The sequence below is a fragment of the Choloepus didactylus genome, chromosome 5 (genome assembly GCF_015220235.1).
Source record: "Choloepus didactylus isolate mChoDid1 chromosome 5, mChoDid1.pri, whole genome shotgun sequence".
Classification (NCBI taxonomy): domain Eukaryota; kingdom Metazoa; phylum Chordata; class Mammalia; order Pilosa; family Megalonychidae; genus Choloepus; species Choloepus didactylus.
The window spans coordinates 111,130,277-111,202,365 of NC_051311.1; the positions used below are offsets into that span (position 1 = coordinate 111,130,277).

Below are 72,089 nucleotides of genomic sequence, written 5' to 3' on the forward strand. Positions count from 1 at the left end.
AACTATATGATCTCAATTAATGAATAAAATTCATCTGATAACATTAAAAACCCACTCATAATTACACATACTCACACCACTCAATAGAAAGGAACCTCCTTATGCACATTAAGGGTAATAGCAGTAAACAAAAGTTAGAGGACATGAAAGAAGACCTCTCCCAGCAGGGGTCAAGAATAAACCTTGACATGTGCATGAAGACCACACCTCTTGGAATCCTCCACCTACATCCATAGGAACAAACACCTAACACTAACACCTAACACTCCCGGATTCATCTCCATTACTTTCCTTGAACTGATTTTCCTTGAATTCACTTTGGTGAATCTCTTCAGGTTCTTTATCCCAATTTATGTCAGCCCCACAAGAAGCTCAGTCCCCCAAGTCACCACTAATTCCTCATACTCTTATTTCCAAGAAAACCAAAATCATTTGTGCCAACATGACCTAGATAAGCCTACACAACACCTACATCAACATGATTTACTTGTTTGTTCCAGAAAAGTTTTGCCTGGGTAAGATAAGAGTGAAAACCAATTTTTAAAAATCACACCTGCTTAAGGAAATCTCTGCAAATGAAAAAAGGTTGTTTGTAAAACAACAGTTTGCTTATGAACACTCTCTAGATGCTCAGCTAGCTGTCTTCACCAATCATAAACTATATAGTTCCCCAACTTGAAAGACCTGCCTTAAGCCTCTTGAGCCCAGACCCCAAAGTACTAAAAATATCCCACTTCTGACTTCCTCCTTCTGAGACACTAAGACTGTCAAGGTGGTATTCTCACTGAAATTTTAATAAATTTAGTTTTGTTTTATTAACAGATTTCCTAGCGATGTTTTGAGAAGTGCTTCCCCAAACTGTGCTTCCCTAATCTGTTCCCCATCCTTCCTTAACTGCTGAAATCCTTCCTCTGTGCTCTCTGGAATTTATGGTCAGCAAAACCCCTTCACCTTCTTGCTCCTCCATTAAGAATATGCCTTCCTCTACAGCCCTCCATTCTCTTGGGCCAGTGGGTAGCGTAGGTGTTCTCATTTTTCCCCTGAAACCATTCTCAATCTTTTGTCACCCATAGAAAGACCCTATGATGAAGTCATCAGATTCTGTCATCCATTAATGCTCATTGTTGCTGTCATCTACTGACTGCTGGCTCATTTCCTGTCATATTTCAACAATTTTAACTACAGCCTACTATCATTTCCTTCAATATGCATGTGTCAATTGATAGAAATTTCAACATCCCTAAAAATAATCTTTCCAACATCCCAGCCTTTCAGTCCCTCAGACCCTCTACTCCAATATCCTTTCCTCCACCCTACTTGAGAAACTCCCTCCTAAGGTAAAATGCCGGACTTAATCTTTGTAAATAATTGCTACACTACCATAAAACCAATGTTATGCATTCCATTCATTCACCACCACTTCCTATCTTTCCATTTTGCTCCCTGTTGCCTGGCCCTCCAAATCCTTTGACATTACTAGAACTTCTAGTTTCTGGATCCTACCATCTTTTCACTCCCTCCCTTCCCTTTGATGCTCTCCAACCATCTTCACCCAGCTTAAATTTCATAAACAATAATTAAAAGCATGTACTTACATATATCTTGAATCCTTCCTTCTCTCATTTTCTTTTACTAACTTGGCAAAATCATAATCCCAGTTAAATCCATCTTATTATTTGCTTTATGCCTGCCCCCATGCAGCTGATAATGACTGGAGAAAAATACAAAAACAATCTCATGAGCACAAACTTCAAGTGAGCCATCAATTCCATCAAACCAACATACAACATGTATTACAAGTCTTTTCACTTGCTCTCTCTCTCCTGAAAGACCATTTCATATCTTCCCTGCCTCCTCAAACTCCCAAACTCCTCTCCCTTCCTCACTGTCAGCTGGTGGCCTTGCTTACTTATGAGAACTTCCACAGGTTCCTACCACTTCTACTCACCATATACTCACATCCTTCGCTTTCCTTCTTATTAGAGAAACTACGCATCATTCAATTGAAGGCAAATCTCACTTGTGCTCTAGATTGCATCTCCTGTACCTACCAAAAATATGACTCCACAGTTTCCACTTTCTCTCCTACGGCATTACCTTCTCTATACAAATGTGCTGTTATATTGCTGAATATGTCACTGATCTCACTTCTAATTAGCATAACATTCATCTTGCTCCCCTATGCAGCAAAACTCCTTAAATGAGATGCCTATAGGAATGTCTCCAATTCCTTCCCGCCCATTCTCTTTTAAATTTACTCCATTCAGGTTTTCACCCCTTCATGCCACCCTAAGTGCTTTCTCTAAGGTCATCAATGGTGTACTCATTGCTAAACCAAGATTCAATTCTCAGTCCTCACCTTATTTGTGGCATCTGATACAACTGATCATGTCGTGTTCTCCTTGATAGACTTCCATTATTTGGTTTACAAGATACAACACTCTCCCTATTAGCTTCTCCTTTCTAGTCTTTGGTACAGGCTCCTCTTCTCCCTTCTCTTAGATGTGAGAGTGCACCAGGGCTCCATCTTTTCTTGTATTCTCTAAATTCACAGTCCCTTAGTGATGCTATCTAAGTCTCAAGTCTTTAAATACCATCTATGTGTCAGCAGCCAGCTTGCTCCCAAATTCCAGACTACCATTACCAATTGGACATTGAATTAGAGACCTAACAGTTATCTCAACCTAACATACCCAATACTTAGCTTTTAATCTAACCTATAGTATACCTTCAACACATACTTTTTCCCATCTCGGTTAATGGCAATGCCATTCTTCCAGGTTCCAGGCCCCAAAATCTTGGAATCAGCTTCAACTTTTCAAACCTCAAATCCCATATGGAATCCGTTGTTTTATTTTCAATTTTTAAAATAATTTTGAAAACTGAGTTATAGCTTATATGCAATAGAGTACAAAATGTATACTGCTCAATAAATATTTACAAAGTTATGTATCCATGTAATTAGCATTGTAATATCGACCATTATTGCCACCCCAAAGCCTACTTCCTTAACCCTCATAGTCAATACCCCCTCCCAAATGTAAGTACTCTTCATACTTTCATCATAATAGAGTAGTTTTGTCTATTCTTGACTGCCATATAAATGGAATTATACGATATGTACTCTTTTTGATCTCAACATTTATCCATGTTGTTGCACATTCTCAATAGTTCTCTTTTTTTTTGTCATTGTATACAGCATTTCATTTATTCACTCTCCAATTGAGAGATACTTGGGATGTTTTCAGTTTTTTTGCTATATGAATAAAGCTACTATGAACATTATTGTGCATGTTTTTTGAAAGATATATGTAATTATATCTTTTGGATATGTACTTGGAAGTATAATTGCTAGGTAATATGGTACATGTATAGTCAGTATTATTAGATTCTGCCAAAGAGTTGTCCAAAGTGCTTGTATTGATTTACACTCCTATCAGCAATGTATGATTGTTCCAGTTCCTGCACATTCTTGTCAGCACTTGATATTACCAGTTCTTTCAATTTGAGCCATTCTTGTAGGTGTGTAGTGGTATTTCTTTATGGTTTTTGATTGCATACCTGATGGCTAATTATTCTGATCATCTTTCCATAAACTTGTTGGCCATTTATTTTTTATAAGGCCCTTTCAAATCTCTTGCCCACTCTCCTTTTTATTGAGCTTTATTTTCTTGATCAATTTATAGTTTTTTTTAATATAGTCTAGATATGAGTCCTTTGTCTGATATATGCATTAAAACTTACTTTTCCCAGTCTGTGGCTTGCTTTTAACTTTTAATAGTGTCTTTTGGTGAACAGAACCTCTAAATGTTAATGAAACACATTCCACCAATATTTTCTTTTATGATTAGTTTGTGTCTTGTGTCTTTTGCCTACCCTAAGAACATAAAAATATTCTCCTAAATTTTCTCCTAGTGACATCATAGTTTACTTTTCAAATTTCAGTTTATGACCTATCTTGAGTTAATTTTTTATATTGTATGAGGCAGGGATTAAGATTCTTATTTTTTCACATGGACATATTTATTCATTACCATGTATCTATGTCTTTAATTTCTCAAAGCAATGTTTTATGGTAATCAATGTAGCATTTTGCACATTTTTATTAGATTTATCCTTAGGCATTTGATTTTTTGGAAAATATTATATATGTGCCTTTATTGTTCATTTTTGTTTGTTCCTGATATTTAGAAATATAATTAATTTTTTATTTAGACCTTGTATTAGTGACCTTGCTAAATTCATTTACGAATTGTAGCTTGTTTTAGATTTTTTTAAATTTTCTAAATATTCAAATGTTACCTGCAAATAATGATAGTTTTACTTTTTCCTACCTAGCATTTATATATTTTATTTGTCATCTTGAATTTTTGTATTGTTAAGGAGTTCCAGCAAAATTTGGACAGAAAAGTTGATAATGGGCAAACATGTTTTGTTTCAAAACTCACAGGGAAACTGATGAATGTTTCACCATTAATTATGATGTTAGTCATAGATTTTTGTGTGTATTCTTTGTCAGATAAAGGAGGTTTTTTCCTTCTATTTCTAGTGTGTTGAGATTATTTTATCATGCATTGATGTTGAATTTTATCAAATGCACTGTCTGTGTTTACTGAGATGATCATATGATTTTATCATTTATTCTGTTAATGCGGTCAGTTACAAAGATTGATTTCTAATGTTAAGCCACCTTATACCACTAGAATAAACTCTACTTAGTCATGATGTATTATATGTTGCTGGATTTGAATTGGTAACATTTGTTCAGGCTTTTTGCATCATTTCACAAGGAAGAAATTGTCCTGTAATTTTTCTTCAGTGTAATGTCTTTGTCGATTATTTTTTTTAATGAGCTTCTCAAAAAAAAAAAAAAAAAATGGGAAGTATCTACTAAATTCTGTAAAACATTTTGCAAATTGGAATTATTTCATCATAAATGTCCAGAATTATTTATGAACAAAGCCATCTGGGCCTGGAGTTTTCTTTATGAGAAAGTTTTAAATTACAGATTTAATTTCTTTAACAGATAAGGGAATATTCAGAATTACCATTTCTTTTTCTGTCAGTTTTGGAAGCAAGGACAACTTCATGGGCATGTGAGCTGTGCAGTCACATGCACTTTTAAGGGTTCTGCACTGGTCATAAAAACAAAGAATATTTTTAAACTACAGATCTGTACTTTTCTACTCTTAGCTTATTTTTATCACAAGATATTTTACTGAAAGCTCAAAAGCACGAGTTCCTGCCATCATAAATGAGTGCACAAGGTCATAAGATATCCAAAGGAGAATCAGTAGATATCCTCGGCTGTTGATTTTTGAGCTCTGCTCCCTGGGAACACTCCAGAGATTTATCTCTTGATGCAGTGCAGCTGGAATTTCTACAACCACTCTAACAATACAGGAACAGACACTCCAAAAGACATTCCCTTACCAGATAAGATTGTTAGCTAAAGGTCTACAAGACTGTTGGTGAGATAGCTTATATACTTGGGGGCACTATGATTTGGGCAATTTTGAGTGCTCCCTCTCAGTTTCTATCGTTGAATATTGTGACAATATGTATTCATAGAAGAGATTTGATTGGTAGTCTAGAGTAAAAATTTTCAATAAAAGGTTGTATTATTAAAAGCCAACCCATTCCTTTTCTGTCTTTTTTGCATCACAGAATGAGACATTCTTTTTAATCAGAATGTCTGCTGAAATCACAGTAGTGGTTTGTCTTCAAGTTGACTGTGGTAAATGACTCCTCCGTGACAATGTTCCCCATCAACCTTTCGCAAAATGGTTAACCATCCCCTGATGATTATCTGGATGACTACTTTCATTAGGGACATTTTCTAACATTTTAATGCATGTGTTAGCTAGAATTCTTCTATGAAGAACGTTCCCTCATACATTATATAGATTCCCTGTGGTACCATTTATAAAGGAAAAGCAAAAAAAGAGAAGAAAAAGCAAAATGCTTTATTCTTTTTATTCATCTGTTTCCAAAGTAATGAGATAATGCCCCATACACCTCTGAAAATGACCAAGGAGGTTTATGTATATATCTATGTATTATTATGAACTAATAGACTTTTAATTTTTAATTCAGTTTTATTGAGATATATTCATATATCTTACAATCATCCATGGTATACAATCAACTGTTCACAGTGCCATCAGATAGGTGTGCATTCATCACCCCAATCTATTTTTTGAACATTTTCCTCTTACCAGAAAAAGTAAAAATAAGAATAAAAAATAAAAGTAAAAAAGAACACCCAAATCATCCTCCCCCACCCTATTTTTCATTTAGTTTTTGTCCCCATTTTTCTACTCATCCATCCATACAATGGATAATGGGAGTGTGATCCACAAGGCTTTCACAATCACACTGTCACCCATTGCAAGCTACATTGTTATACAATTGTCTTCAAGAGTCAAGGCTACTGGGTTGCAGTTTGATAGTTTTACGTATTTACTTCTAGGTATTCCAGTACATTAAAACCTAGAAAGGGTTATCTATATAGTGTGTAAGAGTACCCACCCAAGTGACCTCTCAACTCCATTTGAAATCTCGCAGTCACTGAAACTTTATTTCATTTCATTTTGCATCCCCCTTTTGGTCAAGAACATGTTTTCAATCCCACGATGTCAAGTCCAGATTCATCCTCGGGAGTCATATCTTGCATTGCCAGGGAGATTTACAGCCCTGGGAGTCAGGACCCATGTAGTGGGGAGGGCAATGAGTTCATCTGCCAAGTTGGGTTAGCTGGAGAGAGAGGGCCACATCTGAGCAACAAAGAGGTATTCAGGGGGAGACTCTTAGGCACAATTATAAGCAGGTTTAGCCTCTCCTTTACAGTAACAAGCTAATAGAGTTTTATATATTTGATGATTCACTCTATTGTGGCCATTATTTGTTTTTGATGCCCATATTGTCAGTGGGAGCCCCTCAATGTTGCTCTATGTTTTTTGTTTGTTTGTTTGTTTTGACATGATTCACCACTTTTTGATAGTTTCCTTGCTTTCTGGAATAAGATGCTCCAGGCTTATCTTATATATTTCCTGCCCAGATCTGTATTCAATGATTTCCTCTAGGATCCCTGTCCCTGGATTTTTTTAATGAAAAATACAATTTAGAGAACACATTCTAATGCTAGATGTACTTATTGCTACTGAGCTGTCATTGCTTCAAGGATATTTCAATGGAAAGGCAGGAAATAGATACTTTCTAAATAAGAAAATAAATTATGAGTTCACATTGATATTTCTAATTCTAATTTAAAATGTCAATTGCTTTCATTTTATACCTTATCTCTTTTTCTCTTAACACTTAAAATCTTGATTTCTAAAGAAGTGCAAATATTTATATTTTCTTATAGAATATATAGCATAATATAGTATCCCATATAAGGTCAAAATAACAATATCAAGAATACTTATAATGATAAGACTACAAATGGCTTCCAAATTTCTTCAGAATTTTTTTATTATATCTTCCAGAAGATATAATAAACATAGTCAAAATACTAGTTTGAAAATCATTGAATATTACTGTATTCTTTGTGCAGTTACACCACTATTTGATATTCAGTTTGGTTCAATTGTTTGGTTTTTTTTTTTCAATTTTTGAGGGATTGTTTTTTTAAAATGTAATTGAGGTTTTTAATTGTGTTAAATATTTACAAGATCAAAACTATATATCAAGGTACATTCACAGAAATTTCATTTTTATTCCTGTCCACTCTACTCCATTCCCTCCCTCTTCCTTTAAGTAGCTGTGCCAGTTTGAATGTATCATGTCCCCCAAAATGCCATTATCTTTGATGCAATCTTGTGTGGGCAGACGTATTAGTGTTGATTAGATTGCTATTCTTTGATTGAGTGTTTCCACGGAGAAGTGACCAACCCAACTGTAGGTGATAACTCTGATTAGATAATTTCCATGGAGGCATGGCCCTGCCCATTCAGCATGGGCCTTGATTAGTTCACTGGAGCCAATAAAAGCTCAGACAGAAGGAACAAGCTTGCTATAGCCAAGAAGGACACTTTGAAGAATGCACAGAGGCTGAGAGAGGAGCTGCAGTTTACAGAGCAACATTTTGGAGTAGGCCACTGAAAGTGGACTTTTGCTCCAGGGAAGCTAAGAGAGGATAAATGCCCCAAGAGCAACTAAGAGCAACATTTTTCAGAAGCTGCAGCCTAGAGAGGAATGTCCTGGGAGAAAGCCATTTTGAAACCAGAATTCTGGAGCAGACGCCAGCCACATGCCTTTCCAGCTAACAGAGGTTTTCCCGATGCCATTGGCCATCCTCCAGTGAAGGTACCTTATCTTGGACAATTTATGGCCTTAAGACTATAACTTTGTAACCAAATAAATTCCCTTTATAAAAGCCAATCCATTCCTGGTGTTTTGTGAAAAGGCAAACCAGGACAGTAGCCTTTTAATGTCCTTCTATTTTCTGCAATATTTGTATGTGTGTTTCTGTTTTTTTTTGTATTGTTCTAGGCAATGCTTTTTTAAAGATATATATATCCTGGGGATCAGATGATATCCATACATTTAGACATTTTCCTCATTCTTCATCCATAATTTCTTCAACTAGTTCCCTATTGATAAGCATTTGGTTTATGTCCTGTCTTTAGTTATTACAAATAAGGCATCAATAAATATCCCTAGCATAAATCAGTTTGTATTTTTGTCACAATACCCTTGGGATAGATTCTTAAAGAGGGATTGCTGGAGCAAAGAGAAAATGCATCTGTAATTTTGATAGATAGAGGAGCATACTTTTAAAGACGTTAATTCTGTCAACAAGATATTTTTATTATGAAACAAAGAAAAACTATTTCACTGGGGTTAGCATATTAAGAATAATTTATTGGTGAAATCTAAATTATTAAATTCATTCATGGTTTCTAGTGTAATGTAAACAAACACCTTGCAAAATACAAAATTTTTAACAACTGTAGTGGTCTCCAATCCATTATGTCTTAGGAAATAATGTAACATAAGTAAAATTTAAAAACATCTGTCTATATGTATATGCACATATATACATGAGTGGGTCTAGATAGATATAGATAATAGAGAAAGAGAAATTGACATAGATTTAATCATTTTGCCTGAGGAGAACATTTCTGATTTCACTAAATTTACTAGCCTATTAATTCAGTAAAAAAAAAAAGTTATTTTATTATCTGTTAACCAAATTCCCTTATCTTCACACTGCAATTTGGCCCAATAGACACTACAGTGACTAGTGTCTATATAATTGGACTGTATATATTTTTTAAGTGTTGGTAAATCTGCATTTTTTTATCCTTGGGCCTAAATTATAATCCAAATTTTGAATCCAAAATGATATTTATTTTTCAGTCTTTTTTATGCCTAAATGTGTTGAAAGCACACAATTATATTGTCTTGGGCTATTTTGGTAACCATCATCTTCTGATATCAGGAACAGCATCCCCAAGAACTGGGTGAGTCAACATATTTGCTTTTATATCTTATGCACTGCAAGAATCCAATCTCATAGAAAACAGCTGGACAATAAGCTACAAATGATAAATTCACATTTGAATAGTAGCTAGTTATGTATAAAAATACACAAATATGAAAACTAACTTATAATCAATAAAAGGTGGTGATTAAATCACATTGATTCATTTCCTTGTGCTACCAGATTATTCCTTCAGATAAAACCATAAAGGCAATAAGCATTCACAAGATGATATACAGGAAATTGGTTAAATTTGCTTCTTACGAATTTTCAGGCTTCTATTGGCAAAGAGAAACTGAGGCATCTTCTTTTTCTTTTCCTTCTTCATGCCTAAAGTCAACAAAATAATAATCAATACTATATGTCTCCAGTATGGTCACTATAAATCACCATTTCCTATATGCCTCCAAGTTCACCTCATCTTATTTTTAATCACTATAAAGTCAGTTAATAAACACCTTTAAAACATAAAGATACAGCCACTGGCTACCATAACTAACTAGTATAAGCAGTTTGACAAACGGATCAGTACTAAAGAGCTATTTATGTTGAAGTAGGCTAGAAATGGCAATATGATATTAGAGAATTGGATACAAAAATCAACTTTGCTTATGAATTACTTATGAAGTTTGTTTAAAAATAGAATAAGAAAAATTCACTACCTTTTGCACAAACTCGTTTGCAATCCTCCATGCTAACAAAGTTGTTGTCATTCCCTCCGCAGCCAGTATAGGTGAAAGTCTCACAGGTTTTGTGTCTTGGGTTAAAGTAATAGCGAGTCACATTAGCAGAGCATAGTCCCCCATCTTTTGGACTGAAACAAAACGATGGTCCTTTATAAAAAAGTAAAATAAAATTAGAAATGCTATAATGCTAGAATTAATAAATAGTGCTAATTACTGAAACAACTCAATGAGGCATCTCATAGATGCCTCATTCTGAATCCAAAATATCACCTTTGAAAAAGGTGTGCCTTAAATTGCAGGAAAGTTTACATGCTGTAGTTTGGTAATTCTAAATTTTCACAAATTGGAGAGAATTTCTTCTTTGCATCATTTTGAAGATCAACAGAAATTAAACCAACAAACCAGATACAGTCAGGGATATAATATCAAGGGATATTATATATTATATATTTCCTGCTGGTAGTTTTATTTAAATGTTTTTATCAGCTCTCCTTCCCTTATTAATCAAGAATAAATGTATCTAATTCCCAAGTATCCACTGAAACATTTACATCCACACAACTTAAAAGAACATCAGCACCAACTACCTCCCCAGTAATTCAAGATTTTGCATATTTAACACAGAATAGTTATAGAGCTTTATCAGAGTCTCCGCGGAAGTAAGTTCTCTTTATTTTGTTGAATTTATTTATCTATTGTCTATGTTATGCATGGAAAAATGCCTGTATTGGTTCTCTCTTCAAATATTAAATACTGCCCAAGTACCCCCATCATTTCAAAGATTGCAGTGGGGAGGAAGTGTAGGTAAAAAATGCAGAAATGTGAAGAAGAGAAAAGAGAGGTAAGATCCATGATTTGCAATAACTAAAGGATACAGAACCCCAATTAAAATCTTTAGAAAGAAATTTTCAAGTATCACTATCTTAAGTCTGTATACATTCCATTATGTCATATACATAGAACTGATTCCATACAAACCTAAGATCACAGCATTCACTAATGAACATTGTAATTTTTGCCTATAAATTGAGTAGATGAGAAATAGTTCTAAAGAAATACTGCAGAAGAGGAAAAAAAAAATGTGAGCTACGGTTTTGTCATTTTCCATTCCTGAGAACTTGGCAGGTCATTAAATTCTCCTAGCTTGTATCTTCACATGTAAAAATGTGATAATAATAATTCCTCACAGGGACAATAGTGTGAGGATTAATACGTGAAATCACCAGAACTCCAATCATGTTAATTTCACATCAAATTACTGATTTTTCACCCAAAAGTCTTAATAAAGAAATTAAATTTAAAAATTAGCATTTACTTTTCTTTGGTGCACAGAAGCCCATACAGGTAGCTTCATCAGGGAAACGGTTCTGATTGCGGAGACAATGGCCAGATATGAATTTTTCACATGTCATGGAACTTAGATTGAAGAAATACTCTTCTTTGAGCGCCTCACACTGTCCTTCACTAACTTTCAATCGGCAAATTTTGGGGACTTCTAGCAAAAGAAGGGCAATAAAATAATGTTAGTCAGAAATTAGTCTTCTTTTCACTATGTTCAAAATGTTACTGTATTTCCAGAAACAAATGGGGAAAACAGGCCACGTATTTAGTGTCAGGACAGTAAAACCCCAAATGACTGCTCATTAATCTGGATATCTAGCTTTTTTTTTTTTTTTTTTTTTTTAAATCAGTGTATCTGTACTTGATTAGGCCACAATATATCTTTGAAGTTCAAGTGGAAAGACCCTCTGTTCTCTCAGAGTATTCTCTGATTGTTTCTGCACATGAAGTTAATCAAAGCTTATTGTCATGAATACGCATTTTTCCCTGCCTCAGTTCCTTGAATAGCTGAGCCCCATGTTCTGTTAAAGGCCTTAAAAGATATCATAAAAATTAAATTAAATTAAATTAAATAAAAAAAAAACAGCATCATGGGACTCTCCACTATAGTCCTAGAGTAACCCATGCTGGTTTTCAGGGCAAAAAGTAAGGTTATAATTAACTAAAGCACAGTTTAAAATAAAGTCACTAAGAAGTAGTTCGGGTTGATGGATAATTGAAGAGGGAAATGGTGTTCTCCAGGATGGATAAAAATCATAGGTTTAGAACTAATGATAAACACAGAAAAACACTTACGTTGCAATTCATCCATTATATCCTTGCATTAGTTATGCCCCCCGGGAGAAGTAACAAATCTTTCCCTATGTCCACAAAGGCAATGCATTATGATAAATATGTCAGGAGAGAGTAAATGTGTTTCAAACTTGCCATTTCCTTTGGGAAACTGGAGACCTCTGAGGCTTACTTAGAAGTTGAGAAAAATTCGGGCTAAAACGTGCTGCAGAAAGTGGAATCTGGAAAACTAGCCAAGTTACCAGAAGCTCCTGTACAAGGCGCAGCGCAAAGTGTTCTGTGCAAGGCGCAGGCAAGAGCGTGCCTGCGTGTGGTCACTTACTCTCTATCTTCCAGCAAGCTTCGTCACAGTCCTCCCAAGTTTCGAAATTGTTGGCGTTACCCTCGCAGCCCCCATACATGAACATGCGGCAGCTCTGCGTGTACCTGTCATAGTAGTAACTGGGGATTCGGGCGCGGCAGGGCCCTTCGTCTAGGGGCAGGAGGCAGATCTCCGCGTTATTGCCTATAGGAAGGGCAGAAAGAGAATAAAATTCAGGGAAGAAGGTCAGACACACTTCCTAGGAAGGGGAGGCATCCCTTGTGTCTATCCAGCCAACTCCGGGCAGAGGGACTTTGCAAAGAGAAAAGTGCAAACTTGGGCGTGAGTACGCTTTCCCACCGCTCCGCGGGGCTCTCGGCAGGGGCGCGGCGAAACAAGGGCAAAGAGAGCGTGTGCGAGGGGCTCCGCGGCCTGCCGCGCCTTTCCCGCCCCGCCCGGAGCAAGTCAAGCGGGAGGAGGGTTCCTCGACGGGCCGGATACCTGTCGGTGCCTGAGCAGCATGCCCCGTCGCAGTCTGGGTCAGGAGCAGCGGCAGAATCAGCAGACCCAGAGGGAAAGCGGGGTCCATGGCTCTGGGAACCGACCGGCCCGCGGGCTAGGCGTCCGAGAATGCGCGGGACGTCAAGAGGGTGCGTTGCGTCCAGCCTGGAGGCTGCCTGGGTGCGGGAGCGCTGGGTGCCGGCTTTATGTGGCAGAAGGGCCTCCCGACCCCCGACGGGGCGGAGCGCGCATGTGCGGAGCCCGGGAGGGGAGGCTGATTCATGCCAGGAGCTATGACCCCGCCGCCTGGGCGCTGGGAAGCGGGTGCTGGGGAAAGGAATTCCCCACCAAGCTAAACCTGCCTGTCTAACTTTCTCTTGTGGTGAGGCAGGGAGACCCAGATGGCGCGTTGTGTCAGTGATGGGAAAACGGGAAGCTAGAAGGAACAGTCCTGAGGGTGACTGTGTAATGTTCCAACTTGCCGCTTCACCTTCAAAGCCTGAGCCCCTGTCTTGAAAGTACAAAATACTATTGGAGGGGCTGAAAGAAAGAATGGAATTCAGGGAGCGGAGGGAAGCCAGGCTTACTGCAATAAACCCTTTAGATCAGATTACAAATTTAAACACGTGTTTTATTTACTCATATTTACATTTATTTCAATTGAGATCTAATTTACTTTTAATAAAAGGCACCTGTATCTTAAGTGTACAGTTCGATGAGTTTTGACAACTATTCACACCCTTGTGACCATCACTCAGTCAAGAATTAGATCATTTGCAACACTCCAGAAAGTTCTCTCATGCCCTTTTCCAATCAATTCTCCTATCCCCACTCCAGAAGCAACCATTCTTCTGTTTTTGTCCTGATAGATAAGTTTTGCCTGTTCTTGAATTTCACATAAATGGAAATACAAATTATGAGCTATTTGGGGTTTAACTTTTTTCACTCAATTTCTGTTTGTTAGCTACACTCATGTTGTAGTATCACTAGCATGTTCCTTTTAATCACTGAGTAGTGTTCCAATGTATGAACATGTTATAATTTGGATATCAGTTGTGTTGGATAATTCTCCTGGACATTCATGTTGTTTCCAGTTTGGGGCTATTATGCATAAAACTGCTGCAAACATGCTTGTCATAAATCTGTATGGGCATGCATTTTTATTACCCTTGTGTAAAATACTTAGAAATATCAGAAACTGCTAAGCAGTTTTCCAAAATTGTACCTTTTTACACTCTCTCCAGCCATGTATGAGACTTTTAGCTATGTTTTTGGAGACTGAATATGAAAGTTCAAAGAGAGTTTGCCTTGGGGGGTGGGAGTGGGGGGGGGGGGTCCTAAGGCTTTGACCAGGATCAGCCCTTTCCCACGCACTTTCTGAGGTCAGTACATCTACTAAGATTTATTGCTCCTTTGACTTATTAGCCTGGGACTTTTTATTTACACAAAAAATTATCTACACTGGTGTTTTCAAACATGAAAGATATTTTTGGAGAACACTGTAATGGGTTCTCTGTGAATGCGTCTTCCCTTCATCTCCTCTCCTCTTGCTCCATTCAGCATTCTCAAATGAATAATTATTCCTAGCTTCTCCTAAGGACAATGGAGGGAGTTTACAGGAGTTCTCTTCCAACTTTCTGGGAAGCCCTGACAAGCACAGAATGCTCGCTCACAGTGGATTAGTATTCTGGGATATTTTGCATGATAGTCCCTGTGCTAGTTTTCATTATCCTGATGTCATGGCATAGAATCATAGGAAAACTAGCCTGGACTGGAAACACTCAGTGTCACTTGTGCAGTCAGCTTAGATGACAAGATACCTATGCTTAAGAATGACAGCCAGTGGTGTGAGGGTAATGTTTAACAACCAGCTCCCCGGAGGATAAAAGGGCCCAGCCCTATTTGTACGCTTTAATGATTTACGTAGTGTATATACTTCCATTATGGCTGATTTCGAGCTACCGCTGTGGAGTCACTGAATGCAGACTGGGAAGAGAGGAGTACAGTGGGCACTCCGGGGCCAGAGCCAGTGAAACCTACTCCTTGCATGCCGACCACTGGGACAGCCAGCTGTGTTTGAAGACAATTCACAGGAGAGTCCAACTGGGCCCCTCCCCGGATCTCCCCAAAATATCAGGGGAGGGAAATTTTACCAAACATTTAGCCAAGATCATGTTCAGGAGAAAATTCATATTCTTCAGAATAGGATGAAATATATCCCTAAACTGGACTGGAATAAAATTCAGTCATGATGCTGACTCAGTTTTCATTTGATATTGACTCACCCCTTCTAGTCTTCCCTGGGCATTTTTGATCGTTCAGGGCAGATATAGTAGGAAAGAGCATGGGAAACAGTAATGGAAAAGAAGACTTGAGAGTCAGAGGACACCTGGGTTCTATTTCTTGCTTTTTTTGGACAATTTACTTAAACTCTCTGAGCCTCAGTTTCCTCACCCATAAAATGGGCATGATAACTCTACCTCACAGGTGTGTTTGAGGATTAGATGGATTAGAGGTGCCTAGGCCCTCAAAGAGATATGTTTCCGCTCCATCACGCAAAAGCCCAAGATCCATACAAATCTTCCCAAATCCTAATTCCCATTGTGGGCCTTGTTACAAAATTCTGAGATGGGCATCACCTACAATTAGTAAGTAGAGCAACACGAACCAGTCTTGTCTGACTGAAACCTGTGATCCTGCTCCTATCAGCTGTTCTTTAGCGGAGCTCAGGGGCCATCTCTGCCTAGGAAGGTGTCACACCAAACATCACTTTGTGACGGCTTCTTGGGGAACTGAGCTTCAGGGATCTCTCAGCCAAAGCAGAATGCATAGTCCACTCAGATCCTCTGTGTCATGTGCAGAGTGGGAGGGAGGCGAAAAACAGGCTTCTCCCTTCTCTGGGGTGTAGATTCTGTAGAAACAGGCAGAATTTATTGGCCAGAGTGGCACTCTGGAAGTGTCAGCTTCCTTTGTCTATGCCAAACAAGGTGCATTCTTTAACAACTCTATGACCACAGAGCAGAGAAAAGGAAAAAGGGAGTAAAGAGAATTGAACAAGTGGGAAAGTTGGAAGTTTGAGATTGTCAAGCCAAGCTATCAGGAAGGGAATTTGTTTCTCTTAATTGCAAAACACTTGACTGCTTTTTTATCTTTGAAAAATATATCTTTCAATATAAGGGAATCTAAATTTCCTGGAGGCTACCTAAATATTTCTGAATTTACCCTTGGGGTCATCTGGAAGGAACCCCCATCAGCCTCCAGCGGGGTGTCAGAGTGCTTCTATCTCCTTAAATCAGTTTCTAGGTCAAAAGGTTACCATGAGGCTGAGTAAAAGAATTCCTTTGTCCAAAGTCAACAGGAAGTGCAAGGCTGGAGGCAACTGGGAAGAACAGTCATCCAGACTGACTTGTCCTGGCTAACCCAAGTGACAGTACAGTGGCTGTAGCTGAAAGTCAGAGGTTCAAAATAGTTTGGAGTTCTGTAAAATAAGGCATGGAGTTCTTATAATTTGAATGTGAAAGGAACTATAAATAACATCTATTCTGGTATTTTTATTTTACAGAGGGGTAAACTGACACCTAGAAAGATAATGTCTGGTCATATTTCCTTACCATAATTATTGGCAGAACTGGAACTAGAGCACACAGTTCTTGATTCTCAGTCTGAATTCTTTATAACTGGCCCAGGCCTGGCCCCTTTCTACTGTATGAAGTACTCTTAGAGAAGAACACTAATACCAGAATTAAAAAACACAAAAGCTACAGTGAGTTTGGGAGTAGCTCTGCAGGTGCTACGTTCTTGCCTCTTATTTTTCTCACATTTCCCCACTCTGCCCCACAAGAAATGGACATGACACTGATTTAGGCCTCGAGTTCACAAGCTTTGTATAGTATCCCACAGGCTTGGTGGATGATAAACTATTTAAGGGACTGAAGCAGATGGTGTGCCTCTCTCTCAGACACCTTGGAGAGAGGGTCCTGTCCGGCTCATATGCGAATGAAGAGAATGAATTTAGCCTGGTGATTTGGGAATACATGGTACATAACACGGCCACTTCAGGAGTTAGATATGTATCTCCTTAATAAACAAAAATAGTTATTGCTGCCAGTTAATATAAGCTCTGTCAAAATAAAACCTGAAAGGAAGCCAGATGGCACTAACGGAGAGTTTACACATTTGCTAAGAAAGGCAGTTAATCTCTTCTGAGAGACAAGTGATCATGAGGGTTTTGTTAAAGTTTAGGCAATTCTTTCCTCAACTTAGGCATTTTTCTAGCAAGTTGGGCCATCTAGGAAACAATGTGAACACTGATGCACCCTCTGTCGGATACAGAGTGCACTTGAGATTGTTATATAATAAGGCAGAGATGAAAAAAAAGGATAAGACATTCTCTATGCCTAATTTTAGCATTCCCATTCTCCCTGGGGAGAAAGAGATAATGGAGTATATAATGTGTCTCTTCATCTGGTCATTCATTTACTCATTAATCTAAAAATCTGATTAAATGTTTAAAATGTGTCAAACATTGTGCTAGGTGTTTAGTGATACAAAGATGAGTAAACATCAGGGATTCCGTACAGTAAGAAGGCTGACAGATGACTACTAGATGACCGAGTCACAACATAGTGTCCTTAGTGCAATATTAGTGATATGTACCAGGTGCTACGGAATCATAGAAGAGGAAGTAAATAAAATGTAAGCAAGGGCTCAATTCAAAAACAAAAGCCAATCCATGAAAACATATCTGACATTGTATCTTCTACCCCTCTAGGACACAGAGACTTGTTTTCAACTAGTTGCTTTGGTTGGGTCTTTTAGGTGGTAGAGCTCAGAAAGCCCTCCTTCTCTGCTCCTGGATGTACATTCCTTCAAATATCATCATGCCTACTACACAGGATCAGACCATCTTTGCTCTCTCTCTCTCTCTCTCAAGTTGCTGCATCTTTAACTGTGTATGGCACCCAGAAGGTTGAGACAATTTCTGGACTATCTTATCCAAGACTTGCCTGGCATAGCACAGCCTCACCGCCTACCTAGAATCCTTACCTGTATTATCAAATTAACCCAGATATTAGCACATCAAGACTGGGGCACGGAAGAGAAAATTTCCCCTAACTCCAGTATACCATGTGGGAAACTCAATATTAATAACAATAATAGATAGAAAATATATTGAGTCTACAATGTGCCTCATGGTCATTAATTTATTAAATCTCCTGCAATAACCACTTGGAGTGATACTTTCTTCTCCCCACCATGCAAATGAGATAACCAAAGCTTTAGACAGATATGTGACTTGCCCAAAGCTATACAACTGGCACAGCTCTGCCAAGTTTTGAATGCAGGTGTTCTGAATCCTGATCCCCTGGCGTTGCTCTCTGTGTACATGGCCTTTTCCTCCACATTAGGAGGTGTGGAAATCAGGCTCACTATATACAACATGCACTCGTGACCCTGGGTCAGTAACTGAAGAGCTCTATCTCAGATTCCTTTTATACTCAAACATAAATCTCATAATTGAGAGCAAATGGGTAGCTACAATTTAAATACATTGTTATGCAGACCCAAGAGGGACATCTGCCAAGGCTGGTAATAAGATTAGAGGATTGAGAGAGTTAATCACTACAGTCCTCATTTTCAGAGTTATATTTAGTGGAAAGTAATGGACCTTGACCTTTCAACTGTAAAGACACCTTTTCTCGCAAACAGCTTGTCATTTTTACAATATAGGCAAAATCTCAGGTTAGTTATATATTAATTTCTGAAGTGCTCCATAAGCCCTTCAAATGTTCATTTATCCTCACTTTATATGGAAATGCTTTTAGATCTTAAATCACAAAATTACACAGAAGAGAGAACTATCCTTTAGGGGTAGGGAAAGCAAGTAGCTGCAGTTTGCAAAGGCCGCAAATCTTCTTGGACTGTGTCTCTCACTGCCTCTCTTTCGTTCTTGAACTGACTATTAGCTGAGGGTTAAACCGAATTGAACTAAAAGGTCTGTATTAGAAGAGACTGAGTACACTAGCCTGGACTAGATAAACAGAGCCAGCCAGAGAAAAGTAGGGTATTCCTTCTGGCCAGCTGAACCTCTCATATTCCTTGTCTTCCCTTCTGTTTCTGGTCCACTCAGAGACCAAGCTCTTGTCTACTGCTCTGGGCCCTTTCCCCTCCTGCCTTCTCAATTTCAATCCTCTCACTCCTCTACCCTGTCTGTGTTGCACATCTTTTACCTTCAACACACATGCCTACATTTTTTTTAATTCAGTTTTATTGAGATATATTCACATACCATACAGTCATCCATGGTGTACAATCAACTGTTCACAGTATGATCACATAGTTATGCATTCATCACCACAATCTACTTCTGAACATTTTCCTTACACCAGAAAGAATCAGAATCAGAATAAAACATAAAAATAAAAAAGAACACTCAAATCATCTCCCCCATCCCACCCTATTTTTCATTTAGTTTTTTGTCCCCAATTTTCTACTCATTCATCCATAAACTGGGTAAAGGGAGTGGAATCCACAAGGTTTTCACAATCACACTGTCACCCCTTGTAATCTACATTGTTATACAATCATCTTCAAGAGTCAAGGCTACTGGGTTGGAGTTTGGTAGTTTCAGGTACTTCTAGCTATTCTGGTACATTAAAACCTAAAAAGTGTTATCTATATAGTGTGTAAGAATGTAGACCAGAGTGACCTCTCGACTCCATTTGAAATCTCTCAGCCACTGAAGCTTTATTTCATTTCATTTTGCATCCCCCTTTTGGTCAAGAAGATGTTTTCAATCCCATGATGCTGGGTCCAGATTCATCCCCAGGAGTCATATCCTGCATTGCCAGGGAGATTTATACCCCTGGGAATCACGTCCCACATAGTGGGGAGGGCAGTGAGATCACCTACCAAGGTGGCTCAGTTAGAGAGAGAGAGAGGGCCACATCTGAGCAACAAAGAGGCACTCAGGGGGAGACCCTTAGGCACAATTATAAGCACACATGCCTACATTTTAATAGTTTCCATCCGGAGTGTCCTAGTTAGGATTTTTTTAAACCCAAATTTAAAGTTCATATTTGACTCTGTCCCTTTCTTTCAAGGACCCCATTTCACCACTCCCTTTTGCAATACAATTTATCAAAAGGTTATCTTCACTATCTGCCTCCACTTCCTCGTCTCCTGTTTTTACCACGTTCCACTCCAATAAACTTCCCTACTGGGAAGAAGAACAGGAAGTGAAAGGCAGCCTTCACGCTGCCACGTCTTACTGGACCTCTCAATACATGTGATGCCCACACAGTGTCATCAAGGTCACCAAAGACCGCATTTTCCCATCCATCTTTTGCCTAGCCTTTCAGAAGTATTTGACAATTTCAAAAACTTCCTCATTCTTAGAAAATGCTTTCCTTTTAGTTTTCATGATACCAAATTCTTCTGGTTTTCCCCTACTTAATTGGCTACTCCCTCTCAATTCTTTCATGGATCCTTCTCCTCTGCCTGACCGTTAAAGTTTGGGGTAACTCAAAACTCAATCCTGAGAACTCTGATGGTACTTTCTTCTTACATCATTTCAAATAAATATAGACCTTTTGCCAAATAATTATGTACCTTATACCAATTAAATATATACCTTACACACAGACACACATGATACATACACATATACATGTACTTATTGCCTAGATCTCCCATCTGAATTCCAAACACATATCTGCTTAACATCTCTATTTGGATGTCTAATAGATAACCTAAACAATATATGTCCTTAATTGAAGTCTTAATCCCATGCCCCCGGTTTCCTCCTTTCTGTAAATGGCACTTTATTCTACTTAGATTCTCAAGCCAAAAACTTGAGGGACCGTAGGAGTCATTCTTGAATCTCTCATTCTTTCATTGCCCAATCCATCAACAGTCCCATCAATTCTACCTCAAGATCACATTTTGAATCTGCCCATTTCTCTTGATCTCCGGTGCCGTCATTACAGTTCAAATCCATCAGTTCTTAAGAGACCCCTATGTTAGGTTCTTATCTAAAATCCCTGTTCCATTCTCTTCTCCCCACTCCAGTCACACACACAGCACAGTATTTTTAACATATAAATAAGACTATGTCACTACTTTACTTCTTCCAACAATAACCAACAAAATCAAACTCTCCTTTAGTTTTTCATTTTATTCCTCACCACAGTTTACAATCCCTATGTGATCTGACCATCAACTCCCTTACTGGCTTCATCTGTTGCACCACACTCCCCTGATCTTGCTCTACTCAAGCTACACCGTATTCTCTATTCCCTTAATACGCTAAACCTGTTCCCACCTCAGGTCCTTTGCATGGCCAAGCCCTCTGCTGGGCCCTTCTCCCTGCCTGAAATGCTCATCTCCTTCTTCAGCTTCCCATCTCCTTCTTGGGGGTCGGGTCTTCGTCCCATGGGTACTATGCCCGATTGGCCTTTGCAATGTGATTCCGCATCCCAGTCACTCCTGATCACTTTATGGTATCACAAATTATCTTTCTAGAAATTATCATTTGAAGTTAATATGTTTATTAGTTTTATTTCACTTATCTGCTCCTGTCAGTATTATATAGCATCTGTGAGAGCCAGGAATGAACTTGTCTTATTCATGACCATTTCCAACCAACAATAACAAGACCTGGGAAGTAGAATCTCATAAACATCTGTGGAAGAAGCAAATTACTTACTATTACCACTACCCTCTTCTTTTCAAGTACCTATGTCTTTGAAACCAAAATTCTCAGTAGAAACTGAAGCAGAGTTTCTCTGGGGAAGAAAATCAGTTGTCATAGAATATATTTGAAAATCTGTAAGTCATCTGTAACTTAAAAATAAGCTAGCATGTTGAGAGAGAATGATATTCATGTAGCAAAATAGCAACTGATCCAAAAGCAATTGGCTTTCAAAAACAAAATGTGATAAACTCTGTGATCAACCTGGTTAGTTGGTGAAAAAACAAAAACACAAATTACCATTTTTTTGAGAAAAAAATTCATCTGCAAAGAATGATTTCTATAGTGATGAGGTATAACTACAGTAAGAGATAGGAAAGCTGACTTTGTTGGCTGCTGCATCCCCAAGTGATGAAAAAAGTGCCTGGCTCATGATAGTTACTCAATAAATATTTGCTTCATAACAAATACTATATTAGCTACTATCAGTTGATAGGTCCAAGTGGAAAGACAGAAAATAAAAGAATATATATGGATATAAAGTGATAAAGGCATTGCATATAAATGCTCAGCACTGGGTCTGGTACATGATAAATGTATATTTAAAGCTGTATTTAATGCAGCTTTAATACATGAAAAGCTGTATTTAATATCACCTCACTTAATCCTCATGACAATACTCTCATTTCAAATGAAATTCCAACAGGCAACTCAAATTCCATATTCCCCCCTTTCACTGTCTTTTAGATTTCAGGAAATAGCAAATCCCTTTTCCCAGTTGCTCATGTCAAAACACTGGAGTCATTTATACCTCTCCTTCTTTTTCACCTGTATCTGACCTGTCAGCATACCCTACTGCCTCTACTTTCAAAATATATTAAGATTCTCACTACTTTTCAGCATCTCCATTCCTATCACCCAGGTTTTGGCTACCATCATCTCTTACCTCGATTACTGCAAATGTCTTAAACAGTCTTCCCTGCCTCCACCTTTGTTCCCTAAGGTCTAACCACAACATAGCTGCCAGAATTAATCCTGTTCAGATATATGTCAGACAATGTCACTTTATTCCTCAACATTCTCCAGTGTTCCCTAAGTCACTCAGAATAAAGCCAAAATCCTCACAATGACCTACAAGACCCTACATGATCACTGATATCATTGATGTCATATACTACTCTTCCATCATATTCACTTAGCTCCTTGTTTTCATACTGGCTCACTGCTTCCCTTGCACTTGCTGCTCCTTGGATTAATCCTCTCTTAAGACCTACCTGGTCACTCCCTCATTCCTCTAGGGTTTTCATCCAAACAGCATCATCTCAGAGATGCTTCCCTTCCCCCTCATAGAATCTCAACACCTCTCCTGACACTTGCTACTTCCCACTTTATTTTTCTCCTTGGCACTTATCACAATCTAATATGCTATATATTTTACTTTTGTACCTTGTTTACTGTCTATTTACCCTAATAGAATGTAAGTTCCTTAAGGGCAAAGGTTTTATCTATTTTCTTTTCTCTGCTCTATCCACAAGCATCTAGAATAGTACCTGGCACCTAGTAGGTACTCAGTAAATATCTGTTGAATGAATAAATAAAATATTAGCTGTTATCATTTATAGTCTCAAGTAGAATGCCAGAACAAAAAGGAACAATATGGGGTAAGTTTACATCTATGATTACAGTTTATTGTATATAATACAATGAATTTGTTTCTGAGAAATTGTGTCTAACTTAATGATTGTAAATCAAATAATATTTAAAGTGTGCTGGCAACATTGTTATTTCAAAGAATCTTTGCTTAATCCCTACTAAAACAAAGGATTTCTAAAAATAGTTTGAATAAGTCCCTCTAATATTGCCCTTCAAAAGTTATTTTATTTCTCAGATTTTCTTACTTCCAGAGAGGTGCACCTATTATGTATAAAAATAAGCAGAAAATGGGCAGCCTTGGGACTATGGACTAGCCCATATTAATTCTAACAGAAATTAGCAAGAAACCTAATGATCCATAGTGAAACAGTGGCTCTGTTAAGCTATTTGGATAGCTCTGTCCTCCCTGAAGTGTTCAGAAAAACACTGACACACATGTAGTTTAGAAAGATTCCTACCCTCCCTCTCTATGGCCCCCTTGGCTTGCTTTCATTGCTAAGCATTTCCACTTTCTTTTTCTACACTTTTCCAGTGTAAACCCCATCTCTTTATTTGAGAAGTCTCAAGTCATTAAGATTTAAATACGAAAAGTTTTATATTTTCCTAAGAATTGCCTAAAAATATGCTATACTTAATTCCCATTCCCCCATTGAGTAGCTTCTACCTTAATAATCCTTTGAGCAGATAATATCACTGTTGGTCATTTTTGGCTATTAGGAACTCATCCAGGTTTTTGAGACCAGGGAAAGTCAAAGTCAATGTGCTTTTCCTCCCCTTCCCCTGGGGCTCTCTGACAATGAGCCTCAACACCATCTAACTCAGAGTTCCCTTTGCATAAAAATATTTCATAATGGCCCATTTAAAACCAGCAATATGATGCCTGGATTCTATTATAAAGAATACAAAAAAGAGAAGCAAATCATAATGAATGAAAGTGTTTCAATATGAAAATCCTCATCATGACTACACCATAAAACATAATGCTGTGTTCAGATGCACTTACTGATGTGTAGAATCACCATGGATACAACAGCTGTGAATACAGAGTGATGCATATACCATGCTCAGTGTATGACATGATTTTCTGAGAGTAAATATTTCTTGGTAAGGTTCTGACAAAACCAAAATATAATCTTCTTTTATTTATAAAACATTTGCATTTATTAAAAATTTCAGTGAATGTAAAAACCATGAAAAATTTTATGTTTGTATACAAAATGAAGTTAACTTCAAGGTCCAAATAACTATAAATAGGGTTTCTGTCTTCATGAATGTCTGTCATGATATTTGGCAGCCTTGCTGGATGTGAGACAGTTCATTTTGTGCATCGTAGTCCTGGGAAATGCAGTATATTTGACGGACCTCACCTACACCCACAAAAAAACAGTGAAAACCATAAATCTGATATATTTTTGAAAGGCCCCCTCCAGGGGGCAGTATTGCCCCCTTTGAGAACCATGGCTTTGTTGATAAGGTACAACTCTGAGATGCTACCTCTCCTTTCTCTTCCCTTTCTCACTTTCTTGGTCTTTGATCCCCTGATGGACGTACTGGATGGAAGAAGAGGTAAAAGACAAATATCTCTTACTTAACTCCAGTACTTTTCTCCCCTGCATTAGCTGTAACTGCTACTTTAGCTTACTGGTCTATGGGCCTTCAATTCTCCCTTTATATTCTGACTGAAAGTGGAGTGGGGATTTTGGTAATAGGGCCATATGACCTGGGTGTGGAGAGGTGATCCCAACCAGTTCCAAGTTTAGAATAACAAGGCGAGGGTGGGGGGGGGGCGGTCCTTGTGATGTAATCCAGCTCTGTTGTCCTCCGTTGCATAATCCTGGGCATTTTAATTCTCCGGACCGCATTTGCCTCATCTGCAAAATAGGACCCTTGACTTAAATATAACTCTGAACTTTTGGAATCTCCATGCTGTCAATATACATTTCCCTTCTCTATGTGCCTGGAAGGCAGGTAAGAGTCCTGACCCTCATGCTTTTGAGTTGTTTGGTTTTTTTTTTTTCCATTTAAGATCTGTGGCATCAAATTTGGCAAGCATTCTCTAATCATCTAATGATATACTTTCACCAGATGAAGCGTACTTTTAATTTTAACAATTATTAAGCACTGTGAATTACAGCATTTTAGAGTTGAGAAATCATTTGTTAATACAGTGAGGTTAGACAATGTGCCCTGTCTTTATGCCTAGGTAAGTATTTATGACAGAGGTTAAGTGACTTCATCAACAGCTTCTGATTTTCTTCCGCATACCAAACAATATACAGAACAGTATCATAAAAGCCTTGAAAGACATGGTAAGGCTCTTTTTATCCATTGTGCCTTAGGTTAGGTTCCCTAGGGGTGGTACCGAAAATAGGGATTCATGTTCAGGTCATTTCTTGAGGGAGCGCTTTCAGGAAACTTCTGAAGGAGTGAGAAGAGCAGGATGGGGCAGGAGGAGAAGCTAGGCAAAGGCAAGAGTTTAAATCTAGCGTCATCTTGAACCGTGGGAAGCTCTGGAAGGTTCTAAACTGCATCAGACTTCCCCCCAAAGAGACAAAGGTGCTGGGCTGTTTTATCCCCGCAGCAGCCAGGCATTTACTACAGGCTGCCCTCAGGGGCTAGTTAGGGCAAATATCCTAGACAGCCTCAGGTGAAGCAGTTCCTACCTGCCCAATCCATACAAACCTTGCAGATGGGCTCCCTAAGGAGCCAACACCCCAGCTGCTGGTCAACGGGTACTGTATCCTGGAAAAGGAGATCTGGGCTGGCACACACAGCATCTGCTGTGCATGGCATTCAAGTAGCTAAATCATGCACCATATCCTTTAAGTGTGCTTATAAAACTATGTGCAAGAGAGCATGGTCTGAAAGCCCAGAGGTACAGAATCGGTGAGGAACACAAGCCTGTACAGATTGCAGATTCAGTGTGAGACACTGTTAAACAAGCCATATCCACGTTACCCGTTAAATCTTCTCAACAAGTCTACAAGGTAGGTGCTATTATTGCCTCTATTCTTAGTGAACTGAGGCCCAGAGAGGTTGTATTTCTTGCTCAAGGTCAACACAGCTAGTGACTGGCAGTGAATGATCAGACTCTCCTCCATGGGACCCATATGTTAGCAAGTTCCCTAAGTGGCTCAGAGCCATCCATTGCAGAGTAGAATGAGAAGTTTTCTGAGATAGAGGAAAGTTCTTCAAAGGACAATGTCAATAGGTCAGAATGAACAGCTGAAATAAATGTGCATGTGAACTTCTGCAGACAGTCCAAAAGGAGTGGGAAGGGAGGTGAGAATAAAATTGAGAGTAGGCGATCAGATACCAAACAATAATTACACAGGAAGAAATAACCTTTTTTGTAGTCACATTGTTTCTTAAAATAAAGGACACAATGTAAAAAGTAAAATGCATAGCAAATATTGAGCTCAGTTATCCGTAAATCTTCTTTTTTACGTTAATGCTGGCCTATGTAGGCATTTACCCTCAAACATAACTGAAACAACCTCTTTCCCACAGAAGAAAAGGACATTATAAAATTGGTAAGGGAAGTAAAATTTCCCAAAGGCTTTGGAAATGAAAACTCTAAGTAAATACAAGGAATTAAGTTAATCATTGGTATACTTTTTTAGCAGAGCATTTTTATGCAGATGTGCAATGGTATGCCATTCTCCGAAACAGCAACAATATCATGAAATACCTCATTATAGAAATTGGGCAAGAAAGACAAAAGAGAAGAAGAGAGAATCGAAAATTATGAGGCTTTTGGCATGCTGCCACTTGGCTACAATGAAATATTTTGCAGGCAGTTGTGCAAGGGTCCCATCAACTGCTGAGCCATCATCCTCATTGCCCATTGATTTATTTGAGGAGAGAAGAGAATTTTAAGAAGGTAGAGGGAAAATTTTATTCTTTTACGATGTACATTGGTGGATCAACTCACTATGTCCCCTATAACCTGCTATATTTGCTCGTGATTGTTAGCCGACTCACTGTGACAGTTAAATACAAATTCCAGGTATTAGGAGGAGAAACTCCTTAAATAACATGCTAGTTTATTTCTGATTAAGAGGGTTCTTTGCTTGCCATATTTCTGTTCCATTGGTTCACATTTCATTCCGTTATTTATAATGAACTTACAATGACACTTTTTATATGGCTCCCTGTTAACACCAGCTTAAATACTTTAATGATTTAGGGGATTAATGGGCAGTCCTCAAAACGACCTCAAAAGAACTTAAATGGCATATATCATATAGGAGCAATTTGGGGTTGGCAATGACCCCACATTTTCTACTGTGCTAAAGGCCAAGGCAAAGGAAGAGCTCTGGGGACACAACAGTGTATACCAACTAAACTGACCTCTCCCCACAAATCTACTGGCAGGTGTTTAGGGTCAAATGCTTGGTTTAATCCTATTAGTGAAGATTATAAATAAGCTTCAAAATCCCTAGGCTAGTGTGCAGTGCTAGAATTGTTCAAGGAGAGTCCATGAGAAATTGCTTTTCATAGAATTTTTTAAAAAAACAAGAAGAAAGAAAAACAGTCTACCTAGTAAGTTAAGATCTGAGGGAAGGGTTGGTAAATGTTGACTTAAAGCAAGTTCAGCAATTCTGGTATGTGAACTAACCTTGTACCTTTTCAGCAGGCAAAAGATGCCCGTGATTAATATTGAGGATCTGACAGAAAAGGACAAATTGAAGATGGAAGTTGACCAGCTCAAGAAAGAAGTGACTCTGGAAAGAATGCTGGTAAATTGCTGCTGCTCTCTTTTGAATTTTATTTTAAACTAGAGTTACGGTGGGGCTACCACATTACAGTCCTGGTGAGGGTCAACATAAGAAAAGTAAATTCTTCAGGTAAAATTCACCTGCATAAAAATTCTTCTCAGATTAAGAAAATTAAGAATTTAGAGTTTAAATCAAGAGGTCAGCAAGCTATTCTCCATGGTCCAAGTACAGCCCTTGGCTTGTTTTTATATGGATTGTAAATTTTTTTTAAATTAAAAAAAATAAAAAAGAGGAAAGGAAGAAAAAGAAGAGTATGAGACAGAGACCATATTTTAGCTAAGCAATACAATGAAACGAAGTATGTAGATATTTTGATTTTACTTTTCTAAATTTATTTGTCTTTTTATTTGATACCATGCTATCGTGTTATTTAAATACTTTTATTACAACCCCACCTCCTCCAGCACTGTTGTCACCAGTAATGAATGAGTATATTCTATCCTTCCTTTGCAAATAAAAGTGAGTACAAGCACAAGAACTCACTGGTTCTGCCTAAAAACGACTGACAGATATTGGAAATGATTGTCAAGAGTTCTCTGCCTTTAAAAGGAGCAATGATGGCAAAGAAATGAAAGTTTCCACCAAATCAAAAGTGACTGAAGCTTGGAAAATGGAGATATGTATTTTAGATCTCTCTGATTTAGGACCTCTAAAAGGCATATTTTATATATTTTTAAAGGTCTCATTTGATCAGGCTAAAGCAAAAAAAAAAAATAACAGGAGTTTTTATTAACTAATACTCTGCTCAATATTCTTAACTCCAATAAAAATTGGGATTTTGGCTTCCATTATGCTTAGAACTCCCTCAAACTTCCCTTTTGTGCTTTTTATACAGACTGAGGCAAAAACAGTTTTGCCATAAAGATAAATAGCCCCAAAGCTTGGAACATACAGCAAAATTACTGAAGTCCTTATTTTCATAATTTGGTGGAAAATACTTTTTGGGTAAAGAAGAGTTGGTTTTTTTGTTTGTTTGTTTTGTTTCCCCTCTACTTGAAATATCCAGAAGCTGTTTTATTATTTATATACTCAGGACTGTTTTTTTTTTTCCAGGAAATTTTTTTATATTCCTGTTTTTTATTCACTGTATCAAGTTTATCTTGGAGTTTTCTTTTTGGATAAAATTCATGTTACCTTCTCACAGGCTCTTACGGTCATTTTCTCCTATACTCAACTGCCTTCTTGCTTTTGAAAGTCAAACAAAATTTACTATCAGATTGCAAAAATTGTAAGGAAGGAAACAGAGTTATATGATCAATATTTATTGAGTCCCTACTAGGGACTCAAAGGGAACTAAATATGAGAGAGTCACAAATTTACAGACACAAATCTTATTAAAGTTCATTCCAAGACCAAATAGAAATTATCTGAAATAAGCCACAGGTTTTAGGAATGTAAGGAGCAGCACTGCTCCCAGCTATCGTATGGAAGTGGGAACGATGATTGAAACTGAAGTTGCAGGAGTGAGGCAATCCAAGATTTTATGCCAACACTGGATAGAGGCAAGTAATGTAGCGAAGCACACAGCCCTTCCCAGAGTGGAGATTCAGGGTGTGACGTCTGGCAAGTGACTTAACACCTCATTGCTTTACTTCCCTCATTTGTCAAATGAATAGGTTACATTCACTGCTCTCCAAGGCAGTCTTCTAGCTCTCAGAAACTGTTAATTGGAACCTGCTACTTTTGCCCAAAATGGGGTGTCAGAGAGAGGCTATAAGTCTTATATTTTAGCTTTTTTTTAAATTTAAACATTTTTAATTGTGTAATATAACGTATATATACAGAAATGTGATAACTTTCAAAGTACAATTTAATGAGTAGCTATAGAGCACATTTCAGAGAATGTTATGGGTTACAGTTCCACCGTTGCAGTTATTTCCTTCTAGCTATTCTAATACCCTAGCATCTAATACACACACACACACACACACACACACACACACACACACACTTATTTATATGAAGATTCAATATTTGCAATCCTTTGTTAAATCCTATCTTGTCTGTTGCTACTCTTCCCTCTCATTTGATCAATCTCTCAATCTTCAGGGATCTCTAGGAAATGACAAGTCTAACTTGTTCATATTGAAAAGGGGTGTCAACATTATGGGGAGGGGGATGCAGCTGGTTGATGTTCTTGAAAAGGCTGATGTCTCTGGGTTTGGGAACATATCTGGCATAGGAACAATGTGGAGATTTTAAGTTTCTGAAATATAAACAGTGAGTGAAACTTGACCTGGGTATTCTTTAGGGTTGTCGGGAATACTGTTGGCTGGGGCTTGGCATGCTGTGGCAATTTGCAACTTATTAGCTGAGCTTGCATAAGCATAACCTCCAGGATAGCCTTTCGAGTCTATTTGAAATCTCAGCCACTGAAACCTTATTTTGTTGCATTTCTTTTCCCCCTTTTGGTCTACAAGACATTCTCAATCCCACAATGCCAGGGCCAGGCTCATTCCTGGGAGTCATGTCCCACATCGCCAAAGAGACTCGCACACCCGGGATTCATGTACCACGTAGGGGGAAGAGTAATAAATTTATTTGCAGAGTTGGGCTTAGAGAAAGAGAGGTCACACTTGAGAAACGAAAGAGGTTCTTTAGCTTTTATTTTTCCTTTTAATGCCAAACTTTCTTTCCTTCTTTTTTTTTTTTCCTATTTCTCTAATCTGTATACCCAGGCCAATGTCCATTTTTATTAGTTCATCTCATCACATCATTCATTTTCTTCAGTGTTATACCTCCAGGAATCTAAAAGAACTTTGAAAGGACCAGAAAATTCTGTTAGCTGATATTTCATGAGCCATGGAGCTTCCAGGTCCTGAACCCAAAGCTCAGATACAGGACGAGATAGTGTCAGTGTAGTATGGTTAAGTGGATGGACTCACATCCCTGGTTCAGACTCTGGATCCACAACTTTCTGACTGTGTAACCCTCTCCTAAGTTACCTAATTTGCTTGTATTTCTTCTTCTCTTTCTGTCTGTAAAATGAGGAGAGTAATAGATAGCATCTAATTTAGGGGCAATTGGAAGGAATAATTGGGTAATAAATGCAAAGAACTGAGAATAATGCTTGGGATACAGTAAGTCCTTTTTAGAATTATTATTGTTGTTGTTGTTATTGTTATAGTTACTGTTATTCATGAACCAGGCTCACTGTTGATATGCCTTGATCTATTCTGCTGATAAGTACCAGGATTATCAGAGTAGGACAACTCTGTATCCAATTCTAAAGCTGATAGATTTGTAATGACTATAAATCAATATAACAGGCAGTAAATGAAGATAATCTTTGTAGTAATAGCTAAAAATAGCTACCATTTGATTGAGCCCCTACTGTGCACCAGGCATTTAGTATAATATTTTATATAAAAGAACTCTCATGACAAGGGATATATATATATATATATATATATATATATGTATGTATATATTGCTGGTAAGTGGACAAAGCCAAAATTCAAACCTTGGGTGGCCTGAATCCAGTGTTCTTGTCCTTTCCACTATGCCACACGATCCTCGATTGAACTACATTTACTTTTAATAAGCCACACCTAAATTATTTTAAAGACATGTGTTTTAGATAATTTATTGTTCCAAGACACTTCAGATCCTCAGATCCTAGTCAGGCACTGTAAGAAAACCAATCCCTTGCTAATTCCTGAATTAAAGACAACAAATTTTGCCTCTGTTTCTGGAATCTGGATGGAACCCAAAAAACTGGCATCTAAGGAAGGGGTAAGATAGTTGGAGCAGGAAAAAAATAAATCTAAATGACTACATATTTCAAAAGTGTGTATACATCTGCAAACATTTTCATATAAAGGAATCATCTGACCAATGTTTCTTTGCCCCAGTTAAAAATGATTTGTTCTGATATGAAGATAATGAGTTTGCAGAGTTACAAAGTATTCTAAGTCTTACAAGTCTAATGTTGCTTGGTATTAGCATATAAAAATGGCAGGAAGTGTTTTTTAAAAATAGTAAAATGGTTAAAAAACTTACGGGATGGCCATTTAATGGCTGTCCAAAAAGATACATTAAGTGAAAACAAAACAAGTTGAAATATGAAAAAGAGTATGAACAATTTGATCCCATATACAAACACAGGCCTTGGCCTGTTTTTGTAAGGCTTGTAAAATTATTTCTTTAATTAAAAAAATAAAAAAAGGAAGAAAGAAAGAAAAAGAAGCATATGAGACAAGAATATATTGTAGCTAAGCAAGACAATGAAACAAAGTATATAGGTATTTTTATTTTACTCTCCTGAATTCATAAGTGTCGTTTTATTTTATGCCATACTTTCATGTTGTTCAAATACTTTTAATTACAACCTCACCTCTTCCAGCACTGCTATGACCAGTGACGAATGAGTACATTCTATTCTTCCTTTGCAAATAAAGATGAGTACAAGCACAAGAACTCACTGGTTCCACCTAAAAATACCTGACAGATCTTGGAAATGATTGTCAAGAGTTTTCTGCCTTTAAAAGGAGCAGCAATAGCAAAGAAATGAAAGTTCCCACCAAACCAGAAGTGACTGAAGCTTGGAAAATGGAGATACATGTTTTAGATCTCTTTGATTTAGGAAAGTAGGTAGAAGAAAAACTTCTCCAGGAGTATAAAGGCATATTTTATATATTTTTTAAAAGTCTCATTTGACAGACCAAAGGAAAAAAGAAAGGGGATTTTTTTATTTAATACTCTTCTCAAAACTCTTAATTCCAATAAAAATTGGGATTTTGGCTTCCTTTATGCTTACAACATTTTCAAATTCCCCTATTGTGTTTTCTATACGGATTGAGGCAAAACATACTTTGCCATAGAGATAAAATTAAACCCATAAATAGGCCAAAAACTTGGAACACTTACCAAAAAATGTTAAAGTCCCTATTTTTATAATTTGGTGGAAAAATACTTTTGGGGTAAAGGAGAGTTGGTTTTGTTTCATTTTTCCATTTTCCTTAAATATCCAGAAGCTGTATTATTAGTTATATACTCAGGGTTAATTTTTCCAGGAAATTTGGTTATATTCCCATTTATCAATCACTGTGTCTAGTTTGCCTTGAAATTTTCATTTTGGATAAAATTCATGTTACCTTCCATCAGGCTCCTGTGGTCATTTTGTCCTTTACTCAGATGTCTCCTTAATTTTGGAAGTCAAGCTAATTTTACTATCAAATTTCAAAAATTATAAGCAAGGAAACAGAGTTACATGATCAATATTTATTAAGCCCCTGCTAGGGGCTCAAAAGGAGCTAAATATGAGAGAGTCACAAATTTACAGACACAAATCTTATTAAAGTTCATTCCAAGACCAAATAGAAATTATCTGAATAACCTAAAGCCACAGGTTTTAGGAATCTAAGGAGCAGCACTGCTCCCAGCTATCGTATGGAAGTGTGAATGATGATTGAATCTGAAGTTGCAGGAGTCAGGCAATCCAAGATTTTATGCCAACACTGGATAGAGGCAAGTGATGTAGCAGAAGCACACAGCCCTTCCCAGAGTGGAGACCTGGCTTCTTCAGTGCGTGACCTCTGGCAAGTGACTTAACACCTCATTGCTTTACTTCCCTCATTTGTCAAATGAATAGGTTACGTTCACTGCTCTCCAAGGCAATCTTCTAGCTCTCAGAAACTATTACTTGGAACCTGCTATTTCTGCCCAAAATGGGGTGTCAGGAAGAGCCTATAAGTCTAATATTCAGCTTTTATGTTTCCTTTTAATGACAAACTTTCTTTCTTTCTATTTTTTCCTATTTCTCTAATCTGTACACCCAGGCCAATGTCCATCATTATTAGCTCATCTCATCATGTCATTCCTTTTTTTTTCGCTATTATGCCTCCAGGAACCTAAGAGGACTTTGAAAGGACCAGAAAATTCTGTTAGCTGGTATTTCATGAGCCATGGAACTTCCAGATCCTGAACTCAAAGCTCAGATACAGGACAAGATAGTGTCAGTGTAGTATGGTTAAGTGGATGGACTCTGGAGCCTCATCCCTGGTTTAGATTCTGGATCCAAAACTTTCTGACTGTGTAATCCTCACCTAAGTTATCTAACTGTGAAATGAGGAGAGCAATAGACAGCATCTAATCTAGGGGCAATTAGAAGGAATAATTGGGTAATATATGCAGAGCACTGAGAAAAATACTTGGGACACAGTAAGTCCTTTCTAGCATTATCATTGTTGTTGCTGTTACTGTTATAGTTATTGTTATTTATGAACCAGGCTGACTCATAATATGCCTCAATCTATTTTGCTGATGAGTACCAGGATTATCAGAGTAAGACAACTCTTGTATCTAATTCTAAAGCTGACAGATTTGTAATGAATATAAGACAATATAACAGGCAGTAAATGTAGACAGTCTTTGTAGTAATAGCTAAAAATAACTACCATTTGATTAAGCCCTTACTGTATGCTAGGCCTTGTTTAGCATTTAGCGCAGTCAGTGTTGCTATTTCTATTTTATATAAAAGAACTACCATAACAAGGGATATATATATATATAGCTGGTAAGTGGACAAAGCCAAAATTCAAACCTCGGGTGGCCTGAATCCAGTGTCTATGTCATTTCCACTAGGCCACGTGATCCTCTATTGAACTACATTTACTTGTAATACACCACACCTAAATTATTTTAAAGACATACATTTTAGGTAATTTTTTGTTTCTAAATACCCCAGATCCTCAGATCTTAGTCAGGCACTGTAAAAACCAACCCCTCGCTAATTCCTGAACAAAGGAAAGCAAGTTGTGCCTCTGTTTCTGGAACCTGGATGGAGCCAAAAGAGCTGGCATCTAGGGAAGAGGTGGGATGGTTGTGGTGGAAAAAAATAAATCTAAATGACTGCATATTTCAGAAGTGTGTTTAACTCTGCAAGCATCATCTTATAAAGGAGCCATCTGACCAATGTTTCCTTACCCCAGTTAAAAATGATTTGTTCTGATATGAAGATAATTTGTTTGTGTATTTATAAAGTAATCTTAAGCCTTTTAAGTCTAATGTTGCTTGGTATTAGCATATAAAAATATCATGAAGATTTTTAAAAAAATCATAAAGTGGTTAAATAATTTATGGGATGGCCACTTAATTGCTGGTTAAAAATATATTAAGTGAAAACAAAACAAGTTGAAATATGAAAAAGAGTATGAATAATTTGATCCCATATGTATATATGTGGATGTATAGGTGTATGTGTGTATTAACATTCCCTGTTAATTAACATCACCTGTTATGTTAACATTGTTAACATATATATTAACATTAACAGGTTCTGGCTAAATCAATTAAAATAGTAAAGCCTATTTTATCACTATGTCATTATTGTAATCATGCAGATAAGTGAGGAGAAAGATGAGTGAGGACTGAGGAGAGAGCTCATAAATAAAATGAATGATTCAGTTCAACAAATATTTATAAACTCTGCAATAACTAAATTTAGGCTGTGTTCTAGGTGCTTGTGATACCTGTGAAAAAAAATCAGCCCTAGGTTCCTGACCCCTTGGAGCTCACCTTCTAGCGTATTGTCATGATCAATTATTTAAGCAAATTTAAAATAGTAGGACATGTGTATACTTCTTAGAATCCAGGAGTTGTAATAAGCCTGGAAGATGAAGCATGTACGTATAACCTAGATAAAGAGCATGAGCTGAAAAAGGCATTGCTGGAATTGGCTTCTCAGCTGAAATCATGTATATTCTCTGCTAGTCTGTTTCCTGATCAATAAAATGAGTATAACAATAATAACATGTCTGCAGGTTATTGTGAGGATTAGAGAGAAGATGTTATATAAATGTGTAGGTCACATAAATGCACAATAAATGCATTTACTGTTAGTACTACTTTTGTATTCCCCACACAGTTTAAAATGTTATAAATATAGATGTTCAATGAGTATTTTTTAAATGAATGTGTGAATGAATGAATGATTCTTGATAGTTCCCTTTATGTTTGCAGTTTTTATGTTTGATTATGCATAAAAATGTAACTGAGGAATTAAGTAATCATGCATATAATTTGTAACAACAGTGGGTTTTTAAAAATATTCAATAAACACTACTATTGAAAAATTTTGTTGTTTTAGATAAAAATTATCCAGCTTTGTGGTTTATAGTTTTCTAATTTTCCTCTCTTAACAATTTTCAGTAAATTTCTACATGAAAAAGAAATAATGTCTACTTTAATTTCATGTGGTTTGGAGTCTTTCTTAGCATAACAGGCACTAATTGACATATTAGATTTTTGAGGGTGAGGAAGGGAAGTGGAAATAAATTGTGCATTACATAGTTGTGAACAAAGTGAAATAAATCCAATTCATGCAAAAAAAAAAAAAAAAGAAGCATCCCACAGGCCCTCTCCTACATTAGTGGGAAAAAGGTAACATAGAACTGCAAAGAACTGAAACTTCTAAATCAAACACAAGAGGTATAAATCTAAACTTCTTTATTTATCAACTATGTGACCTCACCCAAAATCATTTCTCAGAGAATTAAATGAAATAATATAGGGGCTTGGCTCATGGCAAGGGTTTAATAATTATTCATTCCCTTCCACCTCTGCAACTCACATTTTTGGAATGAAGAAAAGATTCAATCAATGAGCACTGTGTTGACTTTGTGGACTTGTGTTGCTAGCCCTTTTCGGAATGGGATCCTTTAGAGGTAGCTGGAGGCAGATGTCTGCTGGGATCCCTTACCTGTAGTGTAGCCAGCTGTTTCTCCTTTGTCTGTGGACATCCAGGAGGACAGGGGAGGGAGCAGTTTTTTTTTTCCTTTCCTAGGAAGTACATATTCCTTGGGAGAAACAGAGAAAGTCACATTAAAGAAACAACAATGAAATGTTTTATATTAAATACATTCCTAAATTCTGCAGTACTCTGTTTTAAACAAAGATTGAGCTCTTTCTTCTTTCCTTCAAGGTGTCCAAGTGTTGTGAAGAAGTAAGGGATTACATTGAAGAAAGATCCGGGGAAGATCCTCTAGTAAAAGGCATTCCAGAGGACAAAAATCCCTTCAAGGAACTGAAAGGAGGTTGTGTGATTTCATGAAAAGTCCTTAGAACATCTTGGATTTTAATGACAATACTAATTTGCACTCATGTATAGTGATACTTTTAGGCATGCATGAGTTTTTAAATTTATAAATGTAAACTTTTAATAAAATTTGGGATGTGATAATACATAACCATACTTTGTTTTTTGTTAGCACATGTTCTAACACATCATGGACACAAAAAATATTGTTGACTCCTTTCTTTAAAAATAATTACTATGTTTTATGAATGAATCTATGTTATGCCAAGTTGCTGGCATGCAGTTAATGTTTTATGTTCTTTTATTTCCCTTTCAACAATCATAATATTTCGCCCAGAAAATTACATGTCAACAGAATTATGATATTTTTCCCAAACTTTCTCTTGCTTACATAATTATTAAGTCTATGTTTTGGATACGCAGCTGATCTAACTTGGCACAGTATGTGCTATGAAGATTTTTGTGATGCTTTATTGTTTCTGTTTCTCCCTCACCTCCAGTCAATGGTGATGGTATTAACATAATCCCTTACTACATCCTTACCCAATTCTATTTGTGACCAGTGAGGTGACATTTTCCCAGAAAGCCAATTGGATTGAGGGTTCAGACCGTGGTCACAAAACATAGTTAATTTAGCCAGCGCTAAGGTTTTTTTTTTTTTATTCAGTTTTATTGAGATATATTTACATGTCATACAGTCATTCATGGTGTACAGTCAGTTGTTCACAAGACCATCATATAGTTGTGCATTCATCACCTCAATATATTTTTGAACGTTTTCGTTACACCAGAAAGAATCAGAATAAGAATAAAAAATAAAAGTAAAAAAGAACACCCAAATCATCCCCCCCATCCCACCCTATTTTTCATGTAGTTTTTGCCACCATTTTTCTACTCATCCATCCATACACTGGATAAAGGGAGAGCAGCACTAAGGTTTTGAACACAGTCTTAGGAACCAGAGAGTTCTGGCTTTGCCATTTACTGCCTGGCTGACTTCAGATAAATCACTTAATCTTTCTAAATCTCAGTTTCTCCTACTGTAGAATGAGGACAATAATGGTGCTAATCCCTCATTTTTAAGAGGGTTAAATATGATACTAGTGTCAATGTAGCACCTAGTACATTGCCTGGCACATGGTAAGGATGCAATAAACATGAACAAGTACTATGACTGGGAAAAGAACTAGACAAAAATTCCAGAATCCCTTAAGACACATGCTTTTCCATCCCATCTCCATGAAGACACACACAGCATTTTCCTTTTTCTGTAGCAGTGTGAAGGCAAGATTACAGAAGAATAGCTATCACTCCACATCATCCTTCAATCTCATCAGTCTCCGCCTGGCACCTTACTGAGTTTGCTTCAACCAGGTTTTAAGCAAAAGGGGAAACTTTTTGTTGTCGATGTTTCCTTGTTGCTTTTTCACTATTTTTGGATGCATCAGTGATCAGAATACTCAGAAATGCTAATTATCATCTTTTTAAAAACAAGGTAAGAATATTCTGTTGTTCATATGGAAGGGATTCCAAATAAAGGTCATCCCAAGTTTGGCTCCTAGCCCAGTTGCCCTCCCACTCTGTTCACAGCAAATGCTGAGCAAACATCTATTGAATCTCACACAGCCCCTTCATTTTGGAATGGAGAGAAGCAAGTATCAGAGAAGAGAATTTGTTAATGTTTTGAGGCTAGATTCTGGGTCTCTGGATGACCATTTAGCAAGATGCTCCAAGACATACCTTTATCAAACATGTTTTGAGTAGTCAGGGATTTGTAGATAAACTAAGGAGTCTTCTATCCCTTTTTACTCAGGAGAAGCTCCCTTCTCCCTTATTTAAAATTATAAAATCCCTCTCTCTGCACCCCCCGCCCAGCACTTCCTATCCCCCTTTCTCTATTTTCTTCCACAGCATACATCTAACATACTATACATTTTATCTATTTATAAGCTTATTTATAATTTATTTAATTACCATCTGTCTCTGGGGGTTTTCCATATGCAGTGCTATTTAGTGACATGATGCATAAATCTCTTTCTTTTCTTATTAAAATATATACAAAGTCTTTGGTATGGCACTTAATACCCTGTAGAGTATAATCTTAACCAACATTTCTAGCTTTCATCTTATAGCTGAAGATAGATTGTGGAGCCAGACAATTCTGAGTTAAAACCAGGCTCTTCCTTTTTCTAGCTAGCTGAGAACTTTGGACAAGTTACATCAACTCTTTGAAACTCAGTTTTTCAGGTATAAAATGGGGGTTACAGAGGATCCTTATAAGGTTATTTATAAGTCCTTAGATCAGTGATGGGCATATAGAAGAAAGCTCATCTAGCATCCTCTGTTATTATAAGACCACTGGACTCCTTGTAGTCAACAAAGTCTACTACTGAATAATCCCGTGAAAGGATGCCATGTTTTCACTCCTTCTGTTCTGGTCATACTGATGCATCCACCTGAAATGTGCCCCCACTCCATCTCATGTCAGCCCTTTGCATATAATCCTACACTTCTTCTAAGGCCCACTGAAAATTTATCTCCCTGTCCCTAGCTCCACCCCAGGAGTGTTTTGCATATCTCTTAAGTCATTTAACATTACTTTATTTTCTCATATTATAAATAGTATGGCTGCCTTAATCTCAACATCATATTCCAAATTCTTCAAGTCAGAGGCTTGTTCATCTTTGAAAGTGCTATACCAACCAATAACTTGTCTCTACACTTTAATTGACAATAAGTATTTAATTCAATTAAAAGCAGCTAAAGACAGTGTTCAGAAAATGTTTATATTGGATAATTCAGATGGGCTTAATTTATGATTATATTAACAATAGCAGAAAAAATTACTGTTACCAAAAATACAAGTTGTGAGCAGAATTTGAATAAGATAGAAATCATAGGAAGGAAGTAGGAAGAAAGATGGTCCAGGAAGAAGGAAATGAAATCATGACAGTCCCAGGCCAGCACAGCCTCAACTGGCAGTGGCTCTTGTTTTTTTTCAGAAGTTGTTATTTCAGGGCCAAGGAGTACTGGGTTATAGGGAGTGAGGTAAGACCACAGGGATACAAAATATACTCCAGCCACAGCCTTACCATTTGACTCTTCAACAAAAGTTCACGATATTATTAGTGAGAATGAGTTACTCTACATCCCAACTATAACATATCATTTGAGCTACTTGCACTTTGAGGGTTTTATGGTCACATTGGTTAACTTAAGCATTAGCCAGAAAAAGAAAACTCCCTATTATTTTAATTTGGATTGATTTGATTTTAGCCCAATTTCAAAACAAAGCGTGGTTATTACCTAAGCTCCCTAAATTCTTAAAAGAAAGTGTTAGCATGAGTAAAATATAAACGTGAGTAATGAAAATGAGTATATGTGATGAGAATTAAAGTCTGTATGAACAGAATTGATAAAAGAAAATGTTTGATAAAGTAAATTTTAAGCAGTTAAAGTCACAGATCAGGCACAGATCATCTGTGACTTCATGTTATCTTCATCTAGAAAAAGAATCTTATGTACATAGCTACAGGAAATAGGGGAGGTCGTGAGATTTCTATGAGTTTGTAATAATAAATTGAACCAAAAATTAAATGAATCAAGAGCACATTTTCTTTAAAGAAACCATTTTAATGGCCTAAAGGGTCAACTTTTACTTTATAAATTTTAGAAGAGAAGAATTTAAGAGATATCCTAGTTTATTCACACCAATTCAAAGGCAGGGAGAAAATATGTCTTGCCAAACCACAAAATAAAGTATGATCAGAACACAGATCTGTTTTAAGTTCAAGTTAATACTAAATCAACTCACATATAACTGCCTTCAATATTTTCTTATAGAGTTTTTCACATGGATTTTTAACAATGTACTTACCACATGATCACGTAGTCACATAATCAAAAAATTGTTTTCCTTTTCTGCACACCAAAGTAACCATTTCAAGTTTTTTCATACTTTAAAAGTGAAAAGATACATATGGTTAATTTCATTTCTATCAAGATTTCTTTAAAATGCTTGTCAAAAGTGGGTTAAAAAAAAGTGGGTTGATTGATATGTGGTTACACCTCTCATTTTTACACAGAATGGTTTCTACTTATACTATTTTGCAAAATAACTTTCATCAGGGATAATATGTAAAATATAAATTAAAAGTTAATGTTACATTTGAACACATATTATGTGGATTTTAAAATTTGTTTATTTAAAAGCTTTGCTTATAATGGTTGCTCCCTGGGAGGTAAACAGGATACCTAGGGACAGGGGACAACATATCCTTTTGTTTAAACAAAACAAAACAAAAGTTTCCCTATCATTTTATCATTTAAAACCAAACAACAATTTTTCAGAATGCTGTGTGGTCATGGTATTTCAACATTTCCCAATTCATATTAGTTTAATCAATTTCCTTAATAATTTGCAGCCATGTGAATTATTTTGATAAAAATAAAAACTAAAAAAAAAAAACTAGATCAATATGCATTTCATCTCTAATATGTCTCATAATACTGTGGAAAAAAGTTAAAGAACAAAGAAACTATGTGCATAGATGGGACCACGCTCTTCACTGGATTTATAAATATTTATCACTGGAAGTGACTAAATGATTTCACAGGGACAAAATTTCCAGGCCCAAGTAATTCTATTTTTATGATTAGAAACAGACATGCTCACATTAATTTACTTAACTTATTTAATTTAGACCTCATTTATATTGACTATTTTCACTAACTTATTTAAGCTCTTTCAACCAACATTTTAAATTTAAGCAATGGGAAACCATAAAAATACACTAGTACTAGAGACAGCTGTAGAATTTCATCTGGGCTCACTAATGGGGAGAACTTTAGCCCATGATCTAACTTCTCTGAGCCTGAGAAATTCTGGAATGTGTGGTATTTCAAATTTGGAAAAAAAAGTGCCCAAACGTTTTTCTTTGTGAAAGTCATCTATCATATATAGATACAGAAATACAGTTAGAGACACAATATATCTCAGTTGATCCACTTCTTCTCCTGTTCCCGCTACACATTTTACAAATTAGAAAACCAAAAGCCAGAAAAAAAATGCAGTGACTTTTCCACTGATGCCCAGTGACAGAGCTGGGACTCAAATCCATGAGTACTCATTAAGTAGCTCATTGCTCTTTTCCTTCCAGTACATTTGTTCAGGATAAATTGGTAGAGCCTGGCAAGAAACTGAACAGACAAACTAAACCTTCTTACGAAACGGGGAGTGGTTTATGGGTATACAAAGGCAAGTACTCGGAAATACTCAGTTCATATAGGCAGGGGGACATCTCTGGAGATAAAGAGAACTATCTGTTTGGTTTCTTACAGTCATGCTTTAATTTTTTTCCTAGTCTTTTTAGCATCATTAACATGGTTTTAGTATATAGCCAAAAGGAAAGTTTAGACTGCATATAAACATTTTGCACTTTGGCACTTTTCCAAGAGGCATTCCCAAGAGGTAGCTAGATGAATATTGCTTTTCAGAAGGTGGCGAATCCAATACTAAATGAAGCCACTGCCCACACCCAGAAACTTGCTTGAGCCAGGAATTGAAAATCCTTGCTGTCAAGTGTCACCAAAACTTTGGGGGATGGGGGATGGGGTATGGAGAGGCTCTGGCAGGAATTTTGAGCTCTCTGCCTCTGTCTTCTGTTCTTTTATCATCCTGCTACCCTCTGGTCATTACAAAGCATTTCCCTGAAGAAAGAATAAAAACTCTGCTGATGAGGATGCAGAAAATGGCTGTGCAAGTTATAAACAATAGTCACAGCCTGATATCCTGATGTCCCTTTACTCCCCCCAAAATATATGAATCTGTTTCAGGCATTTACTAGACTGAATTGATATATATCAACAAGGCACTATGAGTGTCTCTGAGATTAAAACTGAGTTTCATTTTTCCCTTGGTCCTTTTCTTAAGCTTCCATATTTCCCACAATAAATATGTATGTAACTGGGGAAAAGTTATTTCCCCTTGTATTTTTAAAGCTCTTGGGGAGGCCAAGGACCGTTACTTCCTGCTGGGTAGTGTCCTCCTTTTCCTTGTTTCAAAAACAAAACCCGGATATGACTTGGGAACAACAACAAAAAAAAACAAAAAGTAAAACTTTTGTTGTCCCTCAAGGAAAGTGGGCTAGCACAGCCCCAAGCCTCCGGCCCCAGCCCAGGCCGGACCCGCGCGGGCGTGGCAGGGTCGGGAGCCCGGGCTCCCCCGGGCCAGCATCTCTGCCAGGAGATTGAGCAGCGGGAAGCTCCTCAGGGTCCTGTGGCCGCCGCTGGAACGTTACCCCAAGCTAGGACCTTAGGACGAGCCTCCTGGGGTTGTGCAGACTTGAGAAAAAGACACAGGGTTTTAAGATCGTAAGGGCTGGCGTGAGGAGACCTCCCAGAGGAAGCTCGAGCCCTGGGGAGCTGGGGACCGAGGCAGTCACATCCTCCGCCGGCCAGCGCGGGCGGGGAGGCACCGCAGTTATTTCGGGACGTGCTGTGGTTTGCAGCACTTCCAGCGCCTCCAGTTCCTGAGCTGTCCTTGGGCCCAGTTCTGGGGCAAAAATGCCTGCCTTTCACATCGAAGATATGCCAGAGAAGGAAAAGCTGAAGATGGAAGTTGAGCAACTCCGCAAAGAAGTGAAACTGCAGAGACAACAGGTAAGTTGGCTTGTTTCAGAATCTTTTCCTTCTCTGAAATGAACCAAGGTCAGCTTTTCCTGTTCTGTTTTTTTGTTTTTTAATAGCAAAACCAACAGGTTTTTCTTCTCCAGATGCTCGCGGACTAGGGCTTTTGGAGGGTGCCAGGAAACTGCCAGTTGATGTGGAGACATCTCCCTTTCTAAGGGAGAGAGCAAGGATCCAAAGGGTAATTTAAAGCCAATGTCCTAAGATTTAGGCAGCTTAGAATGGGAAAAGCAGGCAAGAAACCCTGTCTCTTTTTAGGTGTTAAAAACTCAGATTTTAAAAACTCAGTTGTAGAAAAAGGCAGATGCCTACTTATTTTTTGAACTTCATTATCTGAAAGAATAGTACTCCTTTCAGAGTTTTTTTTTTTTTAACCAAATTTTAAAGTCTTAAAACTACATTGCCTAGTTTTGAATTTCACCAGTGGTTTACAATGGTGTGCAAAGAACAATCCTTTGGGGCTTGGGAACAAAGCATTAGAATTTTAATTTTTATTTATTTGTAATATTCTTCATAATTTCCAGTTTATTTATTTTATAAATATGTATAATGTACTAATACATTGTCTGTTTATTTATGAATAAATAATTACACCTTCACTGAGGTGTATCTGAAAGTATTTTTTAGTGCTCACCATTAGAAAATATTAAAGACCACTAATTTGGGCTACTAATGCCCAGTAATAAGAAGTTTCCACTGAAATGTGTTGGAGGTCTTGTGATTTTTACTTCAATTTCTTACTGGTAATAGCGGCCTTCATTAAGATACCAATATTTATTCCTTTTTTACTCGATCAGGCAATTCATAGTATAAGAATAAAATTTTACATAGATATTTTTTAAGGGAAATTACCTATCCTATCTCCACAGCAAGAAAAAATTGAAATGATTTTATTTCTCTATGGTTAAATACTAAAAAACAATGGAAATGAAGCAAGTATTACCTACCTTCCTGCTGCAGTTGCTATGATAAATCCGCTAACAAGAGCCTTATTACTCAGAATGCACACTGAATGGTGCAGCCTTTCTTATTACATTTTACACATTTCTTTTCTCAAATTCAACATTTTACTTCCAAACCCCTGCTCTTCCTAGAATTGGGAGTGGGATGTCCTTTCTATCCAAATTGAGAGTTTTGTAGCTTTTAAAATCCAGACATATCAAAAGGGAAAAAAATTTTTACAAGGACCCAATTAATAGGCCTGTTTCTTGAAAACTTAAAGAACCCATTTCATGGATGCAAAGCCCACAGTACAGCATGTATTAGCTACTTGGTCTTTTCTCACAATGAAAAAGTTATGTATTAAACAGAGTTGCACATATTGAAATCTAGCATTACCTGTGCAAAGTTGCAATATCTTAATATTTCGTATCACTATGCAGAAAGTAAAGGGGGAAAAGAGACAAGTGTCTTCTGCTCATTTTAAGTTTCAAATTAGATATTGGGCAGGAGCCTAGATGTAGCTGACTGTGGAAATTAAACTTATTGTTCATTGACACATTGTCTCCGCCAGCCATCCCTGTCCCTTAGGACACACCCTGCTGCCTCAACTTTCCAACTCCAGAAACCAAGTGTCAAGAAAACTCTCAGGTATATCCTTAGGGCATGGAAGGAGAGACATTTAAGTCTTCTTGCGCTTCAAACCTTTTATTATGCATTTTGAGTTGCAGAGTGTTAGTGATAGACAAACATTTTGGTCTTGAGAGATTATCCAACTCCCTCACTTAAAGGGTGAAAGACCTGAGAACCAAGGAGACTAGCCCCTTGTTTAAGACCACAGTGACAGTGATAGTCCAGGTGTTAGAACCCAGGTCTCCTGATACCCTGTCCTTTATTCTTTCCAATAAATTGTTAATACAGCTCAGACTAAGGGCACAGAATTCACAGGCTTAATTCTGGCTCCAACTAGTTGCTGATCAAATGTGTTCTCTAGATCATGAAAGGAAATGCATCACATCAGAGGAACAATTATTCATTTTGGAAGTTACAGACCTCTGGAAAGCTACTGAAGTCTCTGTAAATACAGACTCAATTTGGGATGATACATGAATTGCATTTGCAAATTTCTTTGGGGCCACAGTCTCCAGGTAATGGAGACTTGCATCATCAATTCTGAGAATTCATTTAAAATGCACACACTATGGATACAAGTAACATTGGACAGCAAATCTTATCTGAAAGACAGGTACTCGAAAAGATTTTAATCATATAACTACATCACCTACTTTTAAATTTTAGACCATGGCCTTCCAATTGGGTGTAGGAGTAAAATATTAAAATTATTTTTTATTTAGTTTTAAATCTCAACTTTTTATAAATTCCAGTTTATGTTTTATAATTATATATAATGTGGGGTGCATATGCAAACATGTTTTAGTGCTAATCATAAAAAAAATAGGTCAGTAATTTAGATTACAAATTCTGAGTGCATATGGCCCAGTTTAAAAGGTCTCTGTCGAGGTTTGTTGAAGGTTTTATTATTTTTACTTCTAATTTCTTATTGATCATATAGACTACTAGACACTTTTTATCTCCTTTTTTTCTTTTTTCTTTTCCCCCCCAGGGTCTCCCTTGGGGCTAGTATTCCAATAAAGGCAAGTTGGGAAACGTGTCTACAGGGAGCAAAGGAAATGTGTGTCTTTATTATTTAAAAGATAATAAAATGAGGTTATGACAATTATTTTAAACTTTCCTGAATCCCAAAGCTCTAACTCAAAAAATATTTTTATTTTTCAATTCTGCTTTCAGGTTTTTTTTGTACAGTTAATTCGTTCAGACTGCAGATGTTTACAGCATTGAAATAAGCCTGTTTTACACACACCTATAGTTTTTAATTTTTAAATTTTTTTATTTTTATTTTATAATATTTAAAAAAAATTTTAAACTCTCCCTTGCAACCTGTAGCCTATGGATAGACTTTTGAGGAAACTCTCCAATTCTTTCTCCATTGTTTAAATTGGAAATTAAATTTTTTCCAAGTTCAAATTGATTATTAAACACAAGCATCTTAGATAAGCCTAATCAGGCCCAGATGAGCCTTTTGTTATGATCTTTGCCTGTATGCAGTGAGAAGGGATTTTGAACAGAGACACAGGGTGGGATGTTTGGACAACTCCAATCTTTACAGAGTCAGGCTTTCTGTAGTTGTTCAATCATTTTGTAAAATTCCAAAGCATGGCACACATCCATAATAAGTGAAAATTTAGGCAGGACAAACCCCAAAACATTTGGGAACAATCTACTACTGCACCTGTTCATTAGCATGGAAAATTGAAATCAGGGTGTATTTTAGTTCCTAAAATATTGTGGATGCGTCATAACTGTATTTTAGCAGAGGAAGGAAAACAGGTGGAGCCCAATGGATAGAGATCACTGGGGATGATCTATTTAACACAGTAACTTTCAAACTTTTTTGACTTGGAACAATAGTAAGAAATACATTTTACGTATATTGGAGCATTACATATAACATATTTCACTTTTAAAATGTTGCTTGCACCCAATTATATTTATTTCACTAAAGGGTGGTGGCACACAGTGTGAACAACACTAACCTAATTCATTCCTTCCCCTTTTTTTCTTACTTAAGGTGTCCAAATGTTCTGAAGAAATAAAAAACTATATTGAAGAACGTTCTGGAGAGGATCCCCTGGTGAAGGGTATTCCAGAAGACAAGAATCCCTTTAAAGAAAGAGGAGGCTGCATTATTTCATGAATAACTCTGGGGAGAAACTTCATCCTCAGTGGAAGAACTAGTTTGCTTTAGTTTTTCCAAATAAAACCAACATGCCTTTTTAACAAACTAAAAAGGAAATTTAAATGAGACTTTATTAAACACGATATAGATATGGTTATGTATAAAAGCCTACGGGCTTCTCATTTTGCTCACTATGCCCACTCTTAAACAGGATACAATTATGTAAAGACATTACTTATGCATGACTCACCTCTTTCCGTACATTGCCTGATGCTTCCAATAAAATTTTATCTCTGGAAAATGAGTGTTGACAATTTAAGAAGGCACTTTTTGTGCACTACCTTTTATGTTTCTCTCAATAAACTTTCAGGTGTTTGGAACATGTACCAAAAGATTAGGTGGTTTGATAGATCAGGTCTCCAGTTCAGCTCTTTCTGCTTGAAATCCCCATATGGTTTACGGTGCCAAGTTCTGGCTTCTGGAATGTGTTTGATGTATTAGGGAAATGAGTGAGTAGAATTCCCAATAATGTTAACAGGAGTCAGATTACCTGAGTCAGGAGCCAGACCAAGCCACATCTATATTAACACTTCCTGGGTATACCATCCTTCTGTGTCTTGTTCCAAGAGATGCTGTAATAGCCTTGGGAGGGGGCAGCTTGGGGATCAGGAAGGGCACACAGCCTCCTGCCCGCAGTGGCCGGGCCAGCCCTGGCTTTCAGGGTTGGTACATTGATCCGCAGGGAGCGGCGTCTCCCACGTGCTCTCAGGTCTCAGGCAGCGCCGCTCAGTTCTGCGGTGCCTTGGAGCAGGCATAGGGCTTCCTGCACCTTCTCCCTCCCGCCTTTTCCAGCAGGCTGGCGTCAAGCATTCCTCTTTTCCTGACCCTCCAAAGGGAGCAGGAAAATGGGGGGGAAGACATCTCCAGTGGTTTTAAACCGCGAGGGCATTGCACCAGAGTACTTCATCTGCTCAAGTGCCTTAAGGAAAATACCTGCAGCCTCAGCCTCAAAAAAAGAGGACTTTTCTTTGAGGAATCCCTCCCCTCCCCCCCCCATTTTGTCCTTGAGATGCAACTTCCTCAAGCTTTGTGCTAAAAGAAAAGGAAGCAAAACCTTTTCAGTTTAGCTTTAGCTAAAATGGGCTTCTTAATCCACTACCTTATCCCTGAATTTTAAGTGTGGCAGATGGACCACGTTTAGGCAACAGAAGTCCCAACTTATCCTGGACCAGGTCTTTTCTACGGTTAGGCCTACAAATCAAGCCCAAGGGAAGCCTTGGGCCTGTAGTGACTTCTTGAAATATATCTGTGTTCTCACTCTGAGATTAATCTTCCTCCCTCTCTGTGAAGGAAGAGATGCCCCAAGCCTTGGAAAGAGCAGGTTATACCACACGAAGAGCGGAGCTTATTTTCTTCAGTTTCTTGCCCATTTTCCCAAGCATTGACGTCAATTGGGATTACTGAGAGCCCAGGAATAATTTTAGCGCAAAGCCTGATCTACTCCAAGGTGGGGTTTAAATACAGAACAGTAAAAGTATATTTCTTCCCACAACTTTAACAAAATTAATATTTGGTGTATGTTGCTACAATTTGTCATTTAACATTTAAGATGCTTGTAAAGTTTTGCTTTGATGAACTGTTTCATGTCTTGCGAGTAATAGTTTTCTTTTGTTAGATAGGAAAGCAAACATGGATGCTAGTTATTATATGCTGATAAGGCAGATCAAATAACCCTGGGTGCTCATAGAGGGCCAAGTTATCCCCTAACTTCTTTTTTCATTCTTTTTTTGGGGGGTGGGTGGGAGATATATAAATTTTTTTATTAGAAAAGTTGTAGGTTTACAGAAAAATCCTGCAGAAAATGCAGAGTTCACACCCCCCACCCCCACCCTCATTATTAATCACTGGCATTTTGTGTGGTAACTTTGTTACAATTGATGAAAGAATATTATGATAATTATGCTATTAAAAATAGTCTATAGTTTACATTAGGGTTCACTGTGTTGTACAGTCCTATGTTGTTTTGAAATTTTTATTCTAATAATATTTATACAAACTAAAATTTCCCCTGTTAATCACATTCAAACATTTAACTCAGTGCTGTTAACTATATTCACAAAGTGTGATACCAACACCACCATCCTTTATCAAATTTTACCATCACTCCAAACAGAAATTCTGTGCCAATCAAGCATTAACTCCCCATTCCCTACCCCCACCCTGGCCCCCAATTAACCTGTATTCTAGTTTCCAATTCTGTGAATTTGCCTATTCAAATTATTTCCTGTCAGTGAGATCATAAATGTTTATCCTTTCATGTCTGACTTATTTCACTGAACATGATGCTTTTGAGGCTTATCCATGTTGTTGCATATATCAGAACTTTGTTCCTATTTACAACTGAATAATATCACATGGTATGTATAAACCACATTTTTTTTAATCCATTCTTCTGTTGATGGGCATTTGAGTCACTTCCATCCTTTCGCAATCGTGAACTATGCCACCATGAATATCAGTGTACAAATATCTGTTCAAGTCCCTGCTTTCAATTCTTTTGGGAATATACTTAGAAGTAGGAATGACAGGTAGTACAGTGATTTTATACTTAAGTTTCTGAGGAACTGACAAACTGTTTTCCACAGTGGCTCTATTTTCTTTTTTTAATAGTAACTATTCTAGCAGGTGTGAAATGGTATCTCATTGTGATTTTGATTTGTATTATCCCATAACTTCTTGAGAGTTAGTGTTTTAAGGCGGTATCCTAGATTTCTATGAGCCACATTCAATTGTACTTTCCCTAAGTTCTAGCTTTTTCTCTTCAAACCTCTATCAACTGTATGACAAACTAGCCCATTTCTTGTTTTCCTCAAGAAATATCCAATCTTGTAGATGTTTCTACTAAATCTATTTTTTTTTCTTTCTGCTCCACCTTGGTAACTCAGCAAACAAAAAGAAATATAAAGTCCTCTTGTTTTTCAAGTGTTCAATTGCTAAAAATGTACTAGATTACTTTAAGAAGAAAATGAAAATATACGGCATCTTTATACTCTATATTTGGATAGATTATAAAAGTAACCTTTAGTAGGTAGGAATTTATTAAGTAGATTTTAGATAATATGTTTCATTTTTTCCAAGTATATAGTTCTGTAATCATTTGATACCTTATTAAAAAATAGTTACCATGCTTTGTGTACCCAGACTTAGTTCAGTTCTACGAACTCATACTAAATTAGAAAAAAAAAAATGGTTTTTCTGTTTCTGGGTAGAATTTACTTTACCAGCTTACCCATACTTGACATTGCCACTTTATTTTTATATGTTGGGAACTAATTGATGTCTTATTATTGTTTAAATTTGGATGTACTTGATTTCCCTTGATATTGACTTGGCTTTTCCCATTTGTCAATTTCCTTTTCTGAAGTTGCTTTTTCTCATCCTTAGTTCATTTTTATAATTAGTTTGTCTTTTTCTTATCAATTTGTAGGAATATTCTTCATATATTTTAGCCATGCATCCTTTATGGGTGATAAATGTTCTAAATACCTTCTCTCATTCCGTGGCTTGTATTTTCACTTTATCATGTCTATTAACAAACAGAAGATGTACAATTTATTTAGCTTTTATATTTTGAAATAGTTATAAATTCATATATTAGAAATAAATATACTAGAATATTCTTTGCACCCTTTCCCTAGGCTCCCACAATGTTAGCACCTTACACAGCTATAGTTCAATATCAAAAGCAAGAAATTAACATTGCTACAATCCATAGAGCTTATTCAGATTTTGTCAGGCATATATGCACCCATTTATATGGGGGGAGGCAGGGGTGGGTGTGTATCTCTATGCATTTTATCACTTACCCTTACGTAATCACCACAATCATCCTCACAAGACTCCCTCTGGTTCTTCCTTTATATTCACGCCCATTTCCTTCCCCTGCATTGCTAACCCCTGGCAATCACTAATTTCTTCTCCATCTCTATGATTATATTATTTAGGATTGTGACATAAATTGAATCATGAAGTATGCATATTTTAGGGATTGGCTTTTATCACTCAGCATAATTTCCCTGAGGCTCATCCAAGTTGTTGCATGTTCATTTTTACTGATGAGTAGTATTCCATGCTGTGGATGTAACACAATTTGTTTAACTACTTACTCATTGAAGGAAATGTTCTTTCCAGTTTGGGGCAATTATGAATAAAATTGCTATAAATATTCATGTACAGATTTTTGGGTGAACATAATTCTTAATTTCTGTGAGACATTTTCCCAGGAGTGTGATTGGTGGGTTGCATGGTAGTTGCATGTTCAGTTTTATAAAAACTACTAAACTGTTCTCCAGAATGTCTGCACTATTTTTCATTCTCACCAGCAATGTGTGAGGGATCTGGTCTTCCCACAACCTCTTTAATATTTCTTGTTATTGCTATTTTTCATTTCAGTGTTCCTGTTATATATAGGGAGATATCTCATTGTGGTTTTAATTTACATTTCTCTAATGGCTAATGATGATGAACATTTTTCAAGTGCTTATCTTTTTTTCATCTTTGATGAAATGTCTATACACATCTGTTTTAGTTTCCCAGCTGCTAAAACAAATACCATACAATGGGTTGGCTTAAAAAAAGGAATTTATTGACTCACAGTTTCACAGGCTAGAAGGTTTGCTTCCTCCCATGGTCAGTATCTCCTGGCTGGGCAACAATCTTTGGGGTTCCTTGGCTTTTCTGTCACATGGCAATGCATATGATGGCACTTCTTTTTCTTGCAGGAACTATTGACTTCCAGTTTCTAGTTGCTCCCTGTGGCTTCTCTCTTTCCATTTTCAATTTTCTTTGCTTTAAGGACTTCAGCTCTATTGAATTAAGGCCCATCCTCTTTCAGTTTGGCCTCACCTTAACTACTAACATCTTCAAAGTTTCTATTTATGTATTTGATGTAAATCAAATGGGTTTGTACCCACAGGACCAGGAGGTGGGACCTGAACCTGTCTTTTATGGGGATAATGATTCAATCCTTTAGAATGTCTTTTACTCATTTTCTAATTGAATCATGTATTTATTTAATATTGAGTTTTGAGAGTTCTTTACAATTTGAGATACAAAGTTTTTGTTGGATATCTGATTTAGAAATATTTTCTCCCAGTATGTAATTTATCTTTTTTATCTCTTAAGGGGGTTAAAATCCCAAAGGTTTTCTCCTGTGTCCTCTTCTAGGCTTGTTATAGTTTTATGCTTTACATTTAGGCCCATGATCCATTTTGAGATAATTTTTATATAAGATGTGAGGATTAGGTAGAGGTTTTCTAGGACAGTGGATATCTAATTGTCACAGCATGGCATATTGAAAAGACTTTTAATTCTCCATTGAATTATTTTTGCTCTTTTGTCAAAAATTAATTGGGCATATTTATGTAGCTCTATTTCAGAATGTTTCAATGATTTGTGTGTCTGTCTCTCTCTAGTACCCCACAATCTTTAGTACTGCAGCACTTAAACATGTTGTGTTACTTCCTTCTGGCCCCTATGGTTTCTCATGAAAAGTCCACTGTCATTTGAATTTGTGTTCCTTTATACGTAACACATTATTTCCCTCTTGACTTTTTTCAAGATTTTCTTTGTTTTTAATTTTTTGAAGTTTAATTATAATGTGTCTTGATTAAGATTTCTTTAGGTTTATTCATTAGAGTTCACTTAGTGTTTCACCAGTGCTATTGAAGAAGGAAAATAATGTTTTCCTTAAATCCAACAATGAAGTAACTATAGTCAATTAGATTTAGGTGAAATTGTTAAGTGTTCTTATATTACATATGCTATGCACAGAAAGCAGAAGAAATAAGACAATATTTTATGGTGATAAAAATAATTATTACATTTTAATTATTCTTGGCAAGAATGAGAAAATGAGTTGGGAATCTCTTCTTCTGCAGAATATAAATTTTGCTCCCTTTTCAAAAAAGAATATCCCCATTAAAGGGGAATTTGACAATATCTATCTGAATTATAACTATATTTGCCCATTTACCCAATATCCCCAGTTACTGAAATTTATACCAATTGATTGGATATATGTGAAACTCACAGAGTATATTATGGTATATAAGTAGTACATGGCATATAAAGTGGAAGATATTGCCTAGCAATGTATTTTTTTAATATTTTGAAGATGACGATGATTGATAACGATGATGATAGCTTACACCTATGGGGTGCTTAATATTTGCCCAACCCTGGGATAAGCTTTTTACACAGATTACCTCATTTAATTCTCAGAAGAACCTTATGATAGGTTAAGTAATTTCCACAAAGTCATTTATCTATATAACTGGCAAAACACAGACTGTGTCTTAAATATTATGCAATACTGCAACACTGTCTCCTATGTAGATGACAAGGCTTATGAGGATTGAAAAGAACTGTTCGCTCAATGATTTTTGGATATGAAATTTGTTAGTTCAAGCTGGTTAGTGTAGTCTCAGAAAATGTTTAACCCTGATGTATGACAGAGTGTTTCAAAGAGGCTTACTTTAGTGTTAGGTTGGTTGGTTGGTTGGTTTTTTAATCACAGCCTAATATTTAGTATAACAATTGTAACCTATACCAAATGAATAAATTTTTCTTTCTTAATAAAAATCATATCAAAAGTCTAAATTATTATGACAGTGAAGAACTCTAATCGTGCATCAAATAGCTTTTGTTCATTTGTTGAAACAATATGGTTTATCCGTTTAGTACCAGAATTTATCTGACAGAACAATTTATCAGATAAATATTTATCAGAATGATTGATCTGATAAAAGCCTATGAATTATGACAGAGTGCCTGGAAGAAATAACAAGACTCTATAAGGTCTTTCTTGAAAATATCAACATTATTAAGTGATGGTTAGCCAGTCCCAGAGAATTTCCTCCAGGTACCAAAGAACTTCTCTAAGAAGTGATCAAGCTCATTCTCTGTAAAACTTGTACATTTTCATTAATACAAGTAGCCATATAGGCTTTAGCTTGTGGCATCTCAGTCTTCTCTTTTATACAACCTTAGACAGATGATGAATAAATAATAACCTATTTCACAGAGTTAGTTTGGGAATTAATAGGCTTAATTCTCTAGGCTGTGAGTAGAGCTCCTTAAGTCCATAAAAAATCTTCATGTCTTGGCCTTGATAAATATTTCCAAGTAAAGAACTCCAAATCTCTCTTCAAAGTAATCAGAGTAAATTAAATTTATATAAAATATATCTATTCCATGGAATTGGTGTATTAGCTCAAATTCTCCTGGCTCTGTTTGGTACAGGAAGGAAGAAAAGTGAGTTGGTCTACTAAAACTTTTATGTGTTCCCATCTGGGAGAGGAAAATGAGGAGGGGGGGGAGAAACACGTTGAAACCATATTTACTACTCTGAAACCATATTTAGTTTACAGTAAACTCTGATAAATACTGATATATTTCACTGATTATTTCAAAACAGCTCAAAGTCCATTGTTGCTAGATGTTGCTTCTTTGAAGGTAAATTTATGTTCTAATAAGGAGCATCACAACATATATGTGCATGCTCTATAATTGTCAACATCCAGACCTATCTCTTCTCTACTTTTGTTTTAATTAGTCTTTGGAAGATTGTATGCAAGTGGTTTTTCATTTGATTCTTGCTTACATGTATTATTTTGGTATAAGATCAGCCATTAATGTTTGGAATTAACCATTTGGGATGGGAATAATTTAGACATTTAAATATCATTTGTTTCAACTTTATTCAACAAATGGATTAAAGGCTTAAAACATGACACTTTATATACAAGTTCAACTGATATTTTTCCTACATTCTAGGAACTGGCAAGCAAAACAAATGACAGTGACATTTATGAAGTTCAATTAATTTAACCAATTTTATGTACAGAGTGAAAGTAGATTAAGTGTTTGAGTAGGGGTAATAAGTGGGTTATTAGAGAAAGACTAGGATATGTTCTATCAGTTTTCTGGGAACATTTTCATGGAAGGAGAGAGGATAGCTTCAATGAAGGAGAAGAATTTGTGAAGTAGTAAACTAAGAGAGAAAATTCTACTTGTTGAATATGGCTTGGAAGACTAAGTGGGAAGTTATAAAATTTATATAACAAGGACAGAAGGGAATTGCTAGTTAATTGGATGCACCATCTTTGGTTTTAAAAAAAAAAAGAGTCTTTGAAATGTTGGATGCATCAGCTATTGCTGGTAACAAACTGCCTCAAATTCAATGACTTAAAACAAGAAGCATTCTTTATTGCTTATTAGTCCACCAGTCAGCTTATCTGGGCAAGGCTCTGTTGATCTTGGCTGTTCTCATTCATTCATTTGCAATCAGCTGGCAGTTCAGCTGGGAGCTGGCTGGTTGGCTGGGTGTAGGCTGGGTATTGAATGGGGCAAGGTGGTGACTGGGTTATGTGTCTTTCATCCTCTAACAGACTTGCCTGGGCTTGTGCTCATGGCATGGCAGAGTTCTAAGAAAAAAGGATGCAACTACAAAAAGTCTCTTAAGCCCTAGGGAAAGAACTGGCACACCATCACTTCCACTGCATTCAGTTGTCAAAAGCAAGATACCAGGCCAACCCAGATTCAAGGGGGAGGAAAACAGATCCCCCCTCTTGATGGGAGGGTCTGGGAATTTATATGACAAAGAACATGGATACAAGCAAGGGTGGAAAATTGAAGATGTTTTGAAGTCAATCCACCATGCCACGTCAAGATCTTGGTATCAACCCTGGTGATGGAAGCCCATAGAAATAACCTTGGAGTATGTGGAAAAGAAGCTCTATTAGAATAAACCAGAAGGTTTTGATGCTGAAGGCAAAGAGTAGAGATAGGGCATTCACTAAGACGGTAGTTGTAAAAACTAATAGGGAGTGGATTTGGAAGCTTTTGTGAGAGGAGAAGCACCAAAATGAGTCTGAGAGAGCTTCAGTGACTTGACAGACCCTCACAGCTAGTGTGGCAAAGCCTAATTGCACTTGGAGAAAATCAGCCTCTGAAAAATTAAGTTTTCCTAATCTATTTATAGACACATCAATTTCTGGAAAACAGAAGTTTACAGGTTCTGATTATGTCCGTTTCACATCATTGTTATAGAGTGGAAAGCACTCCTGCAAGTTGATCGCCTCTTGGTGCAGAGGGACTGCATTATCATTAAAGCCAAACTCAATGGAATCACAGCTTTTATTTCTGTTTCCAACACGGGTGAGTCAGTCTGGTGAACACAAAGGCTGCAATAAGCCAACCTACCGATATTTCAGAAATTGATAGCAGGTTCCCCTCTGCCTTCAAACTACCTCTAGATCACCCTCTGGGGAAGCCTGCCTTTCTTCCTAGACTTTTCCTAATACCCAATCTCAGATGACAGAGACAAAACAGATGACCAGAGAAGCTGGGTGTGCTGTTTGATTTATTCCCCTCCTCTCAAATTTGATCTTGTTTTAATTCTCCTGACCACTCTATCTGGATTTGGACTTTAGAAGGTCTCTCTGATATTTCTTTGGGCATATTTGTGTGTAAGAGGTTTCTTTTTCTTGACACAATACATTCCTCCTATAAAGGTGGAACTCTTTTTCCTTAATACTGATCAGTATTTCTCAAGCTTCTGATTTCCTTCACAATGTCAAAAGTTTGTAACATAATGCCTCATACTTTTCTATTGTTGAATGGATACAGGTTATCTGGAAGGGAAAGAATTTTCTAATACTTGGTTGATAAGTGGGTAACATAGTGACAAGTTTGAGGACACACAAATCATGAGCTCAAAGCATGTCACAACTTAGATGTAGCCAATGATTTGGTAGCAGACCCTGTGAATATGAGATTCTTCTATACTGTTTGGAAGGGCATCCCCCCAAACAGTAAAGAAACACATTTATAAAATTTCGTTGACTGCTTAGAATCTAAATTTGTGACAATGTTTTTTGTTTGCATTAATTTAAAATGGGCATAAGATTATGCCTTTGTTATATTTCAAAACAGATGTAAGGTTAATGTTTTAAGTTTATTTTCCTGAGTTGATAAGTCATAATCCTACACAAGAACAGGGGTGGTCAAGCTGTTTCTATAAAGGGACAGATAGTAAATATTTTAGGATTTGTAGGTCATACAATCTTTTTCACAACCACTTGCACATGAAAGCAGCCATATACAATAAATACATAAACAAATGGGCATGGCTGTGTTCCAATAAAACTTGATTTATAAAAGCAAACAAAAGGCTGGATTTGGCCTGTAAATAAGTTTGACAACTCCTGCTATAAATCACTGTTTTTCAAACTGCATGTTAGATTCCATTAGTGGTCAATTTAGTGGAGTGTGACCAACATTTTTAATAAAATAGAATGGAATAAACTAAAATACAGCATAACTTCCATATAGTAAAAGGGTAAGTATTTGTCTTACGTAACAAATATGTGTTTAAGTTGATCTGTAAAATTTGTTCCTCATTGTGGGTTTGAGTCAACAAAAATTTGAAGACTACTGGCCTAGAATGTTAGAACTTGAAGTCCAGCTTTTGATAGATGAGGAGAACATCACTCAGTGGCCTTTTAAAGATGTGCAACAAATTAGTGGCAGGACACAAAGAGACTATCAAGTGTGTAGTCTCCTTTCTCTGAGGTTTCTTCCTATTCTTGTACCTATTTGCCAACATTTGTTGAGTGTATCAGCTTTGTGCCAAGGGCTTTGTACCAATCTCTTGTTGTATCCTCAAAAAGATCCTATGACATATGTACTAGGATTATCCCTATTTTAAAGAAATGAAACTGAGGCTTAAAATGCTTAGATACATTGCTTGGATTTTAAACAGTAGAACCAAGATTTAAAGGCAGACTCTGATACCACCTGGAAGTGTAATTTCTCCTTTCTTACTATTGTTTCCTGGGGCTGATGTGCAGTTAGTTCTCTAGAGAGGCATTGTGAATTTCTTTTACCTGGAACCATGGGTTACCTGGTGTAGGCACATGTAACAAAGAATTGCATCTTATACATCTTTTGTGTTCCCCTTAATAAATAAATAATGAATGAGGTTGAAATAATGAATGAAGATAAAAGACACAGCGTTGCCTTAGAGTTCCGTGTATCTTCTTGGTCTTCCACAATATTGTTGGTGTCTTGGTTTTCTTACTCCCCACCTTTTCCTTCTCTTCCTCCTCGTCCTTCTCCCCTTTCTTCCCTCTTTCCCCCTCCCTCTCTTTTCTCTGATTTCCTCTTATTTTACCCTCCATCTCTATTGTTATTATTATTGCCAAAAACTCATTAGACTTATTTCAACCCCCTGAATTTCTTAAAAACTGAGTTAAACCTCATTTCTGCTGAATGTGGTATCCATCTAATCAGACTTTGCTTAAATAGGCTTTTGCTATAATGCTTCTCTGATAGAATGCTTTACTGCCACTTACCACACAATGCAACCCCACATTTTATTTTTATTTTTTCCCCTTCAGACATGTTGGGTAAGGATATCCAAAAGATGAAATCTGGAATTAGGAAGAAAGATGGAAATGTATAATTCTGGTAATATTTATAATTTGCCTAAATTTGAAATAACAGGACAGTTCTGACCACATAATTCATAATTCAGGCCACAAATAGTTTCTACAGGAAAATGCCCCATTTGAAATAAAACATTTATTTTATTTTTCCAATCTTGATTACTGATTGTTGACAAAACAATTCATCCATTTACCTACCAGTGTGAAGAAGATGTTTTCCTGCTAAAAATGTGTTCAAGATTCTAAGAAAAGCTGGACTCTTGGGGCTGAATAAACTAACAAGAGAGAAGGGAAACACTAATAGTGACTTCTATTTGTAGGGTGTTTTGATGTTTTCTAAGCACTTTCACCTTATCTCATTTACTCCTAAGAGGTAAGAAGAATAACTATTATGCCCCCATGATTTACTTTTAGCCTAGACATGAGAAAATTAACCCCTTAGGGAATTTTCCCAAGGTCAAATATCTAGTCGGGACTTCTGGCTATAAATCAGTGTTTTTCCCACTACGCTGTATTTACTCTGTTTCAATAAATATCCTCACTTGACATGCTATTTTTTTCAAATACCCATTTTCCTTAAACCAGGAGTTCTTAACCTGAAATATACACAGCCATGTGTGAAAAAGTTTCAGGAGTCAGTAAACCTGAAATTTTATTTAAAATGTTGTGTTGTTGTGTGTATACGATTGATCCCCATTCCCCTGTGAGACAATCCATTGTCTTCATCTCAAAAGTGTCACTAAGGCAAAATGGTTAAGTGACTCCACCTTAAGGGGAAGATGGCCTTTTTATACCCATATGAAAGTGATTGCCTTTGGACCTTTAGTTTAGCTCATGCTATTGTTTCACTGTGTTGAGGACTTCCACAAGACATGTACACTAGGAGTGTTTACCTCCGCTGTGCCTGTGTACCTTACATTCGACAGGAATCAAACCGAACCACCTTCTTAATTAGCTTTTCCTATTATCACAATCAGTCAAAATGCTGCTCCTTTTTCCACCAAGTTTCCCTCATGGACCAATGAGCTCTCCTCTGCCATATACTGCTACCACTTTATCGCCTTCACTTATTAATGTGTGAAGTTCATGCTGCTCACTTTTGTTGTCTTTTCCCTTGGACACAATCACTTGCTCAGCCCACTTTTTCCTTCATGACATCAGCAGTTGGCTCAGAGATCTTGACTTCACCCTTCCTCTTATCTCCTGTCAACTTCTGGGTCCAAGATGATGACCCTTTTAACACTTCAACCTCAGAATTTCTCAATCTCCTTAACTCAAATGATTACAGTACCACTATGCCATTATACTGTGCTATTTCAAAGTATTGAAATATTAGCGTACTGTTGGTATAATTCTGATTTGGAGTATTAATACTTTCTATCTCAAGCTATACTCAGAATATTAAAATCATAATGGAAAAGGTAAAATAAAATAAAAACAAGAAAAAATTTATAATGAAACAACAGTGCACTTTTTAATATAAAATGGGTCTTATAGTGTTAGAAGTCAAGATTATGTTTGCTCTTGGAAGTGAGGTATGACTGGAAGGGGCCCTGAAGGGGCCTTCTGGGGTGCTGGTAATTTCTGTTTATTGATTGGTTTCCTAGCTACATGAGTGTGCTTTCTTTGTGAAGTCTTTGAGCTGTACATTTGTATGATATGTACAGTTTTTGCTATTGTTTAAAAAGCATTCTGACTTCCTTCCTCCACTTCTTAACCATCTAAAAGATATTATTGTTTTAAATTTGATTCCCAGGTTTACTAGTGAGTTGATCATCTTTATCATGTTTCTGCCATTTATAGTTCCCCAAAGCCAGTTAGTCCCTCAGTTTCTGAAGTCCATGATAGAATCTTCTTAAAAAATGGGGGCTGGGGGAGGGGGAGTTGCAGTTAGGAGAATAGGAGAGTGTGTGGCAGGGGCTAAGGGAGTAGAAGAGAATAGGGAAGGGTGGGAAATCTTTCCTTTGTCTAACTCCCAGCCTGTCTCTATAGGCTGATTACTGATGCGCTTTGCTCTCCTCTCCTTCTAAGCCTGAAAAATTGTCAGGGGCCTGACCTCTGGTCATCTTGGATGATTTATTTAAACTAGGACTTTTTTCCTCTATTACCCAAGCCAGAAGGTGAAAAATGCCTCAGACCTGGACCCTGAGCATGTCTCAGGACAAGCAGTACCTCAGAATGTAGAATATGATGTCAACCACATTGGCTTTATGGTAAAATACCAACTTTTCAGATTTATGCAAAATAAATATAAATACCAGTATTGTCCTTTTGCTCCAGTATTGCAGTCACTGCTTAATGGCTATCATCTTCACTTCCTCTTTATATTTGCCAGCGAGGTTTTATCTTTACTCAAAATTTTAAAAATCTCAAATTTGTGCATTTTCTAGGCTTTCATCGCTCTCTCCACCTTATATGAGTCTTGTTGTTTGTCTACACCCTCCTCTCTAGTCCCTCTACTTCTCTCAATTCTCCCCCACTTTCTGATTTTCTGTGTTTCTACCCGACCTGGACCAGGTGACCAGCCAAATTAACATCATACTTGTATCATGATGATGTCAGATAAATTCACACTGTCCTTTGTGAGTTTGATAAAATTCACTCAGCCCTCCTGTTGGATGACCCATGGGAAGATGAAGCCCATTTATGTGAATTTCCAGGACTTACTTTCTCCAGGTCAACTGTGGTTCTGAATTCAAATCCAAGTAATCCTTTTAGCCCACTCACATTGCATTTTCTTATCACTATTCTATTCTCTGAGTTTTTTCTTCATTTCCCCAAAGCTGCTCTCACAAGGTAATTCTGTATGTAGCAAATATCATTCAACACTTTGGTAGAGAGGAGTTCACAAGATAAAAGAAAACAACCACAAACTGAGTAGCAGGTATCTCTGTCAAGGTAACCTCTCAGCTAGCCTACTCTTGGGGCCATGCCATCCAATTCTCCTCCAACATCCTCCCTCTCCCTTTGCTCTATTCACCTCCAAATTCCAGTGAATTTCTAATGAAAAACATTTAATTACATTTTGTTTCTCTTCCCTTGGTGACTCACCTTTCATTGCCTCTTTCCTCATCTAAACATGACCCCTTTCTTAAGATAAACTCTTGTGCTATTGTTTAAAATAGCTTTACCCTGTTATGTTTGCTACCATTAGGAAGAACCTACCACCTGTTTTGCTTAAATTTCCTGCCAGGGCCTGCATCTATTTCTTTTTGAGAAACAAAGGGTGCTTGGGAATCCAACATTAGTACATTCATGTGTAATTAATTCTCCGCCTCTGCATTGCCATCGGAATTAATGCATGTTCCCAAGCCTTTAAGTTTAAATGTGAACTCAATCCCTCTGTCCTGTTTTAACTTGTTTTGTTTGGGGAGCCACCCCTTCATCTTGGCTCGCTCGGTTGAGTTTCCCTTTGGATGCTGCCCCTGCCATTACAGCAAATCCCTGCACCAACACTCTTCTGATTATTGGGCTTTGCTCCCAGGCCTTTTGGGAAGGACTAACTACATTTTTCCCTGGCACACTCATCCTGGCCCAACATCACCTTTGCTCACTTTTACCCTCAGCTTGCCTTCCTCCGGGTCAGATCACGGCTGAGAGCTTTTGGACCAGCCCCTCTATGGAGGCTGCTGTGTCCTTTTCCTTCCTCTTCTCCTCATGGCCTTTCAAGCTTCCTTCATTATTTTAGTCAAAATGTTGAGTGTGAACCTTAGACTAATTATCTTGAAGAACTAAAGATACAAGTTTCTGGGTGCCCATATTCCAGTGGAGGAGATACCTAAACTGGAAGGAAGGACTTTACCAGTTTGGAATAAAAATGCTATATTTCAATAAATTGCTCAATCCCTTATATTGTTTATTGCAAAGTCTAATATTTTCCCTCTTAAGAATTCAAATAGTCAAGTCCCAAGGCTCATTTAGCCCAAAAAAGGAAGCAGTTGAGCTTTCAAATGCCAAGAGGATAGAGAAATGGAAAGCCTGATCATTTCACATTTTCTGTTGCTTCTGAACAGTCAAAGCAAAGTTGCTCATATTTTAGGAAGGTACTTGCTGGACTGAAGCCTTTTTATGCAGGCTTAGGTCCAAAATGTAGCACTCCTTTGCTTGGTTCACACATGTGCTCAACCACTATTTACCAACTAGAGTCAGGATGGCTGGTGGCTGAAGTGATTCCGGTCTCAGCTACCCAACAGCAAAGCCCAGGTCACCAGCCCACAACAGACCCTTCCTTTCCAGTGGGTTTCCCTTTGGGGCCTTTGGTATCTTTTCTTGCCAGAGTAGGTTTGGGTTCCATTGGCCAAACTTAACAGATTTCCTTAAAATCAAACTACAGTGAGCAGGAATCAGAGTCTTTTTCCCTTCCCTCTCATGTGGCTCTGAGCCTTTTGGGCAAGTTGATTCACTCCTTCCTTATCATCTGTTTTGAGCACCAGTGAGTAATGTGAGCAGTGTGCCTTAGCTCACATCAGGAGAACCTAGTAGCATCTGGTCGATTTAGAGAGCTCAGGAGTCATTCTTCCCAGAATAGAGAAGGTCTGTGTCAGGACAATTTGCTTTTGTCAACTCAGGCAGAAAGGAGGTGGGAACTTCTAGTGCAAGTGGCTCAGTTACATGTAACATACTGCAGTAAGGATAGGGATAAAGATTGTAAAGGATTCCATTGTCTCTCTGTGGGCAGGTCATGATCCTGTCTTATCATAGTCGTGGTTGTCATCTGCTCCCAGGATGCTAATGAGGTGTGGAGAAAACTTGAATAACCTTGTCTCGACTCTTCTCTGCACTAGGGTTCTTTGGCTTCTCACTTGACTTCTCCACAGCATCAGTTTACAGACTTTCTCTGTACTCTTCAAGAGCCCAGCCCCATTCCAGGCTGCCATCATGTTGACGAATGCCCTACACTTCTACTCAGTGGAAGGGCTGAGAACATCAGATGCACACTCTTCTAATTTTTTTCCTTCCTACCTAAGAATGTGTCAAATGTTCACCTTTCTTTTCTTGTTCCTTCTCTTTTCTGATGGGGAGGCAAGCATTTTACTTTTTTGCTAAGCCTATCCTCTTGAGTTCTCAGATCCCTGAATCTCCTGGCACCTGAGTTTACAAGCTATGCCTTCTCTCTTAGATTCTGGATCTCTCACTCTCGACTGGTTTCCTCTTTTCTACCTAAAAATGTGTTTTGTACTCTCTGCTCAAATCAGTCATGACAATGATAAAACAAAAGAAGAAAACTTCCTTTGTTCATGGCTCCTGTGAGAGCAATACCCTCCATGCTTCTATTCCATTTCACACCTGTTCAAGTATGGTCTGTGTCATTTGCCTGCCTCCATTCTGACTAATTGCTCCTTCTTTGAAATAGTGTGTTCTCACTTCCAGTTTTGCTGCCAACTTCCTCCCTATGACTTTCCAATTGCCAAATCAAGTTCATTTAAATTCTCATTCACTAGGCACCTTCTATATCATTGGAAGCTACTTTCCACTCAAAGTCCTTTCCTTCTTTCACCTCAGAACCTCACCCCACCATGCTTCTCTGCCTGTGTCTATATTTTGGAACTTCTCTGACTTGTTTGGTAGCAATTTTTCCCGAGTTCCTACACACAGACTTACCATGACACCTGTCCTTCACACTCCTCTCTTGTTACCCTCCCCACAAGGAATCTCATGACATGCCCAATAATACATGTCCCTTTCAGAAACCCTCAATGGCCTTATTTTGCCTGCTAATGGAAGGACAACTTACATCAGCTTGTCTTCAAGATTCCACAGCACACATTTTGAATCTATTATTTGAATTTATTCTTTCTTCCATTGTTCTCCTATATACACCTATCTAGGGATTTTGGACTAAAACCTAAGTAAGCCTTAAGCTTCTCTGGCTCCCAGTCATTGCCTATGCCATTTATTCTGTCCAGAACTCCGTCTTCTCTCCCCACCTCATCCCCACTCAAGGTGGCCCCAAGACTAGCACATAAACTATGCAAGTGCAATGCAACCACTTCTGGGTTGTTCAAATAAGAAACTTGCTTGACAATTAGCCCTTTTTAGTATCTTATTCTCTTTTAATGAAATTTTATCGAGATATGTTGACATACCAGATAATCATCCAAAGTGTACAATCAGTGGTTCATGGTATTATCATATAATTCTGCATTCATCACCACAATCAATTTTTGAACATATTCATTACTAAAAAAAAAAAAAATTAAAATTAAAAAGTACACCCAAAACATCCCATACCTCCTTATCCCCCTCTATTATTTATTTATTTATTGTCTTTATTTTCTTATCCGTCTGTCCATACACTGGATAAAGGGAGTGTCAGTTGCAAGGTTTTCACCATTACACAGTCACAACATAGAAATTATATAGTTGTACAATCATCTTCAAGAATCAAAGCTACTGGATTACAGTTCAACAGCTTCAGGTATTTCCCTCTAGCTATTCTAATACACTAAAAACTAAAAAAGGTTATCTATATAATGCATAAGAATAACCTCCAGAATGACCTCTCAATTCTATTTGAAATTTCTAAGCCACTGAAACTTTGTTTCATTTTTCTTTCCCCTTTTGGTCCAAGAAGGCTTTCTCAATCCCATAATGCCAGGGCCAGGCTCATCCCTGGGAGTCATGTCCCACATTGCCAGGGAGATATACACCCCTGGGAGTCATGTCAGTGAGTTTACCTGCAGAGTTGGCTTAGACAGTGAGAGGTCACATCTGAGCAATGAAAGAGGTTCTCTGGGGGTGACTCTTAAGCACCATTATAAGTAAGCTTAGCTTCTCCTTTGCTTATTCTCCTTTGCAGGAATAAATTTCATAAGGGCAAGCCCCAAGATCAAGGGCTTGGCCTATTAAATTGGTAGTACCCAATAACATGCGAGACTATCAGGAATATTTCCATATTTTGTTCCAGTCCCTCAAAGGTGCTTTGCAAATACTTTTTATTCTCTGCCCAGATATACTCTGGGATGTATTGGGGCATCACACTAACCTGTACAAACCAAAAAGATCTCACTCCCTATTCAAGATTCCAAGTTCAAATAAACTGACCATACAAGTTAAATTAGATAGCGTGCTACAGATAATATAAATTTTGCACCAAATAAATATCTCTTCCTTTGGTCTCAGACAGAAGTTGAAGTTTTAAAACAAAGTCAATATTGTCCTTTACCCTTAAGTCTGATTTGCCTTAGTCCTAACCAGATCAGTTTCATTCATATCTCTAATTGAAGTCTGAACTCTTTTTCAGCTTTTTTTTTAATGGTTGCTGTATGGGGTGATGCTGACTTTCATAGCTTCAGAACTCTGGCTCTGAGTCTCAGGTATTTCTCACACAGATACCTGAAGTTCTAGGGAATGGCCAGGTTATAAACAAAGAGCTCAACAACTCAGAATTTAGAAATAACCTTAACAATTCGGGAATAGATGGAACTGCTGTAGGCTCTTACAACTCAGGAACCTTTACAATAAGACTTCCCCTGATAATCTATGCTCTAAAATTGAATTCTCAGAGTTTGTACATTATAGTCAGTCCATATTAGTGAGACTTTATACTATTTGTCTTTTTGTTTCTGGTTTATTTCACTCAACCTACTGTCCTCAAGCTTCATTCACCTAGTTGCATGCCTCACAGCTTCATTCCTTCTTGCAACCACTCGATATTCCATTGTATATAATATATTATTCTTAAACAACAAGTTAATTTATTCTTTCTCCCTTAACTCTTAAATTATACTCCCTTTTTCGGAAGAGAAAAAATTTAAATTCTATTCTGTGAATGTCACATAATCTTAGAAAGCAAGTTTATTCCTTATTTATTCTGGATTAAGAATTTAAATATGATTACTCCTTTTTTTTAGTAAGAGAGGCGAAACAGTATCAGAATGATGCTTATCACTTTTTGTTTGTTTTTTGAACTGTTTAATTGCACATTTTTTGCTGTGTGCTAAAGCCTTGAACTCTGCATTATAGGGGAGGCTGTGGGTGTCATACAGTTCATGACTGTCAGTGAAAGCATGATCATACTGTTGAGTGGTTTGGCTTAGACAGTAGGAAACATCTGGTAGTTTCCTGATATTTATCAAGACAGAACTGTGTTTCCTTTAAAAACAGCTTCACATGAACAATGCAGTACATAATAGCAGAGGAATTTTGTAACACAAGTATAGACAACAAGCATGCAACTATTAAAAATAGAAATTATTTTCAACAATGCCAATCAAAAAATTAATTGTACTCTAGAATGACATTAATGTATAACTTCTTAATAAAATCTCTGAAATAAAATGGTGGTCCTTCTGATTTTCTCCCTTACAGCTAATTTCTAACTCCAGTTTAGATTAATGCATTGAAACAAATGAATGGTGGAAAAACTGCGTGTTTTCTGAAACCACATTGGAAATAAGAAAGAGCTACAGAAATAGAGGAGCTATAAAAGGAGCTGAAGTAAGGAAGAAGCAAATACCTGGATAGGCCAGAATTTAAGTGTTAAGAAATGAGCATTATGGGAAAGATTGCAACTTCTTTGCGAGGCAACAGAACACAATCTGAAAGAGAATTAAGGACAGATTCAGAATTGAATAGCCACAAAATAGGTGGAGTTGATTTGTGGCTTAGTCTCCATTTACTGTTTTTGTTTGTTTTTTTTTTGTTTTTTCTACTTTAGAAAAGTGTCGACGAGTCTTCACAGCTCCATTTGTGTGAAGGTACTTATCCCATGACTTCAGTGGACAGTACTAGGAACCAAAGAAGTGGAATTCTTATGCTGGGAATAGTACATGGCCGAGTTTTGAGGTGACTTGGTGTAGGAAAACCTGGCCTGAGCACGGTGGCCAGAGAAACGCTGGCACTGAGTAGGGTAAGAGGTTGCTGGTGTTCCACGGGAAGATCGTGCCCCCTCACCCTATCCTGCCTTCCTCCCAAGTCCACTGACCCATACGTGCATCACTGATAGGAGTTGAACACTATAGAAGCCGTTGTGCCATGGCAACAACGCCTGCCCTGCATCACCTGCAGAGAGCTCTCTACATAGAGCGCTGCCGTCCCTCTGTGTCCTCCTTACCATCCTCTTTCCCCTCCAGCCCGTAAAGGAGCATGTTTTGAAAACATGCTTATTCAGAATTGAGTTTTTCTCTCTGTTGCAAGGATATCAGAAATCCATTCTGGAACAGTGATGCAAATTTTTGTTTATACTTTTTCAAATATTAAGTTCAAATATATTTACAAACCAGCCTCAGATGAATTTGGAAGGAGGGAATGAACATAAAATCTGAAAACAGATTAGAGAAACAAGTGGAATCTGTCTGAACTATAGGATTTCAAGGTCCAAATCTTTCAGCTAAGGATTTGGGTGGTTTTATCTGACTTTTCCACTTTCATGTAAACCCATGATGAATATCTAAATGCTGTCTTTCTTCTTATCTGTATGTCAGAAAATTGGACTAAATAATTAATAGCTATGGTTCCAGAGTTAGCAAATATATCACTCGTCTATGCTTGGTCCAATGCAGACATTGCAAATCAGTCACAGAATGTTCTCCTGCTGAGCTAGAACCAGCCCTCACAATCCTTTTCAATGGCACTATGGGTTTACTAATCAGTTGGAGTTGATATGGCAGATTAAACCTATTTGCCTTCCCAGGTTTAGACTTTTGAAAATATAATAGATAAAACAGTCATTTGGGCAAAACTTGTTGAATCACTTTCCAAAAAAAATGCTAAAAAGCTTGACAGCTCCTCGTTTTTATCTCATGCATGGCCGTTTTAGGAAACACGTAACTGTCTGTGATCTTATTCCTCTCTTATCTTCTCTTCTCTGACATTGCCCTAAAACCTTATCTCATCCGTTTTGAATAGACTCCTGAGCTCATCATTCTCAGGGTCTTACAACTGATCTATTTTTGACCATTACATTACTTTCCTTTTTTCTCTAACTTACCTTTTTCTGTTCCTTTAGTTCCTTTTGTTTCTTCATTCTTTGAGAATGTTTATCACTTAGTCACTTCTTTCCCGTGTTATTACTCCTTTCTCCAAAAATTGCCCCTCCTCATTATACAAACATACTCTCAGGTTTCCCTTAGCCTTTAACAAGCAAGCAAAAATACAAACTTTTCACCAATTCTACTCTCCCTCCCAACTAGTATCTTAATGCTTTTTTTCTTCCTTTAACCACATTTATTAAAAGACTGAGTTATTTCTAATATCTTAATTTCTTGTAGGTATTTAAAAACACTCAGAATTGGTCAAATAGTCTCCTCTCCCTTTGACTTCTCAGAAGCATTCTGAAATGATCCCTTTCCTTGACATATGTCCCTGCAAAAATTAAATTTCTTCTTTGGTTGTTCTTTCTTTGTTTTCCTTCCTTAACATTTTATATACCTCCTAAGATCTCATCGTGGACCTTCTTCTCTTCCCCTTCTCTACATCCTTCTCTTTGGGATCTCCTCAGCCTTCAGAACTTCAGCTATTATTCTCTGAATATGACTTCTAAATTAATATGAGCACCCTAGGTTTCTCTCCTAGATGCTAGTTCCATAGTTTCAGCTCCTGACTGTACATTAAAATGTGACTCTCTTTTTCACATCACCTTCAAAGTTAAAGAGACTTTTCAGCCTGAATTATCATGTGCTGCATATCCTGCACCCCAAATTTAGTTGCTGTCTTTCAGTATGTTTTCTGGGGCCCATTCTTCCTTCCACTTTTCAATGTTATCTTTATTGAAGACTTTATAGTCCCCAAACCAAAAGCCTCTGATTATATCCAACTTCATGTTCCAGCTTCCATAGTGTCTTTCCACCTCACACGGGTCTCTGAGGTTTGTCATCTGAAACCACTGTTTTGATACTGTATCTCCCTTGTTGAAAATCATCATGGGATTACTATTATCTGTTGAGTGGAGACAGTGTTCCTCATCTGACATCCAAATTCCTCCATAAGCCAAGTTCAACCTATCATTAAAACTTGTGCTTATGTTAAACAGTTTACTTCCTCATTCCAAAAATTGCCTGAATCTTTATATTTCTCATGAGTTTGAGTCTTTGTTTTGTCACTTGCAGTAACTGGAAAAAATTGTTTTCTATTCCTATAGTCTGCTTTTAAAAGTCTACTCAAATTTTAAAACCCAGAACAAATGACAGCTTCAGCAATCACCACGAAGAGGAGGTGTGATTATTTCCATATGGGGTGCTGACCAAGAAAGAGAAAGAAGGCGGTGATTGAGGACATCTTAGAAGATGTATAAGATTCACATACAATAGAGTCATCTAGGTGGTAAGTAAAGCCTAGGGATTGCTTAGGCAGAGATGGAAAAGTGAGCGGTAGGGAGCCTGGGCCTAACCTGGAGGAAGTCCACAGTTACCTCCTGGGAGAAGAGAATTAGGAGGTGATAGCACCAAGAAGTTGTAGCCAAATATGGGAGAAAACCAGGAGAATGTGACATACCAGAAGTCAAAAGAAAAAAGTGTTGCAAGAAGGAGACAGTGTTCAACACTGTCAAATAACGCTGGGAAATTAAATGAGATGAAAGCCAAAAAAAAAGTGTGTGTGGGGGCTTGTGTTTAGTGACATGGAAGTCACTGAGGACCTTGATGAGAACTGTTTTGGTGAATGGGTGTGGGTTCAAACATATCAGAGTGGGTTAATAGTGATCAGGAGATGAGGAAATTGAGACAGCAACATATCCACAATATTTTTTCCAAGTTTGCTGTTGCCAAAGGAGAATGGGGGGGTGTGATGATTTGAAGCTGTTATATACCCAAGAAAAGATCATGTTCTTAAAGCTAATCCATTCCTGTGGGTGTAGACCTTTGTGGGTGGGACCTTTTGATTAGGTTATTTCATTTGGGTCTGCCCCAGGTGGTTCTTAATCCTCTTAGAGGAATTCCTTATAATAGGAGAAATACAGAGAGAAGCAGTTGGAAACTGACAGAGAAAAAAAGATACAGACGCTGAGAGAGAAACCCACAGAAACAGAGCGAGGAAGTCACTGAAGGCAGAAACTGAAAGCAATGAAACCCAGGAGAGAAGGGAGAGACCAACAGACCCTCGATGTGCCTGTCCATGTGACAAAGGCGTCTCTGGATCCCCAGCAGCCTATCTTCAGGACATGATCTCCCACTGAAGCCTTGATTTGGACATTTTCATGCCCTCTGAACTGTAAATTTGAAAGTTATCAAATCTCCATTGTAAAAGCCAACCCATTATATGGTACCTGCATTTCAGCAGGCTTAGCCAACTAAAACAAGGGGTGAGATAAGAGTTTTTTTAGCTTTTTCTGTGCACAAGGCTTGAGAGCTTGAAATCCATAGAAAATATCAGGTTTAAAGGAAAAATTAGAAAATGTTGCAGACAGAAGGAATATTTGTATACGTTTCCTGATAGGAACTTTATGAGAAGGTAGGATCCAAAGCACAGCTGGAAGATTTGGCATTAGCAAAAAGAAAGGCCATCTTCTCTCTTGCAAAAAGAGTGAGGGTAGAGATGGGTGAGGAGAGAATGATGTATGTTTGGTGATTTAGAGGAGGTGATTTAGATTGAGAAGATGTCCAACTGATGGCATCTATTCTCTTTGTAAGGCAGTAGGCAATATCAACTGCTAACATCACGGAAGAAGTGGGAAGTATCAGGGTTGGAAATTGTAAAAGGAAATACAATTGCAAAGTAATATGAAAAAAAAAAAACTTATTAGAATGCCAGTGAAGAATACAGACAAGGAGAGAATCAATAGGTGGATTTTTCCAGGACTAGTATTTTTTTAAAAAATAGGACATAAGTACATATAGAATGTTCAAGAGTGTTATGGAGATGTTAGAAAACTGAATATAAACTGTTAAAGAGGGAAGTGAAGAAAAAAGCCCAATGTGTTGACAAAAAGGAGAAGTAAATGGACTGGTGATCCTGATGAGATTCAAGAAGGGTCTCAGAGACCTC

The 72,089-nt window shown here is 37.3% G+C and overlaps 3 protein-coding genes across 8 annotated transcripts; 2 read left to right on the forward strand and 1 right to left on the reverse strand.

Moving 5' to 3' along the window:
- Positions 1-8,275: 8,275 nt before the first annotated feature.
- Positions 8,276-37,404, forward strand: GNGT1 (G protein subunit gamma transducin 1). Of its 6 annotated transcripts, none has more exons than XM_037836685.1 (3): positions 8,276-8,310; positions 28,093-28,198; positions 37,161-37,404. In XM_037836685.1, the coding sequence occupies exons 2-3, from the start codon at positions 28,103-28,105 to the stop codon at positions 37,287-37,289; spliced, it is 225 nt and encodes a 74-aa protein (XP_037692613.1). In that variant the 5' UTR covers positions 8,276-8,310; positions 28,093-28,102; the 3' UTR covers positions 37,290-37,404. The 6 variants fall into 6 exon arrangements, with proteins under 6 accessions (XP_037692613.1, XP_037692616.1, XP_037692614.1 ...); XM_037836688.1 differs by having other exon boundaries at positions 8,282-8,310; positions 28,096-28,198; XM_037836686.1 differs by lacking the exon at positions 8,276-8,310 and adding an exon at positions 12,758-12,952.
- TFPI2 (tissue factor pathway inhibitor 2) lies at positions 8,794-13,353 on the reverse strand. Its single transcript, XM_037836683.1, has 5 exons — positions 13,112-13,353; positions 12,632-12,814; positions 11,492-11,671; positions 10,153-10,323; positions 8,794-9,820 (listed from the first exon to the last, which is right to left on the reverse strand). Exons 1-5 carry the CDS (start codon positions 13,197-13,199, stop codon positions 9,738-9,740), a joined length of 705 nt encoding a protein of 234 aa, XP_037692611.1. The 5' UTR covers positions 13,200-13,353; the 3' UTR covers positions 8,794-9,737.
- A 5,994-nt stretch (positions 37,405-43,398) lies between the features above and the next one.
- On the forward strand, positions 43,399-47,974 carry GNG11 (G protein subunit gamma 11). The gene is made up of 2 exons (XM_037837490.1): positions 43,399-43,934; positions 47,551-47,974. The coding sequence occupies exons 1-2, from the start codon at positions 43,839-43,841 to the stop codon at positions 47,674-47,676; spliced, it is 222 nt and encodes a 73-aa protein (XP_037693418.1). The 5' UTR covers positions 43,399-43,838; the 3' UTR covers positions 47,677-47,974.
- Positions 47,975-72,089: the final 24,115 nt, after the last annotated feature.

What these genes read in the sequence shown, in the direction of transcription:
- TFPI2 (XM_037836683.1), bottom strand. Translation starts at nt 13,199, where the DNA reads ATGGACCCCGCTTTCCCTCTGGGTCTGCTGATTCTGCCGCTGCTCCTG. An exon ending in TGCTGCTCAGGCACCGACAG is followed by an intron (nt 12,815 to 13,111) that starts GTATCCGGCCCG and finishes CCCTTCCTATAG; the next exon opens with GCAATAACGCGGAGATCTGC. An exon ending in CAAACGAGTTTGTGCAAAAG is followed by an intron (nt 9,821 to 10,152) that starts GTAGTGAATTTT and finishes TGTTGACTTTAG; the next exon opens with GCATGAAGAAGGAAAAGAAA.
- GNGT1 (XM_037836685.1), top strand. Translation starts at nt 28,103, where the DNA reads ATGCCCGTGATTAATATTGAGGATCTGACAGAAAAGGACAAATTGAAG. An exon ending in TGACTCTGGAAAGAATGCTG is followed by an intron (nt 28,199 to 37,160) that starts GTAAATTGCTGC and finishes CTTTCCTTCAAG; the next exon opens with GTGTCCAAGTGTTGTGAAGA.
- GNG11 (XM_037837490.1), top strand. Translation starts at nt 43,839, where the DNA reads ATGCCTGCCTTTCACATCGAAGATATGCCAGAGAAGGAAAAGCTGAAG. An exon ending in TGAAACTGCAGAGACAACAG is followed by an intron (nt 43,935 to 47,550) that starts GTAAGTTGGCTT and finishes TTCTTACTTAAG; the next exon opens with GTGTCCAAATGTTCTGAAGA.